Source organism: Tenrec ecaudatus, chromosome 1 (assembly GCF_050624435.1).
Source record: "Tenrec ecaudatus isolate mTenEca1 chromosome 1, mTenEca1.hap1, whole genome shotgun sequence".
Lineage (NCBI taxonomy): Eukaryota > Metazoa > Chordata > Mammalia > Afrosoricida > Tenrecidae > Tenrec > Tenrec ecaudatus.
The window spans coordinates 307066262-307138350 of record NC_134530.1 but is presented as its reverse complement, the minus strand read 5'-3'; the positions used below and the strand labels follow the sequence as shown (position 1 = coordinate 307138350).

Below are 72089 nucleotides of genomic sequence, written 5' to 3'. Positions count from 1 at the left end.
TCATTTTCTCAATTTAGAATCATGTTGACCATGGCTTTGTACATATACCCTTAATTATGCTGAAAAATTCCTTCCTATTCCTGTTTTGTTTTTATCAGGAATGGGTGTTGGACTTTGTTAAATACCCTTTCTGTGTAAATTAATCTAGTCATGTGATCACTTTCCTTTGTTTAATTTGAGGTTATTTTCCTGATGCTGAAGCACCTTTGTGTAGCTGGTCAAGATGTATTTTTTTTTAATATGGTGTTGGCGTCTATTGGTTGGAGTTTTATTGAGAATCTTAGCATCATTGTTCGTGAGGGTTACTGGTGTATAACTTTTCTTTGAAGAGGTGTCTTTGCCTTGCCTCACTTAAGGGACCCTGGTGGGTTACCTGTTGGGTGCTCACCACAAGGTCAGCAGTTCAAAACTGCCAGCTGCTCTAAGGGAGAAGATGAAGCTTTCTGTTCCTGTAAAGAGTCACAGCCATGGAAGCCCCGAGGGCAGTTCTACTGTGTCCTATCAAGTTGCTATGAGTCAGAATTAAATCATAGGTTTGGTTTTGCCTGGGTATGGTATCAGATTTACACGTACTTCATAAAATTGTTTCAGGAGTACTCTTTGCTTATATATTTTCTAGGATTCCAGCTAAGTCATGTAGCTCTTCTCTCAGTGTTTGGTAGAATTTATCAGTGAATGTCAGTGAAGCCACCTGGGAAGGAACTATTGTTTGTTCGTTATTGAGAGTTTTTAATCACCTGTTCCGTTTCATTTGTTGTTGTGGATATGCTCAAATTTTCTACCTCAACATTTGTTAATTGATGTAGGTAATATATTTCTAGAAATGTATTCATTTATTCTAGATTCTCAAATTGGTTGAAGTACAACTCTTCATAGTATTCTGACATTATCCTTTTTGTTTCAATTAGTTCTGTTGTGATGTGACTCATTTCATAACTTATTCATGTTATTTGCATCTTCTTTTCCTGTGCTAGTTTTGTCAATTTTATTAATCCTTTCAAAGAACCAACTTCTAGCTTTGTTGATTCTTTTTTTGTATATCTGTTTTTTTATTGTTGGTGATGTTGGGTTAATTGTTGAATTTTGTTCTCATTTATTTTTAATATGTGTATTTATTGCTTTACATTGCCCTACAGATTGGTTTTGCCTGAGTATGGTATCAGATTTATATTTACTTCATATAAACTTTTTTTTCTGTGTCCCAACGGTTTGGGCATGATGTATTTCATTCTAATTTGAGTTTAGGGATTTTTTGTTGCATTTTTTTATTTCTTCTACTACCCAATAGTTTTTGAGCAGGGTGTTATTCAGTTTTCGTGTAATTAATTTTTTACTTGTTTGTTCTCTACTGGATTTCTAACTTAATAGCATTCTGATCTGAGAAGAAGCTTTGTGGTAGTTTAGTGTTTGCTTTATGGCCTAATATATATATATATATATATTCATTCCAGTCTGAAGAATGTTTCATGTGTGCTGGAAAATAAGATATATTGTATTGTTGATAGGATGTTCTATATATGTCTATGAGGTCGAGTTTGTTGATTATGCTGTTTAGTTCTTCATATCTTTGTCAAGTTTCTTTATAGTTGTTATGTCTGTCATCAAAAATGCTGTATTAAGGTCTTCTACTCTTATTATCGACTTGTCTTTTCAATTCCTGTTAAAGTTTGATTTATGTATTTTGTAGCTATTTCTTTGGCTGCGTGGATATTTATTATGTCTATATCCTTTCGGTTGAGTTAGCCTTCAGTAAATGCAGACAGTGCTCTCTTATCTCTTGTGCTTGTTTTTGCCTACAGTCTATTTTAACAGAAATCAATATTGCTATTCCAGTTCTCTTTTTTATTGTCATTAGGTTGATATATTTTTATATGCCTTGCTTTTTAGTCTATTTTTGTCATTGTGTCCCTTGTAGACAGCATATAAATAGATCCCATTTTATTATCAATTTACTTCTCCCTGGCCCTTGAGTGGTGCATGTATTTCACTCTTTATTCATTGTAGTGAGCAACAGGTGTAAATGTATTGTTGTCATTTGCTTTGTGTTCCTTTGTGGTGCTACTTCTTTTTTCTGTGTATTTTTCTGCACCGAAGTCACGTTGTAAGTGGATTGTCTTATCATGTCCTTCATTGCTAATGTTTAGTGTTTACTAAATCTTTATGTTTCTGGTCCAAGGAGGTGGAGGATGCATACTTCGTATGGGGGTGGTGTTTACTCAAGGACTTTGACAACCACATGCCTCTGGCATCAGGGTGATGTAGGAGAGGGTGCGGGGATATCAGCAGCAACTGGGAAAGATGAGTGAGAGTGGGAGCTAATGATGCTTCTGGTCACCAGGAGGATGTGGGGAACAGGGCAAGAACAAAGTATTCTGGTTTCCAGCTGCTGATGTGGTCACTTGCGTGGCCCTGGACAAGTAGAGCCTGGACAAGTATCAGGCTGCTGTCCTGTTTGTCATCAGTTCCATTTATCACCCCATACATTGCTTTTATTCAGCTTCTCATAGTTGGTAATTAGTCCACTTTTCTATCCTCCTGTCCAAAACTCAGAGTTCCAGGATGATCATCCATAGCAATTTCCTATGGTCTCATGTCCTGGTTGGAGAAGACCTAACTAGTGTGTCTGCCTAATTCACCAACTTAGCATAAGCCCCTCCATAAGATTTCCAGGGCTATAAATCTTTACAGAAGCTGACTGATAGACTTCTGTCCCACAAAACGCTTGCAGTGTTCAAACTGCTGACCTGTCAATTGGCAGCCAACCACTTTAATCACTGCGCTGCAAGGGCTTAGCTAGGGAGAGAAAGATAGACGATCCTTGACTGATCAACAGATCCACTTGTTCCTGGACTCAAGCTTGGGAACTACCAGGGACTCTCCACTAAGCCTTGTTCTCTGCATCATACCTAAAGTGTTTGGAAATCTGATTCCAGCTTTTCTGAATTTCTTGCCTTCCATCCAAGTCAGAACTAGAACTCTCTGTTCTCCCCATCAGGCACCTGGATGTCTTGTTCTGACCTGACTAACCTTGATTCTAGAACTCTCTAAGGAAGAGGAGAGTGTCCCAGATCCACTGTCCAAGCATGCGCTTAAGTTTTACATTCCACCCTCAACTCCATTTGCCCTGTCCGTTCTCAGGATGATCATACAAAACTTGCTCCAGCTGTCCTTGTTTGGTAATGGAATGTTCTTGAATGTTCTGACTCATTCTTTCAGATGCCCCAAAGACACACGTGACTCGCCACCCCATCTCTGAAAAAGAGGCCACACTGAGGTGCTGGGCCCTGGGCTTCTACCCCTCAGAAATCACCCTTACCTGGCAGCGGGACCAGGAGGACCAAATCCAGGATGTGGAGCTTGTGGAGACCAGGCCTTCTGGGGATGGAACCTTCCAGAAGTGGGCAGCCATAGTGGTTCCCATTGGAGAAGAGCAGAGATACACATGCCGTGTGCAGCATGAGGGGCTGCCTGAGCGCTTCATTGTGGGATGGGGTAAGGAGGGGAGTGAAGATGAAGCCTCATCCCAGGGAAAACAGAATCCTTTCTAGAGACCTCTTTTCTCTTTACAGGACTGTCTACTGAGCCCGCTGTGCCCCTCCTGGGGGTTATTGGCCTGATTCTCCTTGGAGCGGTGGTCCTTACAGCAGTGGTGGTTGTGGTTGTGATCTGGAAGAGGAACAATTCAGGTATAGATGGGGTGGGATCTGAGATTCTTCCCACTGCAGGTGCCAGGGCGAGGAGGAATTCAAATCTCGCTAAGAGATTTACCATCTCATGCTGGTTGCATAGTGGTTACACATTGAGCTACGTCCTCCTCATGATCGTCAGTTCTAAACCATCAGCTACTCCAGGAGAGAGAGACAGGGCTTTCTACTTCCTTAAACAGTTACAATTTCAGAAACTCACAGGTGCAGTTCTGCCCTGTCCTGTAGGGTAGCAATGAGTCTGCATTGACTCGATGACAGTGGCTTGGATATGGAAGGGATATGGCACCCCGTGTGCTAACAATTGCTCTTTATAAAGGACATGTGAAAACAAAGGACAGGTCTTTCAAGATAGTGGTTCTGATGATGCATACCTGATTCCCAATGGCCAAAGATCACAGAAGGTTCCTGCTGCAGACAGCCTTCCAGCAGGGAGCCTGGTCGGTGGTCAGCACATATTTCCCTAAGTTTCCTTCTTCTGCCCTGATTTTGTAGTCATGGTCTGGAAACTTCCCTGGAGTCCTGGACTAGCCAGCTCTTTTAGGATTTGGTGGTCCTGTCTCCTCCCCAATCTCACACAGAATGCTTTCTTCCCTCAGGGGCAAAACAAGGGAGATATGCCCAAGCTGCAAGTAAGTGAGGAGGGAGGGAGGCTAACCTTTAGATCCTTGGGATAGCATAGATGGGACCACCCCTCACCTCATAATCCCCATTCTCCTGGTTTCATCTCCTGTGGGCTCTGACCGTTTCCTATCTGTGTTCCACTCCAGTCAGTGACAGTGCCAAGAGTTCTGAGGTGTCTCTCACAGCCCGTAAAGATGAGATCTGAGGAGGCCACGGGACACAAGACTGGGTGATGGGGATTTTCTTGGGATTTGGACATTTTAAGATCACAGTGGGCTGCTATTCAAAGTGTCAACAACTGTGGTTATGGACTTGAATTTGTTCATGGTTCTTTTCTTCTGTAGTGTAAGACAGCTGCCTTGCGAGACACTGTGTGATACACAATTTGTTTATCTGTCCTTGTGCCTTCCAGAACCTCTAAGTTTTCATAAAGAAGACGAGACAAGGAGTGGTATCCCCATGACTAAGGCTCTTAGTCACCCATCAGATCTAGAACTGACCCACCTCTGTCATTTTACATATATATATATACATATATGTACGCACACACACACATATATATGATATTAAAAGGGTATCATTTCTCAAGCCAAAGTCCAAAAGGTTAGGAAAGAAGGAAGAATGGACACAAGGAAGTAGAATGGGTAAGGATACATTGAGGAGGGAAGCGGAGTGGGTAAGGATACATTGAGGAAGGAAGTGGAGTGGGTAAGGATACATTGAGGAAGGAAGTAGAATGGGTAAGGATACATTGAGGAAGGAAGTGGAGTGGGTAAGGATACATTGAGGGAGTTGCAACAAAATGTGCATAAATTATTGAATGTAAAATAGATCATTTGTTCTATAAACCATCACCAACTCATAATAAAGTTTTAAAAAGAATTAAAGATCCTCTGAATTTTCTTTCGACAACTGGTGTCTTACTGTGTCTGTGTTCTATTAGCATAATGTGAAGATGTGGTGAGGCTAGCCCACACCTGCCAGCAGGGACACCCTCCCACACGGATCTATGTCCTTTCCCTGATCAGTGTTCCCCAATCCAGGAGAAATTCAGGTGGACTGTTTCTGTTATGGATTGAAATTTGTCCCCCAAAATATGTCTGCTGAATCTTAACCTCTGTGCCACTACTGAGCTGTCAGTTTGTTGTGTTGTACTGACCTGCAGGTTGTTGCGAAGCTGGAAGCTGTGCCACTGGTATTCGAAAGACCAGTAAGGTCGTGAGTGCTGACGAGGCTTCAGAAAGATTCCAGACCAAGAACAGTGTATGAAGAAGAAATAAGTTGACTGCTTCTGAGGGATTAGTCACTGAAACTTTATAAATAACAGTCAAGTATAGTACCCAAAATGAGCCACTTCGATTGGAAGGCAGTCAAGTACAACTGGAAAAGAGCTGCTTCCTTAGAGTGGACATCAATGACATGGGTTGGGTAAAGCAATGGGGAGCTCCATTTGCCGATGGGACGTGACTAACAAGAGAATGTAGCCTTGTAAATATCTGTTAATAATCACAATGTGGAATGTGCAAATATGAATTGAGGGTAATCAGAAGTTGTCGAAGATGAAATGGAATTCATAAAAATAGATACTCCAGAAATTACTGAGCTGAGGTCGATTACTGATATGGTCACTTCGAGTCACACAATCACACGGTTTACTATGCCAGTAATGACAAATTCAAGAGGAATTACCTCACATTCATCATCAAAAAGAACATTTCCCTCTATCTTGAAGTACAATGTTGATTGTAATAAGATACTATATTGTGTTAGTCCAGGTAGACTAGAGACAAATTGATAGAAACTCGTGTACAAGAAACAGTTTTTTATAAAAGGTAATGGTACATTAAGAAAGCATCACAAGCCTATAAGTCTGATATTAGCTTGTATGTCCAAAATCAGCCTATAAAGTCCTCTTCAGACTAATGAAACATGCAATGATGCCGAATGCAGCATGATCACAGGCCAGTGGGTCGAAAGTTTTTGGATCCAGTGACATTGTAAACATCTCAGCACCGCTTGGGGTCTCTATGTGGCTTCTCCAGGTCCATGGTTCTGGCTGCATCAGGGTAACCATGCATGTGGCTTCTTCTCAGGGATGTCTTGCAGGGAGTCAGTGTTGTGTCTTTTCAGTAGAGCATCTCCAGTAGAGCAGAGGAAAAGAGTCTCCTGCCTCCAAGGAGGAAATTTAGGAATTCTCAGGAGAAGGCCATGCCCACATAGAGACCTCATTGTTTATAACTTGATTGAAAGGCCAGACTCGACCCCTTCACTCCTAATCCTCTCAAATTGACACCAGGTTATGTAACTACCACATATATGTACATATAAAAGGACGATCAATACATACAACCACTATTCAAATCTATGCACCAACTACTAAAGATAATGAGGAAGAAATTAAAGAATGCTATCAACCTCTTTAGTCTGAAATTAGTCAAGCATCTAATCAAAACACATTGATAATTATTGGCGATTGAATGAGAAAGTTGGGAACAAAGGGAAAGGAATGGTGATTGGAAAGGTGGCCTTGGCACTAGAACCCAAACTGGAAACTGCATGATAGAATTCTGCAAGTCCAACCATTTGTGATTGCAAACACAGCTTTTCACCCACATAAGCACCAACTTTACTTACTGAATTCACCAGGTAAAGCACAGGAATCAAATTGATACTGTCTGAGGGAAGAGATGGTGAAGCTCAATAGCAGCAACCAAAACAAGGTCAGCAACAGACTATCAACAGCTCATAAGAAAGTTCAGGTTGATGCTGAAGAACATGATAACTCCGAGTCAAAGGACAGGCTTGAGTATATCCTACCTGAAATTAGAGAGTATTTCAAAAGCAGCTTTGTTGCACTGAACACTCATGACAGAAGACCCGATGAGCTCTGAGATGACATCAAGGACATCACGCATAAGTAAAAGATCAACAAAAAGGAAAAAGGAACCAAAGAGGATGTCAGAAGAGACTCTGAGACTTGCTCTTGAATGTGGTGTAGCTAACGCACATGGAAGAAATGATGAAAAGTGAAAATGGAAAATGCATAAAGATCTGGAGTTAGAAAGTCATAAAGGAAGAACGTGCTCAGTGTATCTCAAGCTAAAAGAATGGGGGGGAATTAAACCTCAAGTTGCAATATTGAATGATTTTAGGGGGAAAGTATTGAATGATACAGGAAGCATCAACAGATGATGGAAGGAATACACAGAGTGATTGCAACAGAAGCAATCAGTCACCGAAGAGATGAGAGAGTCAGGGTGCAGTGCAGCACTGAAGAAACACACAACTTTCCTCTAGTTCTTTGGTGCTTCCTTCACCCCACTATCATGACCTCAATTCTACCTACAAATTAGATTAGACCAGAACATGCACACTGCTACAGATAAGAGCTTGAAACACAGGGAATCCAGGATAGATAAACCCTTCATGGCCAACAAGGAGAGCAAACATACCAGGAGGATAGGTGAGGGTGGGAGGAGAAAGAGGGAACAGGTCAAAAGGATCAAACTAGAACCCCCTCCCAAGGGGACGAATAATAGAAAAGTGGGTGTGGGGCAATGGAGGACAATGTAAGCTATGGAGGAAATAATCTATAACTTATCAAGGGTTCTTGAGGGAGGGGAACAGGGAAGAAAAGGGGGGGCAGATGTCAGGGACTCAAGTGGGAAGAGAATGCTTTGAAAATGATGGCAGCATATGTGCAAATGTGCTTGACACCCTGGAGGAATGTATGGATTTCCATAAGAGATGTAAGTGCCCCTAATAAAAGTATTTTAAAAAATACAATGCTGACATTAAACCCTTTCAAGAGATTCAAAATGATCGATGGTACTGAAGAAGTCCAAGTTGCACTGGTGTTAGCTGGAAACACAATACTAGGAAAGTCAAGAACACCAATGGAAGTGTTCCAACAGACTGATGAAAAACTATAGCTCTAGAAATTTGGAAGTCGATGTTAAGAAATTTGGAAGAAAGCTACCTGGACAAGCAACTGGAAGTTATCCATATTTGTGCCCATTCCAAAGAAAGGTGACCCAACAAAATGTAGAAATCATTTCATAACATTATTAATATCACATGCAAGGACATTTTTCTGCAACAATGGTCGCAGTAGTCGATCAAAAGCTGCTGGAAATCTAAGCTGGATTCAGAAAAGGAATTAGCAGTATCATTGATGGCATCTTATGGATTTTGGCTGGAATCAGAAAATACCAAAAAGATGTTTACTTGTGTTTTATTGGCTATGCTAAGGCATTTGCATGTGTGGCTTATAACAAATTATGGATAGCAAGAAGAAGAACAGGGATTCCAAAACATTTCATTGTGCTCTTGTGGAGCCTTACATAGACCAAGAGGAAGTCGTTGGAACTCAGCAAGAGGACACTTCATGGTTTAAACTCAGGAAAGATGCTTATCTGGATTGTATTCTTTCACTGTACTCAATGTGCATGCTGGGGCTAGTGGTGAGGGGTGCTGGGGAATATGAAGGAGAATGGGGCATAGGGATTGGAAAAAATTATATTTTGTATATAAAAAAAATTTTATATACAACCCTGCTTGCTGAAAATGAGAACCACTTGTAGAATTTACTAATGAAAATCGAAGACTGAAGCCTTCAGTATAGATTGTAATTCAATATACAGAAAACCAAAATCCTCACAACTGAATCAACATCGTAATAAGCAGGAACAATTGAAATTGGCAAGGATTTCATTCTGCTTGGATCTGCAATCAATTCCCATGAAAGCAGCACTCAAGAATTCAAAAGACATTTTGCACTGGGCAAATCACCTGCAGAAGATCTCTTTAAAAGTGTTGAAGAGCAAGGATGCCTCCTTGAGAACTAAGGTGTCCTTTAACCAGGCGAGATATTTTCAAATGCCTCATATGCAAATGAAAGTAGAAGTGGGACATTTGGGTTATGCTGCTGGTAATGAATATTGAAAGTACTATGAACTGGCAGAAGAACAAACAAATTGGTCTTGGAAGTACAGCCAGAATGCCCCTTAAAATTGAGGATGGTGAGATTTCAGCTCAAGCACGTTGGACATGTTTTAAGGAAAACAATCCTGGGCATAGGGCATTATGTTAAGTAGAGGGTCAGAGAAAAAGAGAAGGCCCTCAATGGGGGTGGATTAGCATAGTAATTATCGGTGTATCTTGATTGTATATATTATCCACTTCAGACTGCAGTTATTGATTTAAAAAACCTTCAATTTCTTCATCATAAGCATTAGTGATTGGTGCTCAGATTTGATTAACAATCATATTAACCGTTCTTTCTTGTAGGTGTTTACACAACATTCTGTAATGGGTGGTGTTGTACCTCAGTATAGATATTGATTTGTTTAAGCAATGAGTATAACACAATTCCTCTTTGATTTGTCATTTTTTTGGTATAATAGGCCATATGAATCTCTAATTCAAAATGATCAAAAGCAGTCTTTTGAAGCTTAATAATGCTTAGGATACCTATCTTCAAATATTCCATTTTAATTTTGACAAGTTTCAATGTTCCCATATTCATACTTCACATATTTCATGTTCTTATTATCAATGGGTGTTTTCAACTGTGTCTTCTTATTTCAACTCATGGAACATCATCAAATGAAGGCCCCAAATGATTAGCCATTCATGGTGTCAACATTGACTCTATTTTGAGTGGCAGCCCTTAGTCTTATTTAAGTGCCTTTTGAGATCCTGGCACTATAGTAGACAATGTTTCACTACTATTCAAATAGTTTTCACTTGCCAATTTTTTGGTCAGATATCTGTCAGATTATCACACTGTGGTGGCTTTGGCATTGCTATGAAGCTGGAAACATGCTAAGAAGCAGACAGTAAGAAAGACCTGGTGATTCACTTGCTATGTAGACAATCTTAAATGGTGAATAATAACTTAATTTTGTCTTTGGTCATTTCTATAGCATCAACCTAATTTTCTTATTGTCCTTGCTCAAAAATCACACATATTGTTGAATAAAGCAGTCATATTAGATATCTGCTTCTAACATATTCCTATTTTAGGATATTGTTTTTAATAGATATGGTTTGCTAAGAATTTTTTTCCTTTTTAATCATTTTATTGGGAGCTCAACAACTCATCTCAATCCATACATCCATCCATTGTGTCAAGCACATTTGTACATTTGTTTCTCTCCTTATTCTCAAAACATTTGCTTTCTATTTGAGCCCTTGGTATCAGCTCCTCATTCCCCACCTCACTCTTCTCTTCTTCATAAACCCTTGATAATTTATAAATTACCATTATTTTGTCATATCTTACACTGTCTGACATCTCCCTTCATCTACTTCTCTGTTTCGCATCCCGCAGGGAGGAGGTTATATGTAGATCCTTGTAATCGGTTCCTCCTTTCTACCTCACCTTCCCTCCACCCTCTGATGCAGATTGGGGACCTAAAGCCCATCTGTAGGCAACTGGACATCCCCTTAAAGAAGGTTCGTGGGCAGGAGACGAGCCACTCAGGGTGCAGTGTAGCAAAGATGAAACATACAACTTCCCTCTAGTTATTTAATGCTTCCTCCCCACCCCAATATCATGATCCCAATTCTACCTTACAAATCCAGCTAGACCAAAAGATGTACACTGGTACAGATAGGAACCGGAAACATGGGGAATCCTGGACAGATGGTTCCTTCTGGACCAGTGGTGAGAGTAGCAATAATGGGAGAGTGGAAAGAAGGTGGGTAGAAAGGGTCACCTGATTATAAGGAACTACGTATAACCTCCTCCCTGGGGGATGGACAACAGAAATGAGGGTGAAGGGAGACATCCTCAGACAGTTTCAGATATGAATAAATAATAATTTTTAAATCATCAAGGGTTCATGGAGAGAACAGGAAAAGGGGAAGTGAAGAAGCCAAAAAAGGGAGAGAACATGCCACCTCAGGAAATGGCAGAGAGACAGGGATGATGGGGGCATGGAACCAGAGCGGAAGCCTGAAGCCATCCCTCACAATGCCCCACCTCCCTGACTGCTCTCCCCCCACACCCACTTGAAGGAAACCGCCTTACTATTTTCCTTCAATTTAAATTCATTTTTATGTGCTTCTACATGTCTTCAGGTTTCCCTTAATTTCTACTTTATGAAAGTTGTTGATCTGCACAGATATTAAAACCAGTTTGTTTGAATTATCGGTTTTAAAATTTAGAACTGTTCAATGTTCTTCATGTCTCTCCATTTTTGTTCTTAATCCTACTTTGTCGGATATTGAAATCATTAGCCCTTCTTTCTTTGTACTTTTCTTGCGTATTTTTGTTCATTTTTTAAATACTTAACTTTTCTGAAACTCTTAATTAGGTATATCTCATTGCATCAGACTTTACCGCATTAGGCAATATGAAACTATTTTTCTCTTAAAAGATGAGAAATAGCTGTTGACACGAACATTATGTTTATCCTTATTCTGTCATACTCTTTTATATAAAGACACATCTACAGTCCTTTACTATATAGCATTTAGTCATTCTTTGGGAGGTATATAATTCAGTATTTAGACAAGTCATTGTTTTAATATTTAGATATTTTATGTAATATATTGTCCTTAGGTTTTAATTTTTTTAGACAGTCTTCGCTGGTTTCCTATCATGAACAGTATTGAAATTTCTCTTCTCTATTGCCACTGACTCTTACATCTAACTTAAAATAATAGGCTTGGTCCTGCTAATTGACATCTATATGTAAATAATCAAGCTTATTTACTTTTTGTATATTGTCATTTATTCTTATAAATTTGATATATTTGTATTGAAGTTTCCGAGCATAAAACATTAGAGTTGATTTTTCCTCCTTTAACTCTGTCATGTGTTTGTAGCTCAACAAGTAAATAATTTCAACAAGGTTGTTTGGCACACTGCCTCCCACAGAGTAGATATCCCTTACTTAGTCATTTAAAGATCATCTAGTTTGTAGTTCTCAGTGCACTTTCATTTTCTGAGACAATTTACTCATACCCTTTACACTCTTACTTGTTTCTAACCTCTATACCAAAAAAACAAATATCTGCCATCAAGTCAGTGTTGATTCACAGCCACCAGCCCGTGGGTTTCTGAGACTAACTATTTACAGAGGTAGAAAGCCCAGTCTTCCTCCTGCGAAGCTGCTGATGGTTTTGAACTGGTGACCACGAAGTTTGCAGCCCAACACATAACTACTGCATCACCAGGGATCCTTCTCTAGCTATCCCATGTTCCTCCGTTTACCCGAATATTGTCTGCCAAGTTCAGACCTTAGGGAATCTTGAGTGTCTGACTCGGAGTCCATCTACTTTATGAATACATTCTTGTTTCTCCAAATCAAGTGCTCCCTCCCTTTCCTGAAGAGCCTTTGCACATATGCTCAGTGGCAAGAAAATCAGCACTTAACGTAATTGGTAATGCCTGCCATATGATGCAATTTTCAAACAAATGTATAAAAGCCCTGTGCCTTTGTTTTTATGCACAGTCTCCATTTTTAATGAAACCACTGGGAGCAGAAGCGTGATTTAATTTATCAGATTCATTATAAGCCAACCTCGGGACCTCCCTTGGGTTCAAGTATGAGCCAAGCACTCCTTTATTCATCTTGTAATGAGTTAGAACTCCTGTGATAAATTCTCATGAAGGCCAGTGTGAGACTTTGTTCAGAAAAGTAGCTTTTACTTTAAGAGGAAGACATACTTACTTTTCCTTATTTTCACTATATATTACTTCTCTTTTCAAGTTCTTATTTCATAAATATGAGTCAGGACAATCTTCTTGTTATTCCATAAGCAGTCAGGTTGGCCAGGCCAACCTTCTGATAACCTTCCTAGCACCCAATAAGACATATTAGTTCATCATACCAGATTGTACAAGTCCAATATTTTTAAATGATATGGTATCCTTTTGTGTAGTCTCATAGGTTTAAAAATTGTTTCACAGAAATGAGATTAAGTAATTGAAATAATAGCTTTGTCTGTAGTCCAAAGAAAGGACAGTAGGAATACAGCGGAAACAAATAACTATAGGTGTAAAATGGAAGACTCTCCAGGGGTCCATTACTACTATAATCTTTATGCGTACCATATGTATTATTGCAGTTAGTAAATGCCCTAATATATCTCCTAACATACTAACTACAAACTGTACTAAAGTAAGAACAAATGTCCAAATTCAGAATTAATGGGTGGAATGTGTATACTACACGAATCAGGAACATAAAGCTCACATTTCCTCTGTGAACGCTTTTTGGTGACATGGTGAACGGTTTGTGAAAACAACTCTAAAAGACTTATTATGTGGAAGATAAGGACATTGAAAATATTCTATATCATGCTAAATATATTTTATATGTATCATTACTGTGCTGTTTTGATTGGCACAGTAAGTAATTTTCCGATGAACTATTCAATGACTTCCATTTTATACATTTCAATAATTATGAAGTGATAAGGAAAATATTATTGCTTTTTAAATACAGCAATGTTTCATTTTAAATCTGTCTAGATTTATTACAGTGATCAAATATAGGATCGCTTAAAGAAAATCATCAAGTCATAGAAAAATCTAACTTTAATACTAAAGTGACACTGTCCTATAAAAAGTTAAATATTATATCATAATAACGAAAAATAAAATTAATTACCCAGTGCATGAAATGCTACTGCACACAAATATTACACCATTTCTCTGAAGTGCACATAAATGTCAGATTTCATAGATCACTTTAAGAAGCTCATTGATCTCAGCTAGTTTATGTTCTCTTTTCATTCAATTTCATACTGTCATAGAATAAGTGTTTGACAAAACAATAAGATTGTACTGTTCCATTAAATCGCTTTAATTTTGACCCCTCACTCACGTGTTATGTTATACGATCAACTCTTTTAAATATTAAAGATATCTAATCAGAATATTTAAATAAAATGTCACTGACCAAGCAGTAAACAGTTTCAGATGGATCTTTTGACAATCAATGCTATAAACTGTATTGTCCTGAACTAAAATCCAAACTCACTGTCACTGAGGCCATTCCAATTCACAGTGACCTTGGAGGACAGAGTAGAATTGCTCCTTAGGGGTTCTAAGATTGTCAACCTTTAACAAAGCAGACTGCCTCATCTTTCCACAAGGTACCTGGTAGGTATGAAACACTCTCCTTTTGGTTAGTAACCCAACACCTAAGCCACTGTGCCCCAGAGCATGAGCACTTAATACACGTAGACATTTGGATGGCCTCCTAATTAATTCTACATACAAAATTGGCATTTGTATACTATAAAATGAAGAAATCATACCATGTAGAAAATGATTTGTTAGGATCTTTATTGCAGATCCAAGCATTAGGAGTGAACACACACACTTGATGATCAAAACAATTTCCATAGAGATTAGGAATAAACTCGTGCATTTAAATTCACTTTTACCTCCCCTTTATGTTATATTACAAGGAAAAAATAAAATTCCTGTGACTCGCTTACCTGAAGACGTTATGGTAATAGGGTAATCAGAGCTAAGAAGAATAATTATAATACTGTTTGCAGCCTCAAAATATGTACCTGAGAGAATTTTTATATTAACTCATTTCTATAATCTAGGGATTACTAATCTAGGTCGAAATTTAAATCAATGAGAAAATTAATGTTTACTTTTTACAAAATAATGTTTTCCTATGATTTGCAGTTCCTCTTCACTTTGGTAGATACATAGTCAACTCTCATGAGCTTCCTCAGTGCGCTCTTCATGTCCTTGTTTCTCAAGGTGTAGATGAGCGGGTTGAGGCTGGGAGTGATGATGGTGTAAAACAGGGTGAGGAATTTTCCCTGATCTTGGGAGGCACTGTTACCTGGCCTCAGGTACATGTAGATAATAGTTCCATAGAAGATGGACACCACAGTGAGATGAGACCCACAGGTATTCATGGCTTTTCGTTGGCCGGCTTTGGACTTCATTCTCAGCACAGCTCGAGCAATATAACCATAAGATATAACTATAAGGAAGAGGGGTGTAAGGACAAACACAATGCCTAAAGCAAACACCAATATTTCAACTGCTGTGGTATCTACACAAGCTATATGGACCATAGCTGGCAACTCACACAAGAAATGATTCAAAACATTGTTTCCACATCTAGGCAAATTCAGGGTAAGTGTACATAATACAAGACAACAAGTCAAACTGATACCCCAGACCATGATAATCATCCTGAGACATAGGCTTGGGCTCATGATTACCAAGTAATGCAAGGGTTTACAAATAGCTGTAAAGCGATCATAGGACATAACCGCCAGCAGAAGGCACTCAATGGAGCCCAACCACATGTAAACATAGAGTTGAATGACACACCCCACGTAGCTGATGGTTTTATCCGGTCCCCACAAGTTAACCAGCATCTGAGGCACGATGCTGGTGGTGAAACAGAGATCGAGGAATGATAAATTCCTGAGGAAAAAATACATCGGTGTGTGCAGATGGGCATCCAGGAGACATGCGAGAATGATGGCTGTGTTACCAGCCAGAGTAATTAAGTAGAAGACGGTGACAACTCCCGACAGGACTGTCTCCAAACTGGGATGATCAGAGAAGCCAAGCAGAATAAATCCCGGTAGTGAACTATAATTGTTTTGGGCCATAATCTTTTATTGCCTAAATTTTAAATAGAGGTGGGGAGGGGAGGGAAAGGGAAGAGGAGGTAAGAGGGGGAAGAGGAGAAGGAGAAGATGGTGTGTTAACATGGAGCATAGATGCAATCTAGTGAAACACAGCATGAAACAAAAGGCCAGAATTGATGTTAGTAGTTGAAAAATAAAACGTATTCCAGTCACATATAATCTAGTATTCGTTGCAGGTTCTCCTATGGTGGTTAACTCATAATTACATTTTCTATCTTGGTGAACTTGGGGAGTTTACTTACAAGGAAATTTCCAAGTTTGGAATAGATGTTCTAAAATGATGCGACCCTATGATTCTCTAACAAGCTAGTTATTTTAACATATTCTTTTATTTGGTCACAGAAGTCACTTAAAATTTTCTTGTAAAAATGAAGTAAGAGTGTCCCCTTTTACCAAATATTAGTTAATAGTGCCTTGATCCCCAGCATGTTATAAGAGATCTGGCATTTCTTCTTGAACCTTCATCCTCAGCATATATATTAACACCAAACAGTTCCATTTAAATATAGAAATATGTTAACTATATTATCACTTAAAAATTATATCCAGCTAATGAAAATCACCGCCATCTCTCTTCTTGGTCCAGATAATAACTTTGATTCCTTTTCATTGTTCTAAGATTTAATAAAGCCATGTAATCCATGTGCTTAAAAATTGTGAATAGTTTAACTGTACATTACATTTTAAAATATTCAAATTCTCTAAGATGGTTGAGATAGACCGGCATGATTTGTTCCCTGCCTGGACTCATTCTTGTCTCGCAAATCGCTTCGCCCTCATTCACGACGAGTCTTCTTTCAGGTTTTCCCACAGGCCAAGCTCATTTTTATCTAAAGCACCTAGCACCCTTCTCCTTCTTTGAGCAACTCACAATGATTCTTTAGTTTGTATCGTAAACGTTTCCTCATTAAAGAAGAATCCCTTGAACTTACTATATTTTTAACGTTGTATATTATATCGTGTATAAAGATCTCCTACAGAGATCCAGTAGAGCATGGAGCTTAAAAGCAGAATCAGAGAGTTTATGTGTCCGTCTCATCCCTATCAGTTACTTACTTGTGTGATTCTGGACAAGTTACTTAACATTTCTGGGGACAGTATTCTCATTGCTAAAAACAAGACAATAAAAATGCATTAGGTTGGGATAAATATTAATACAAGATTAAATGCACGATGCTTAGAATACTGCTAGTAACAATGTATGTTAACACTCATTAGTTACTACAATCATTAGAAGAATTATAATCATGCATCACTTAGATAAATGTTTAACTAACCTTTCCAATATATTACTCTAAGAGCTTTAAGAACCAGACAGGATAACTAGTTATCTTCACTGTATTTCTAATTCCTAAACCCCAAAACAAAAGCCAAATTGACTGCCCATCAAGTTAATTCTGACTCATAGTGAACCTCTATGATATGGTAGATTTTCTGAATCTGAAAATCTTTAGGAGAGTAAAAAGCCTCTTTTTTATCCCATTCCTAAAGCAGCAGCACTCAAATATATATATAATGTAAATATTTATAATTATAATATAATTTGACTAAACGAAAAGTTGATCCACACTAAGAATAACAATGAAAAATCATTTGATGCTGCTAGTTAGCATTTGTCATTACATTAAAAATTCAGGCTGGTTTCTTGTGGAGTTGTCTGTATAACAGGATAAAAAGTAATGGATTAATGAAGACTTGTTATATCTAAGTAATAACAAATTATTAATGTATTCAATTTTATAAAACATAATTTAAAAGATATATGTTTTGCTGTTTGAAGGACTAATAAGCCCAGCATTCCTTGCTAGTGACATAGATACAGCTTTTAAAGACACACATGAGCATATCAAAACTGCCAAACTTTCAGCGACTGAACAGATTAATGGTTCCCCTGATTTTGTTATTATTGTGTCTAAAATACTAACCTCTTGGTAACTGAATCAAAACTAACTTCCAGGTATTGCCCATTAGTAAATAATTGCAAGCAAACATTTTATTGAAAAAATAATAGTTAGTAACAGGCAAGTGTATGTAGCAGGTGTATATAAAAATGCAAAAATGACTTGTTTTTTGTTCTGTCATTTCAAGTGTATTTCTTATAGATCAAGAAAAATTCACTTCAGATTGTGGCCATAATTCAATAGCATACATGTCCACCAAATTAATGGACTAGAGTTATTTCAAGATAGACATTGGGTGATTTCCTCACAGTGTGTCTTCCAAAAACAGTGATTTGAGACTGGTTTCTGCCATTGACCAAGATATACAGTAAATAAAAATATCACCCTTTATATTGTATCAAAAGCTGTCATACATCATTGGATCTCTATAAAATTTAACTGGAGGATGAATATATAGTTTCTATTTTGATACACATGTTGGTGTGTGCATTGTACCAAACTTCTGACTAAAGCATGAAAAGTACATTACATTTTATTAAACGTTTATATTTAAATAGAAACTTTTAATCAAATCTAAGTTACTTAAAGTACACTAAAATAACATAAATGCAAAAATCACAATTCTTTAAAATTTTGTCCACTCCATGCTGTCAACTATTTTTATAGCTGAGTGTTTTCATTATATACATGTATTCTATATCTAAATCTGCATAGATCCCCCAAATTAAATATACATGTATTATATCTCTAAATCTGCATAGCTCCCCCAAATTAAAAGACCAGCTACTGACTCTGATAGCTTGCAAATAGTTTCCCATGCACATGAAATTTAGACATGAATCACAAATAGTGGATCTCTTCTACCTCACAGTCTTCATAACTAAAGTATGATACTGCAATTCTTTTGCAATTCACTCTACAATTTTCTTCCTTTATGTTCACTAAATCCAAATGCCTAAAATCATGAGTAAAGAAGCAGGTTCATGTCATTCTTTTATAATAAAGAACTGATTTCCTCCTTCCTGTTTGTTTATAATAGACATTTTTTTTCTGCAGAAATGCATTTAATGTGAGAGTTGGCAGAAGACAAGAAGAATCAGTCAGTATAGGATTAAGTTGTCTTCCCTCTCCCTCTGACAAGTTATGTTACCAATTCAGGCACAATATTTTGTTAGAGATATTAAAGATGTACATTACTGTGTTCCACAAAGGTGCTCTATTTCTCATTCTGTGTTGAGCCCTCTCTGGAGAAGAGAGATGCTGGCCCAGCATTTGCTCTCCAAGCTTCTTCCCTCCTGTGTTCTCCAAGCACCGCTGTGAATTCTGCTGTTTCCCAGGTGTCTGTTTAAGGTAGAGATTCCTAAAAGGACTCCACCTTCTTGAACACATGGATTCAAATGTGGAATGAGACCTATCCCAAAGCGTCAATTATTTCAACAAGCTTGCAAATAGGTCCTTATCCTAGAGAAACATTACACAAAGTAATCAACTAAGTCTCAGGCCCTTGTGAATGGACCATAGCTTCCAGCCTTTCTGTTTCCCAACTTGTTAACTATTTGCACTACTTAAGGACTTCCATTTAGAATAAGAATTGATTACAAATTTTCAACATTTCCTGAGAATTAAAAAAAGATAGGGATAAAAAGGAGGAATGGAACCAGGAAATAAAGGAAAGTTGTAGGATAAGTGATGTTCCATTGTGGGGAGTGAAATCAATAAAATGAAGCAAAATCTATATGAATTTTGGAGTAGAAAACTGACCTACTTTGTAAACCTTCAATCAATTCACAATAAAAAGTTCTTCTTTTTAGACTTGCCAGTATTCTAAATAGTGAATACTTTGAATTCGATATGTCTACAAAAAGTTTTTCAATTGTAATATTTTGTATGCATGAAACATTCACATGGGAAAATCTCACTTTCATTCATGTGTTTTTCTCTCTCCCCACTTTACACAAGCCTTATCTATATCCCCTTTTATTTGAAAGAACTCCTTCAGCATAGTCGTGTATTTCCTATTACAACTGAATTTCAGAATTTAGTACTACCATGAGCAAATTTTCTATTTTATTCAATGTTTTATTAGGGGCTCATACAAATCTTGTCACAATTCACACATACATCGATTGTGTTAAGCACATCTGTACATTAATTGCCCTCATCATTCTCAAAACATTTGCTCTCCACTTAAGCCCTTTGCATCAGGTCCTCTTTCTCCCCCCCCCTCCCAACTCCCCCCTCCCTCATGAGCCCTGGATAATTTTTAAATTATTATTTTGTTATATCTTGCCCTGTCCAATGTCTCCCTTCACCTCCTTTTCTGTTGTCCATCCCGCAGGGAGGAGGTCACATGTAGATCCTTGTAATCGGTTCCCTCTTTCCACCCGACTCTCCCTCTATCCTCCCAGTACCGCCACTCACACCCCTGGCCCTGAAGGTATCATCTGCCCTGGATTCCCTGTGCCTCCCGTACCTATCTGCACCAATGTACTGCCCCTGGTCTAGCCAGACTTGCAAGGGAGAATTCTGATCATGATAGTTGGGGGGAAGGGGAAGGAAGCATTTAGGAACTAGAGGAAAGCTGTATTCTTCATTAGTGCTACATAGCAACCTGACTGATTCATCTCCTTACATAGACCGCTCTGCACAGGGATCTCCAGTGGCCGACAAATGAGCTTTGGGCCTCCACTCTGCACTTGCCCCTTCATTCACTGTGGAAAGATTTTTTTTGTTCTGATGATGCCTTATACCTGATCCCGACACCTCATGACCGCACAGACTGGCGTGCTTCTTCCATGTGGGCCCCATTGCTTCTGAGCTAGATGGCCGCTTGTTTACCTTCAATCCTTTATACCCCAGCTGTTATCTCTTTTGATAGTCGGGCACCATCAGCTGTCTTCACCACATTTGCTTATGCACCCGTTTGTCCTCAGCGATTGTATCATGGAGGTGTTCACCCAATGATATGATTTTTTGTTCTTTGATGCCTGATAACTGATCTCTTCTGCACCTTATGATCACACAGGCTGGTGTGTTCTTGAATGTGGGCTTTGTTGCTTCTGAGCTAGATGGCTGCTTGTTTATCTTCATGCCTTTAAGACCAGAGATGCTACATCTTTTTTTAGCCGGGTACCATCAGCATTCTTCACCACATTTGCTTATTCATCTGCTTTGTCTTCAGTGGTTGTGTCAGAAGGGTGAGCATCATAGAATGCCAATTTAATAGAAGAAAGTATTCTTGCATTGAGGGAGTACTTGAGTAGAGGCCCAATGTCCTTCCCCCACCTTAATACTAAACCTATATAGGCACATTGATCTGTTTCCCCATCCTCATATATATATTTGCATATGCACATGTCTTTGTCTAGACCTCTATAAATGTCCTTTGCCTCCTAGCTCTTTCCTCTATTTCCTTTGACTTTCCTCCTGTCCCACTATCATGCTCAGTCCCAACCTGGGTTTCAACAATACCTTTTCTTTACATTACCGTACCTGACCCTGCCATACCCACCTCACCACCAATTTGGATCACTTGTTGTTCCTTTGTCCCTTGGCTTGTTAACACGCTCCCCTCCTCCCCCAGTTCTCACTACACTACCCACCCCCCACCAACTGTCGGTCCAGGTGTTTTCTTCTCCAGATTGTTCATCCAGCCTATCTTATTGGGACAGAGCTGCGGAGATAATAACATGCCCCAAAACAAGACAGAACAAAACCAAGCAACAATATACAACAAAACAACAACAAACCACTGACAAAGAACAAAACAAAACACAACAAGAAAGAAAAGCTTGTAGTTAGTTCAAGGATCGTTTATTGGCCTTTATGATTGTTTTCCAGTCCAGTCTGTTGGGGCACCACACGGTCCCAAATCCCACCTTCAGCATTCCCTGGCAACCTTGCCACTCCATTCCCTTGTTGTTCAGCTGCAATCACCCAGTGCTCTGCGTAGGTATGGTGGGATCAGGTCAGGCACAATTCCCACACTGTGTCTCAGGTGCTTTCCCCGGCAGGGCCATGGGTCAGTGAGGGATGTCATATCTCATAGTGGGGCTGGCCATGTGGTCCTCTCTGTGGACTGGCTGCTCTAATTGGGGTCATCGCCCTCAGGGCCTGGTGGGCCAGGATGTGCTCCACCCTCTCCTCCTCCCCCTTCATCTGCTCCCATGTGGTCTGATCAGATATGTAACCTCTCCTGGAGTTGCAGATTCAATGCCATCCTTTGAAATAAATTCTTTTGGGGGGAGGAGCAGGCATCCACTTAGCAGGCATCCACTAACTACAATACTCAGTGCTTGGGCCAGCCCCCAAGACCTCTCCACTGGTTCCTTAATCCATGTTGCCATGTTGCATTAACACATTGGGGCAATGGGTTGAAGTGTGGTCCCTCCCCAAATTTTCTATTTTCATTTGAAGAACTGAAATGTATACATTTCATATTCACATCCACTTAAATTACTTTCTCTTTTAAAAATAAACATTTCATTAGGGGCTCGTACAACTCTTATCACTATCCATACATATACATACATCAATTGTATAAAGCACATCTGTACATTCTTTGCCCTCATCATTTTCAAAGCATTTGCTCTCCACTTAAGCCCTTTGCATCGGGTCCTCTTTTTTTCCCCCTTCCTCCCCACTCCCCCTCCCTCATGAGCCCTTGATAATTTATAGATTATTACCACTTTAATTATTTCCATATAATAAATTTCCTAGTTTCTTACTCCTTAACGCATGACTATATCCAAGAGATTTTCTACTTTGGTGATATTAGCTAGATTTCTTTTAAGTTTGGAAAACCGTATTTGAGAGCCTCATATTTTTTATTCATTTCACTAAATATTGCTTATTCGTGCAGCAGAAATGCATTTTACTTTTACTTCTGGCTTGAATATGAAATTTCTTTCCTTATATTTTTTAAACTTACCTGGTTACAGTTTCCCAGATTTAATAATGAACACCTTACTGGTATAGTTTTATAAAAGTAACTTCTTTTATTTTTGAGATTGATAAAAGGAAAGACATTATAAAGTTTCCAATACACTATTTATGAGAATAGATAGCAATACTGTTTTTAAAAGTACACAGAAGAAATTTGTGAGAAATATAAAATATGAAATCGGTAGAATATTCCATTTTCAGATGAAAATAATCTACTTTGAATGTGAAATGAGTTATATAGTTTAAATATAAATAAGGAAATATTTTTAAATCTAATTATTTTGCAAGAAAAATAAAATTTTACAGAAAAATCGTGCGTGTTATTTTTTTTCATAGTTTATACTTTGAATAATATTAACCTTATAGACACTTTAAAAACAATGAAAACTTTTAAACTATAATTAACTGCATAGTCTTGCTTTTTTTCCAGTTCATCTCAATATGTCTGCTCTTTTTGAGCAAATATAGGATCTGAACATACAAATCCATTTCAAAATACACAGTGGTAAATCTAGAAGTCTTCTCATTACAATTACCAGTTGCCATTGATACAAAGCTGATTTAATGTAACCGTGACTCCATGTCAGATAGAACTGCTTCATGGGGATTTCAATGGCTGATTTTTCACAAGTAGCTCTCCAAGTTTTTCTTAGGAGGTACCTCTGGGTAGACTTGAATCTCTAATCTTCTGGTCAATAGCCAACCACCCACAAATTCCTAAAATATCCCATTATTGTTGTTGTTGTTGTTAGCTGTCTTCCAGTAGATCGCAACTCACAAGGAGGGCCCATGCGTAGAACTATCCCAGCATTTTCAAGGAAAGCACATCATCAGACTTTTCCTCCAAGGAAAGTGCATTCAAACTGCCAACTTCGGGGGGAAAAATAGTACGGGTGGGGGAAGGGGGGAAGCTGTTAAATAAAATTCATTTATATCCCATGGCTTTTAGTGCCATTAATTGGGTTTTGATTCATAGTAACCCTGTAGCACAGGATAAAGCTGTCCGTGAGGTTCCAAGGCTGTAACACTTTAGAGGAGTCAGCTTTCCTATTGGAAGAATAGAAAGCTTCCCTATTAATAACTGACTTGATTTCTACCTACTGAAAAAACAATGTTTGCACCATTATGTTAGAAACCAAGAAAAACTGAGGTAAGCAGTAAGCATTGCATACTTTACTCTCCAGGAGTTATATCTGTGTCCACTAATAATGTATTGGTTGTATGTTTTCCTAGATCATGCCAAACTGAGACAATAATATGCAATCACAATTAATGATAACTTTGTAAGGAAAAAAGGACAACGGGACTAATAAACAATAATAATGATAAAAGAAAAAAGATTGAAGTTGTCAAATATTTCATCTTAATGGGATCCACAATGAATGCTCAGGGGAGGAGCAGTGAAGAAATCCATTAACGTCGTGATGATAGCCGTATCAGCCTCCAATAAAATGTTTTTTTTAATAAAATACAGATGATGTGAAAAATAACAAACCCATTAACATAGTGCAATGGGAAAATCTGCACAAGACCTCTTTAAAGTATTGAGCATAAGATGTCACCCTGAAACTTAAGTGCACCCGAGTCAGGCTATGGTATTTTCAATACCTCATATGCATGCAAAAGCTGGACAATGAATAAAGAAGACTGGAGAATTGAAGCATTTGCTTTATTGTATTGGCAACAACTGTTAAAATCCTCATGGACTGCTAGAAGTATAAACATATCCATCTTGGAACATTCCTTAGAAGGGAGGATGGTAAGACTTCAGCTCATGCATTATCTTATGGTCTTTGGACATGTCATCAGGAAGGACCAAGCCCTGGGAAAGGACATTATGCTAAGTCAAGTAGTGGGTCTGGGAAAGAGATGGAGACCTTTGATGACATAGATTGACACAGTGACTGCAACAATGGACTCTACATAGGACCAGGCAGTATCTTCTTGTGGGTAAGGTAGCTCTGAGTGGAAACCAACTCAGTGAACTTCACAAGAATAAAAATTATGTAGTAGAGTGATGTGAGCGCTACACACACACACACACACACAGATATTAATGGATTATTATATTGCTACTCAAAAATGTCCACTAACACAAAATAAATTCTCCTTTTCATCTGAACCTCATTCTGGAGTCACTTTATTTCTCTTAACCTAAATACTTCTTTGTTATTAACAGTTGATTTGTATTAACTTTGACACTCAGTATGTATCAAAATGAATATGATCATTTTTTATTTCTATTTTACCATTAGGACTGGTTCATTCAATTGATGGCATATCTTTGATAAAGTGGCAATATAAATAGATGAATTTGGAGATATATTCAATATTGTTCTTATGTGCTATTTGAAACTACCTGGTAGCTTTGAATGATATTTATGATTTAGAGAATTACATCTTCTTTGAAGTTTTCAGTAGCAGAGTATTTCAAGTGTTTGAATTTGCCTCATCAGAATTTTCTACAATGATAAAACTATTTAGAATAAAACCTGAACCAGGTTAAAATATTTATTTTCTTAAAGTACGTGAGAGCTTCACACAGTGGGAAGAAGGCGGAAACAACCTAAGTGCCCATCAGCAGATGCATGGATAGGAAAATGTAGTGCAGAATTGAAGGAAGGTAAGAAAGTGATCACTAAGCAAAGTGCGTGGGAGATAAATGCACGGAAGATCAAAGGCATAAATCGGACCTGAACTGTTAAAACTCTAGGCTGGATCTGATCTGGTTTCCTGATCTGATTTTTGGTTTATATTCTTTTCTTCGGGTTGGTTTGTTTAGAGTGTATCTCCGAGGTGTATGTCAATGGAGGTCATCATCTTGAAGCTGTTATTTGTTTGTCCGTTTTTCAGTATATGAAACCTAGAGTTGATGAACCTAGAGGAACAGCAAGTAGTTTAAGGGGCTTGGAGTTTGGGGGTCCAGGATTGGAGGTGGGGTAAAAGGGAGGCGATGTCAAGTTGTCCATATGGAGAAAGTTGGAAACTGATTGTGGTAGGAATATTATATTCTAATTGACATGATTGAACTTTATAACTATATGTGTATTAAATACAAACTAATAATCAAAAGAATTCAACCCTAAATTTAAAAAAAAGGAAAATTTAGTGCATATATATAATAGAAGACAGTATGAAAAAAAATCTTGATTCATACCACCAAATAAAGGGAGCTTAAAAGCATTCTTCTTAGATAAAAAGGTCATAAATGAATACTCAAAGTACTAATACTATATGACATCACATACATAACAAACAAATGCAAACATTTGGAGACTGAAGTTTATTAGTGATTACCAGGGGCAAGAGTAATTGGAAACTGGCTAATAGTCATGAAAAATCAAGCAGCCGATGAAGTGTAGGATTGCAAGATCAATTTATTGCAATTCCTGTCAATAAGTTGTTGCTATGTTTGAGCCCATAGTCACTGTGGGTCAACCCGGTCCTTCAGAGACTTCCTTTTTGGTCACTGGCCCCCTCCTTTCTAAGTATAATGTCCTCCAGGAATTGGTCCCTGCTGATAGCATGTCCAAAGCATGTGAGCCAAAGTCTTGTCAGGCTGACTTCTTGCCATGCTCACAGCATTTTAGCTATATTTTGAAGAACAAAAGCCAGATAAACCAAGCATACGCCCATTAAGTCGATGCCAACTCATAGCTGACCTATAGGACAGGGTAGAACTGCCCCTGTGAGTTTCTGAGACTGTAAATCTTAACAAGAGTAGAAAGCTCAGTCTTTCAGTTACTTTTCCTTGTCATGAGCATAAATATGGAGTTCTTCCAGGGGGTTTACCAGGTAGTTGTCTTCCAAATCTCATGACACAGATGAGTGAGTGTTCCCATTGCGGCATCACTTTGTTGAAACATTTCTATCGATTCTAAGAGCCCGTTTTTCATCAATATCTTCAGTGCAGCATTGACTTCACACCATCAGTTCTTGCTACAGTATCACTTGAAATAGCTGAAAAATGTATCCGGTTTTTGTTGTGTGTTTTTTTTTCATGTCCACGGATAGTGTATTCCTTCTATCTTCTTTGGATGCTTCCGGTGTCGTTCAATATTTTACCCATATAATGCTTCGTTTTTGAAAAATGGAGAATTGAATGCTTTTCTCATAGTTCTTTCGGCTGGAGAAATGCGGCGATATCTTCCTCCCAGTTTGGTTTCCTAACAAGTCTGCTCGCATTTCATTATAAAGCTTTTCTTAAGCCGCTCCGGCTCCCTTTGAAATAGAGGATCTACGGAGCCTGGTGACTTAACGTTTAAGCTCCGGACTGCTGACACCAAGTTCTGAAACGGAAAGCACCCTTCTGACATCCAAGATGGGTCAGGGCTTGGAAATTCCACAGAATTTCACTTCCTCCTTGCACAAACTGCGTTCAACCCCTTCTGCTAGGAAACTCATGACGTCAGTCCACTCGGCGTTCTTATTGGGTCTAGGGTTCCTGAAGAAGCCAATCGGCTTCCAGCGGCTCCAAATTAGAAAGTCCCCTCTGACCAGCGGAACCCAGATTCTTCCAGGAGCCTGGTGAGGATGCTGCAGACCCTCCTCCTGCTGCTGCTCTGCGGGGCAGTGGTCCTGAGCCACACCCAGGCAGGTGAGTGCAGGATAAGGAAGTAAAGGGTCTGTGCTCAGGGAGGGGGCAGGGCACCGCCGGGCGGAGGCACAAGACACTGGGAATCTGGGTACCCAACCCCCCGCCCCCACCCCAATCCCCAGCGCTGCCTGGGATCGAGCCCTCCCCCTTCTCCCCCTTCCCGATTTCGTGCCAAACCCCACATATGCATCCTCTTCCCCACCTTGACCCTTTGATACTGACTTGGGATTCACGCGGATCGCGATCTGTGGTCTCAGCCGCCACCCCTCCCTCGACCCAGGTTCCCACTCGCTGAGGTATTTCCTCACGGCCATATCGCGACCCGGCCGCCAGGAGCCCCGCCTCATCGCCGTTGGTTATGTGGACAGCTTGCAAGTCGCGCGGTTCGACAGTGAGGCTCCGAATCCGAGGGCAGAGCCGCAGGCTCCCTGGATGAACCTCCAGGAGCCCGAATTTTGGGAAGGGCAGACCCGGATCGCCAGGGTTCGCGAACAAACTTACCGGGAGTACCTGCAGGATTTGCGCGACTATTACAACCAGAGCAGCTCAGGTGAGAGAATTGGCCCCCAGGTTTCAGTTGCAGATCAGAACCAAATGGGCCAGGCCCCGGATGCGGGGTTGGAGGCAGGGTGTGTCTATCCGCTGGGCGGAGCTACAAATGGGGAAGGGCAAATCCTTGGGATGCTAGGTGAACCCTGTGGCCGACCTGTCTATTCCTGGGGAGGGTCTAGCTGGAGAGGCGGGCAGGGCTGATCCTTGGGGAGAGGCTGGAAGCATGGGAGTGACTGACCACGGAAACTTGGCTAGGGTCTCACACCTACCAGGGTATGTATGGCTGTGATGTGGGGCCTGATGGGCGCCTCCTCCGTGGGTACAATCAGCGAGCCTATGATGGTGACGATTACATCGCCCTGAATGAGGACCTACGCTCCTGGACAGCTGCAACCACAGCTGCTCAGATCACTAAGAGAAAGTGGGAAGAGACTGGTTTGGCTGAGCGCTACAAGGCCTATTACTTGAAGGGCCGGTTCCTAGAGTGGCTGCGTCGATTCCTGGAGAGTGGGAAGGAGATGCTGCAGCGCACGGGTAAGAAGGGCCGCTGGGCGCCCACCGAATTCCCTTTCAGTGGGATTGTGTCTTCCCTGATGCCCTATTCAAAAGCAAAACACCAAGCCCACTGCCAGGAACTCCTTTCTGATTCATAGGGAACCTTCTTTACAGGGCAGGGTAGAATTGCTCCTTATGATGTCCAGAACACAGATCTTTATAGGAGCTGACAGTCTTTAAGAAAAAACTAGATCCTTACTTGACTCACCCTGCCACAAGAATACCCCCGTCCCACCTACAACATTTTTGTGAAATTGTAGGCAGCCCAGAATTCCATATCATCTTGGAGACGGTAAAGGGTGTTCTCTCTCAGAACGCCAAACCCACTGCCTTTGATTTAATTCCAACATATACTGACTCAATTGGACAGTATAGCACTGCTGTCTAAGCTTTCTGTTCTTTCAAACTTGTGAATTGGGTAATTAATTAAAGAGCAAATTACTTTTCTATTCAACATTCCATACACATTCTGTGTCATGGATTGCAAATCCCATCGTGTCACTTATCCCATTCTCTCTGGGTTTCCTATTTCCATTCCTTGTCCTTTTAAATGTTTTGAATTTTGTCTTTGGTAAGTACTGCTCTTTTGATCTTCAATGATTGTGATTGTAAGGGAAAGCAATCTCCTGAGTGACGTGGTATCTTCTATAGACCTGTCCAATGTTTTCTTGAATATTGAGGCACAGGGTGAGTTCAATTCCAGACCTCCAGACATGAAAAGTTCCTTCCGTTTCCATCGGTCTCTATCTGAAAAGTAAGCATAGTCTTTTTTTTCCCAAGTCATTTTTTTGGGGGGCTCATACAACACTTATCACAATCCATACATACATCCATTGTGTCCAGCACATTTGTTCATTTGTTGCCATCATCATTCTCAAAACATTTGCTCTCCACTTAAGCCCTTGGTATCAGCTCCTTATTTATTCCTTCACTCCCAGCTCCCCCTCCCTCATGGACTCTTGATAACTTATAAACTATTATTATTTTGTCATACCTTACACTGTCCCACATTTCCCTCCCTTCACCCACTTTTCTGTTGTTCTGTTGTCTGTCCCCAAAGGAGGAGGTTATATGTAGATCTTTACAATTCCTTCCCCCTTTCTACCCCACCTTCTCTCCACCCTCCAGTATTCCCACTCTCACCACTGATACTGAAGGGATCATCTGTCCTGGATTCCCTGTGTTTCCAGTTCCTATCTGTACCAGTGTACATCCTCTGATCTGGCTGGATTTTTAAGGTAGATGTGGGATAATGATAGTGTGTGAGGGGGATAAGCATTTAAGAACTAGATGAAAGTTTTATGTTTCATTATTGCTACACTGACCCTGACGGGCTCATCTCCTCCCCGAGACCCTTCTGTGAGGGGATGTCCCATTACCTACAGCTGGGCATTGGGTCCCCAATCTGCACTTCCTCTCATTCACATTGAAATGATATATTTGTTCTCTTATACCTGGTCCCTTCTATACCTCAGGGTCACACATGCTGGTGTGCTTAATCCATGTGGGCTTTGTTGCTTCTGAGCTATATGGCCGCTTGTTTACCTTCAAGCCTTTAAGACCCCAGAGGCTATATCTTTCAATAGCCAGGCACCATCAGCTTTCTTCATCACATTTGCTTGTGCACACGTCTGTCCTCCTCGATCAGGTCGAGAAGGTGAGTATCATGGAATGCCAGTTTAATAGAACAAAGTGTTCTTGAATTGAGGAAGTACTTGAGTGGAGGCCCAATGTCCATCTGCTGCTTTAATACTAAACCTATAAATATATGCACATAGATTTACTTCCCCATCATCATATACAAATATATTTACATATATACATGCCTGTATTTATACCTTTATAAATGCTGTTTGTCTCCTAGTTCTTTCCTCTATTTCCTTTTACTTTCCTCTTGTCCAACTATCATACTCAGCCTTCATTTGGGTTTCAGTAATTTCTCTCAGTTATATTGCCCTTTATCAATCCGTCCCAGGCCTCTCACACCCTCCTTGCCACTAATTTTGGATCACTTGTTTCCTTGTCCCTTGGTTGGTCAACACCACCTTCTTTCCATGGTTATTTTCTCCTCCAGACTGTTCATCCAGCCTATCTTATTTAGATAGATCTGCAGAGATAATAACATGCTAAAAAAATGTCATAGCAACAAAAGAAAGCACAATGACAACAACAAAAAGTGACCAATAAATAAATAAAATGTTGTAAAGGTAAAAACCGGAAGGTAGTTCAAGGTCTGTTTGTTGACCTCTAGGAGTGTCCGCCAGTTGAGTCTGATGGGGTGCCAACGTTTGGCCCCAAAGTCTATCCTTGGCACCCCCTAGGGACCTGCCTGCTGTCCTGCACCACTACCACCACCACCACATCACCCCACCCCAGTTGCTCTGACGCATGCCCTTAGTGTTTTGCCTCGGTGTGGTGGGGTCAGGCCAGGCAAATCCCGACACTGAATCTCCAGTGTTGCAGTGTTGTCCCCTGGTGAGCCATGGGTCAGCAAGGGACGTTGTGTCTAATAGTGGGACCAGCCATATGGTCCACTCTGGCATTGGCTGTTCAGATAGGGGATATAGTCCTGCAGGCTTCGTGGGCCAGGAGCGCTCCACTCTCCCTTACTCCCCCTTCATTTGCTCCCATGTGCTCTGATTAGACATGTCCCTCTCCCAGAACTGTAGCTTCAGTGCTGTCCTCTGAACTAAATTCTTCTGGGGGGAGGGGCGATTGTCCACGTAGTGGGATTGGGGTCAGTCCCTCAAACACCTCCACTGGCTCCCTGTTCCATGCCGGCATGCTGCATTCACATCCCGGAACACCTCATTTAAGAATGGTGCTTCGTTCTTCCCTGTGGCGATATAAACAATATCCTCCCTTGATGGGTTAGTGCTCTCTTCCTTTGCTACACATTTCTATCCCTTTGTCTGCTGTGTCATTGCTAAAGATGTTTTCCCAGTCGGTGGACTCTCTTATTACTCTCTTGGTGAATTCTTTCGATGTATACAGCTGTCTTATCTTCAGAATATCCCACTTGTATATTTGTGACTCCTGTGTTTGTATCCTTCCCTATTTCTGATAGCCTATGTATTCCCTGTGCCAGGGCTTTCAGGTTTGTCCCAACTCCCTCCTTAATGACCCTAATTGTTTGGGGTTTTACCTCAAGGTGTGTGTAATCCACTTTGAGTTTATTCTTGTGCATGGAGTGAGGAAAGAGTCTTGCTTCATTTTTCTGCAGCTATGTATCCATTTTTTCCAGCATAAGTTATTGAAGAGGGCATGCGCTTCCCACTTGATATTTTGGGGGGGGCCTTATAAAAATTCAGTTGCCTGTATCCTGATATTTTTATTTCTGGGTCTTCAGCTCTTTTCCATTGGTCTGAATATCTGTCAGGACACCAGTGCCACACTGTTTTGACTACTGTGGCATATCATATGTGCTAGTCATGTAGAGCAAGCCCTCCCACTTTGTCCTTCTTGAGGCATTCTCTACTCATTCTGGTCTTCTTTCCTCTCCATATGAAGTTAGTAATCCATGTTTCCAATTCTTTGAAGAAGGATGGTGGTATTCATATCAGGATAGCATTGAACTTTTATAGTACCATGGGCAGAATTGACATCTTTACTATATTGAGCCTGTTCTTCCATTTGTTGAGGTCACTCTTGCTTTCTTGTAGTAGTGTTTTATACTTTTCCTTATACAAATCTTTGTTTTTGTTAGGTATATCCCTACATATTTCAATTTGTGCTTGACTATTGTAAAGGATACTACCTCTGAAATTGTCTCTTCTGTAACCTTGTCTGATGTGTATAGCAGACGAATAGACTTCTGTTTGTTGATCTTGTATCCTGCCATTTTGTCATATTCCTCTTTTGCTTCCAATACTCCAGTCTTGGAGTTTAAGGGATTTGCGATGTATTCAATCATATCATCTGTGAATAATGATAACTTCGCGTCCTCCTTACCCAGATGAATGCCTTTTATGTCTTTTCTTTGTCTTATGTTGTTAGCTAGGACTTCCAGTCCAATGGTAAATAAGAGTAGGGACGAGGGGCATCCTTGCCTGGTCCCCTTCATCAGTGAAATTGTTTTCATCTTTTCTCCATTGACTACCACATTGGCTGTTGGTTTTTTTATATATAGCTTGTATAATATTGAGGAATTTTCCTTGTATTTCCTATCTTCTTGAGTGTTTTAAACAGGAATGGGTGTTGGATGTTGTCGAATTAATTTTCCTTATCTATCAATATTATCATGTGGTTCTTCTCATTTTTCCTGCCAGTGTGGTGAATAATACTACTGGTCTTTTGTATGTTGAACCATCTTTGCATCCATGGTATGAAGACCACTTGGTCACGGTGAATTATATTTTTATATGCTTTTGTATTTTATTGACCAGTGTTTTGTTAAGGATTTTTGTACCAAGGTTCATTAGGGATATTGTTCTGTAGTTCTCAATTATTGTGGGATCCTTGCCTGCTTTAGGTATCAGAGTTATATTAGCTTCATAAAAATAGTTTGTGAGTTTTCCTCTTTTTCTATGCTCTGGAAGAGTTTGTGTAGGATAGGTATCATTTCTTCTCTGAATGCTTGGTAGAATTCTCCTTTGAAGCCATCTGGCCTGGGGGATTTTTTATGGTAATCCCTTAATAACCTTGTTTATTTCTTCCATTGCTATGGGTCTGTGGAGGTGCTCGGCATCCATTTGGGATAATCTAGGGAGGTATTTTGTTTCCAAGTATTTGTCCATGTCTTCCAAGGTGTTGAATTCTTTAGAGTATAAGCCTTCATAGTACTGTGTAATTATCCTTTTGATTTCATTAGAGACTCTTGTAATGTCCCCTGCTTCATCCCTCATCCTTGCAATTGATGTTTGTTCTTTCCTTTCTTTTGTTACATTTGCCTGTGGTCTATCAATTCTGTCGATCCTGTCAAAGAACCAACGTTTAGTGGCATTAATTTTTCCGTAGGTTTCTTGATTCCCTCTCCTGTATCTCAGCTGATTTTTTATTAATTCTATCCTCTTGTTATTAGGATTGTTCTATTGACTCCGTTCTAGTGGGTGTAAGTTTTGTGCCAGCATATCAACCACGAGTCTCTCTTTTTTACATGTGTGCACTTACTGCTATCAGCCTTCCTCTGGTAAATGCCTTTGTTCTAACCTGAAGGTTTTGGTACATAGTATTTTCATTCTCATTGGTTTCTAGAAACTTCCCAATTTCATCTCTGACCTGGGTCATTATCCACTCCTTTTGCAATAGATAATTATTCATCCTCCAATTGTTTGCCCTTGTTTTCTTCACTGTTCTGCTGGTGATTTCCAGCCTTATGGCACAGTGACTGGACAGACATCTGTATAATCTCTATGTGCTTGAATTTACTCAAGTTCAATTTGTGTTTCAGAATGCAGTCTATCTTTGGATACGTGCCATGTGGGCTCAAAAACAATGTGATTTATTTGCATTTGGGTGGAAAGCTCTGAAAATATCAAATTGTCCAATTGTGTTGTGTAGATCTTTGGCCTTGTTGACTTTCTTTCCCAGTGAGTGGTGTATTAAAGTCATCAATTATAATTGTTGAGCCCGTGGTTTCTTTTTTACATCTTTTGGAGTGTTTAATTTACAAATTTCATGGGTTTCTCATTGGGCCCGTATATATTTATTAGGCTCACTAGTTCCATGTCTACTGTTCCCTTGAGTATTATATAGTATCCCCCCTTGTCTCTTGTTATGGCTTGTACCTTGAGATTAATTTTGTCAGATATTAAGCTTGCTACCCCCACATTTTTTAGATTGCCATTTGCTTGGTATATTTTTCTCCAGCCTTTAATTCTCAACCTGTTTTTGTCTGCAAGCTTGAGATGTGTCTCCTGTAGGCAGCAAATTGATGCGTTCTGTTTCCCAAGCCAGTCTGTTAGCCTTTGCCTTTTAACCTCCCTGGTGGTAAACCTGAGTGGGGCTTGGGGTAAATGTTAAGTGTCAGAAGAAGTTTATCATACCTGGAATATCTACTAGAGAGATTAAAATGAGTAATTTCTTAAGAAAGCAGGCCTACAATTTAAAACAACAAATTTTATGCAAAACAATTTCTCACTTTGTGTACAAAATTACTGACATAATTAGACTGCCTGGGAGGTTAATGCCTTTATCTAGGCCATTGATATTCAGTGTGATTGCATCCATCTGTGGACTGTGTTGTCATATTGTACCTTTTTTGTCAGGTATTTTCCTACCTATCTTATCCGCTTGTGTTGAGTGTGTGTGGTTCATTTTTGCCCTCTTTCCATTTTTGAGCCAATGCTATCTTGGTTCTATTTTCTCTTTGTCACCCTATGGGTGGAGTTGTTCTATGTAATGGTCTCTTATTTGCACTTGTGAGAGTTGATATTCCGTCCACACTAGATCAACAAGAATGTTTTGTAGGGTTGGGTCTCTTTTTATGTATTCTTGAGTTTGTCCTTGTCTGGGAAGACTCTTATTTCTCCATCCAACTTAATATATAGTTTGACTGGGTTAAGTATTCTTGGTTTGCATTGTTTTCCTTCAATTTTTGGAATATGTACTCTGTTCCATCCTCTTCTTCATCGTTTCCATTGATAGTTTTGAACATACACTTATTGGGGGACCTTTGAACGTGACTATTCGCTTTTCTTTAAGTGCTTTTATGATCTTCTCTTTTTCCTCATAGTTGGACTATTTAACTATTATGTGTCTTGGGTACGTCTTGGTATTCAGTCTGGCTGGTAGTCTTTAAGCCTCCTGAAAAATTGCCTGGTTTTCATTTTTTAAGCTGGGGAAGTTTTTCTCAAAGAATTCCCTTGCTACTTTCGCTGTTGAGTTCTTTGCTGTGTCATGTTCCGGTAGTCCAATTATACTAATATTGTTTCTCTTCATAGCACCATACATGGCTCTCAGGTTTGATTCAGCTTTTCTGATAGTTTATTTGACTGCTTTTCCAGTTTGTTGCGGTCTGTTTGCTTATCCTCTAAGTCACTGATGTGATTCTCTGCCATCTCACATCTGTTGGCAAAGTCTGTTTATTTGCCACTGGATTTTGTTATTTTATCCCTTAAATCTTGTATTTCCCTTTGGTGCGTTGCCTTATCTCCTCTATTTATTTCATCCTTTTTCACTATTTCTTCCCTCATATCCTGTAAGACTCCAAGCAGGATTCATAAAATTTCTTTTTTTTTTAAATTTTAACAATTTATTAGGGGCTCATACAATTCTTATCACAGTTCATACATATACATACATCAATTGTATACAGCACATCTGTACAGTCTTTGCCCTAATCATTTTTTTCTCCTCTTTTCTTTTTTTACATTTTATTAGGGACTCATACAACTCTTATCACCATCCATACATATACATACATCAATTGTATAAAGCACATTCATACATTTCCTGCCCCAATCATTCTCAAGGCATTTGCTCTCCACTTAAGCCCCTTGCATCTGGTCCTCTTTTTTTCCCCCCTCCCTCCCCTTCCCCCCCTCCCTCATGTGCCCTTGGTAATTTATACCTTGTTATTTTGTCATATCTTGCCCTATCCGGAGTCTCCCTTCCCCCATACTCTGCTGTCCCTCTCCCAGGGAAGAGGTCACATGTGGATCCTTGTAATCAGTTGCCCCTTTCCAACCCACTCACCCTCCACTCTCCCAGCATCGTCCCTCACACCCTTGGTCCTGAAGGTATCATCCACCCTGGATTCCCTGTACCTCCAGCCCTCATATGTACCAGTGTACAGCCTCTGTTCTATCCAGGCCTGCAAGGTAGAATTCGGATCATGGTAGTTGCGGGGAGGAAGCATCCAGGATCTGGGGGAAAGCTGTGTTCTTCATCGGTACTACCTCGCACCCTAATTAACCCATCTCCTCTCCTAAACGCCTCTATGAGGGGACCTCCATTGGCCGACACTTGGGCCTTGGGTCTCCACTCTGCACTTCCCCCTTCATTTAATATGGTATATATATATACATATACATATACACATATATACACATACATACACACACTTATATCGTTGTTGTTGTTGTTGTTGTTTTGCTTGATGCCTTATACCTGGTCCCTTGGCACCTCGTGATCGCACTGGCCGGTGTCCTTCTTCCATGTGAGCTTTTTTGCTTCTGAGCTAGATGGCCGCTTGTTCACCTTCAAGCCTTTAAGACCCCAGACACTATCTCTGTTGATAGCCGGGCACCATCAGCTTTCTTCACCACATTTGCTTATGCACCCATTTGTCTTCAGCGATCCTATCATGGAGGTGTGCAGTCAATGATATGATTTTTTGTTCTTTGATGCCGGTAACTGATCCCTTTGGGACCACTCGATCACACAGGCTGGTGTGTTCTTCCATGTGGACTTTGTTGCTTCTGAGCTAGATAGCCGCTTGTTTATCTTCAAGCCTTTAAGACCCGTCACTATCTCTTTTGATAGCCGGTCACCATCAGCTTTCTTCACCACATTTACTTGTTCACCCACTTTGGCTCCAGCCGTTGTGTCGGGAGAGTGAGCATCAGAGAGTTCCAATTTAATAAAAGAAGGTATTCATGCATTGAGGGAGTGTTTGAGTAGAGGCCCAAGGTCCTTCCGCCACTTTAATACTTGACCTATAAATATAGACACATAGATCTATTTCCCCATCCGCCTATATATATTTGCATGTACATGTCTTTGTCTAGACCTCCATGAATGCCCTTTGACTCCTAGCTCTTTCCTCCATCTCCCTTGACTTTCCTCCTGCCCTACTACCATGCTTCATCGCCACCTGGGCTAGAGTATACCTCTTCTCTAAGCAACCTTACCCTTGATCATTTCCCACCAGGCCTGCCACTCCCCCTTCTCTACCATTTGGGGTCCCATGTTTTTCCCTTGTCCCTGGGTTTGTTAACACCACTTCCTTACCCCCCTACCCCCCCACCCCAAGTCCCCATGGAACTGTCGGTCCCGTTGTTTTTCCTCCAGATAGTTCATCCAGCCTGTCTTATTCAGACAGACCTGTGGAGTCAGTAACATGCACGAAAACAAGACAGAGGAAAACAAAGCAACAGTATACAACCAGACAACAAAACAACAAAAACAAACCACTGACAAAGAACAGAACAAAACAGTTCACAAGAGAAAAGCTTGTAGTTAGTTCAGGGATCGTTTGCTGGCCCTTAGGAGCGTTTTCCAGTCCAGTCTGTTGGGGCACCACGCCCTGGCCCCAAAGTCCACTTTCAGCATTCCCTGGGGACCTTGCCACTCCATTCCCTTGCTGTTCCGCTGCACTCCCCCAGTGATTTGCCTCGGTGTGGTGGGATCAGGTCAGGTGCAATTCCCACACTGTGTCTCCAGTGCAGTCCCCCCTGTATCCCCCTTAGTCACTGAGGGGCATCATGTCTCATAGTAGGGCCAGCCATGTTGTTCTCTCTGTGGACTGGCTGCTCTACTCAGGAACATCATCATCACGGCCTGGTGGGCCAGGCTGTGCTCCACTCTCCTCCTGCCCCTTCATCTTCTCCCGTGTGCTCTGATCAGATATGTTCATCTCCCGGAGCTGCAGAGTCAATGTCGTCCTTTGGAACAAATTCTTTTCGGGGGAGGGGCAGGAATCCACTTAATTTATGGTGCTGGGGCCAGCCTCCCCGACCTCTCCACTGGTTCCCTCCTCCACGCCGGGATATTGCATTCACACCTTGGGACACTGGGTTGAGCATTCATAAAATTTCTTTATGTGGCAGGTCAATATCTGCTTTTTCTACGCACATCTGTAGCTTCATGACTTCTTCCAGTATTGTCTTATATTTCTCATGCTTTTTCATTGAGGCTCTGTTGAGGCTGGTTGTTGTTTACATATTGTTTTAGAAAAGCCTGTAGCCATCTTCCAGAGTCAGAGGGCACTGGACTCTCTCTTCGGGCACTTCTATGAGTGCTTCTATGAGCTACCTGCTGGTAGCTGTACCATAGGGTCGTGCTGCCACTGTATCGTCCTGTGATTTCATTCTCATCCTAACCAACCAGTATTCTGTTATTTGGAATGTGAGTTGGACAGTCCTCTTGTGGGATGCTGGTCGGGCTTTTGTGGGCTCACGAGGGTGTCGTTTCACTGGATGATCTCTAAGTAAACCACAGTGGTTTGTCTTGTGGTGCTTGGAGCACTTAGGGTGGCGTGTGGTGTTTCCCTCTGCTACTGGAGTGCCAAGAGGGCTTGTGGGTGTACCCTCCTTGGTGTAGAGCACCATAGCTGGCAGGTGGACTTACCCTAGACAGAGATATCGCCATGGAGGTTGGGTGGATGTTCCCGCAGCACCGTGGAGCCCCACTGGTGGTGGGGGGAGCAGGAATTCCCTTAGTCACTTGTAGGTCCTCGGTTTTGGCTGGAGTTTCCCCAGCTGTGTGAATGGGAGAACCCCCAGCCACATGGTGTCTGGAGGAGGACTGTCATCATTTCCCCAGTTGCATATAAAGCCACCAAATGCGGGTGGGAGCTCCCCCAAAAGGGCCTTCAGAGTTGCCCTGGTGGAGGGGAGTAGTCTGGGTGCCAATAGTGGCTTGTGAATGGAATGAGAGGTAGAGGAGAAGAGAAAGACAACTAGAAAAAAACACAGACGGGAGCAAAAATGCCCAGCAAACTAACAAGCACTCACACAAAAATTCAAAGTTTAAAGAAAACTAAAAACCCATGAAAATAAGGAAACAACAAAAAAGGAAAACTGAAACTGCTGAGACTGGCAGGAAAGACAGAAGCGAAAGAAGAAGCGGGGTAAAGAAGAAAAAGTGAAAGAACAATAATTGGGGAAAAGTGAAGGAGAGGGAAGAAAAAAGATAGATAAAGATATAGCTGAGCCCCTGCCATCTTGTGTTTGACACTGCGTCATGGCATGTGAGCACTGTCACAGGGAGCAGGCTGTAGCTCTCCCCACTGGATAGGCGGAATTGCCCTAGGCAGAGGATAGGTGTCTGGAAACCCGCAGTGCCATGTGGAAGTAAAGAATGGGAGAGGAGGGAAACAGGAAAGCAGAAAGATAGAAGAGAACAAAGTGCGAGAAGAAAGAAAGAGAATGCTGTGGGAAAATACAACTGTGCTCACTGAGATTGGCTGTGATGATAGAGAAGAAAGAGAGGTGGAAAAAATAAGGAATACAGCGATAGCTGATCCATGATTACCTGAATGTGGGGCCAGATGGGGTTGAACCCTGCCCCAAGATGGCAGGTTGGTATGTCCTTTTAATGCAGGGACCCAGTGGTGTTGGATGGAGTTTCCCTAATTGGCAAGATCACCTTAGAAGTCCAACAGAGGATTCCTCAGCATCGCAGAGTGCTGTAGATGACTGTGACAACTGCCTCATATGGTGTGCAGCACTCCCACAGAGGGAAGACTGGAGTTCCCCTTGCTATTTGGGGTGAATTGCCCTTGGTTGAGGTTAGTGGCCTGGAACTCACTGCAAGGGAAAGAGAGAGAGAGAAGAGGAAAAAGCGAAAAAGAAGAAATAAAGAAAGAGAGAAAACCAAACAAAACAGCCAGTTGAGATCGACTGCGGTGGGAAAGATAGAAGGGTGAGAGAGTAAAGAACGAAGAAATAGAGTGGTACGTGATGAAATAACAGGTTGATCACCCTGACCGCGGGGCTGGAAGAGTCCTAAATCTGCCTCAAGGTAGCCAGGTGGTGTGCCTGCTTGATATAGACACACACAGTTGCTGGGTGGGATTACCCTCGAAGGCAAGATCACAACAGCACCCAGGTATCAGTTAGCACCATGGTATTGACCACTGGTATACCTGGTATACCTGCCTTGTGCTGTATGTAGCCCTATGGGGCGGTGGGAATGTTTCCTCAGCCCTGTAGAGTTCTAGGACAGGCAGGATATCCCCAGCTGTGTGTAGAATCACTGAGAGGGAAGCTGGGCTTATTGTCCCATCTAGACTGCTGGTGCCCTACTAGACCAGAGGATTTATATATTTTTTAATTTTCCCCTTTACAGCTAGAATAGAATGAAATGAAATTGTCTCCCTGAATTTGGACTGTGGGTCTGTGTTCAGTTAGGAATTTAGACTTGCTCCAGAGGTTCTTTGTATGTTGAAAGCCTCCGGGCTCTGTAGCTAAATTCTGGCATTCCTTACCTTGGGCCCCCTTCTTATGCTGATGTATGTTAACGTACTCCTTCTATGTGCTTCCTGAGAATTGAGCAATGAGACAGATTTGCAGGTTTTACCAAGAAAATATATTCTCTCTTTTTTACATTGGGCTTATGAGGTGTCCTGATTTGGGGGCTGTCACACTGACCCCTAGAAGGGGAGATCCAGCTTATCAGAGAGGTTTTCTTCTTGGCCAACTGGAGCTGAATTCACCCCCTCTGGACTATGGCTATCTGCTTATTTTCTCCCACACCAAGACCTACCTCAGGGAAATTCCTGTTTTTTCTTCTACTCCAAATTATGGCTACCTGCCACTCTCAATCCCCTAAAGGAAGCTTCCAGCATGGAGAACTCTCGTGTGGGTTGCTCCCCTTGTCTGGAATTATGTCCCCTTTAGGGCGTCAGTTTGGGAAATCACTACTCGTTGTTAAAGGGCAGAGGTAGCGCTTCAAACCCAGCAGACCCAACCTTGAGCGAGTTAGTGCATCCTTGGTTCGCTTTGTGAGTAGAAATCACAAAAGACAAAAACGGGGTCAGGACAGATTCTAGTACCCTAGTTCTAATTTGAGGGCTCCGCCTCCCAGTCTCTTTCACCTTACCTCCCAATTTTCTGGTCTGGCAAAAGGAGCTCCAGGCAGGTGAGTCTTAACAAGATTCCATCTTCTCACGGTCCTCCATATGAAGCATAGTCTTTTTTATGATTCTGAATTTTGCTCCACATTTTCTTTCCACTCTATCCAGAACCTTCTAATGTGATCCTTTTCAGCAGTTGGTAGTGGTAGTCTGTACCATCTACCTCTTGTGGTCTCAGAGTCATGGAGGCTGATGTTCACTTGATTGGACTCATTGTCTTTCCACTCCTAAAGAGTTACAGTCTGTGTCATGTATATAGTTGGTTTACCCATTCTTCATTGTTGAATATTTAGAGTTTGTATGATTTTTTTTTGGTCTTTTTGTTCTTGTGAATAGTGGGGAGATGAACATGGATATGCATTCATCTCTTTGTTTCCAGCTCCGATTTCTCTAGGATTTATGGCATAAAATGGGATTTCTGGATCTTATGGCATTACCCCTTTTTAAAAGAAATGCTACACTGTTTTCCACACTGATTGCACCATATTAGAGAACCACCAGTGCTGTATGAGGGATACAGTCTCTCCAGCATTTGTTATTTGCTACTGATGCTTAGGTTATATGGTGCCTCCTTGCTGTGTTGAGTTGCATCTGAAAAGATTAATGATTACAAAATTTTTCCATATTGGCTTGGTAGCCTTAATATCTTCTTTGGTGAATGTTTTCTTCTGTCCATGTGCTCTGCTTCTTTTAAAATTAGAGTATTTGCCTTTTCCTTATCAACGTCCTGAAAATTACAATAAATTTTAGAGAGTAATCTTTTGCCCAATAAGTCATTACCAAAATGTATTCCTTTTCTGTGAGTTCACTTTTGGTGAAAATTTTTGATGCATGTTTGCTTATGTTATTTAAAAGATCCCAAACATCTCGTTTATCTTCTACCATTCACGTGTTTTCAGTTATGTATACTGTTACACTTTACTCCTATGTCTATGATCTAGCTAGGGTTTTATGAGTGTGGTGCTGTGAACATCCTGTGAAATATGATCGATCCTCTTTAATTTTTCTGAAGATGTATGCCCACATTTTCCAGCACCATTTGTTAAAGACACATTTCATCTCTCTTGAATATCTGTTGGCCATTGTCAAAAATGAGCTGGTGTGGGGGTTCTAACTGCTGACCTTTCAGTTAGCAGTCACGTACTAAAACTGCTGCACCACCACCAGGGCTTTGTTGTGGATTGTAAAGGTCATGACCTCACTTACCAGCAGCTTTCTTTGATGCCACAATTCACAAGGGTCTTTCTTTCCTAAACCATGTTTTCTGTCCCATGTTCAATGTATTTGCAGGTCTGAGTCCAGCTTTTCTGAGTTTCTCCCATCCAAGTAGGAACTAAATATCCCGGTTCTCCCCATTAGACCCCTAGAGCCTCCTATTCCAAGGTATCCCATCCTGATTCTAGAACTTTTCAAAGACTACAAATGATCCAAAATCCATTAGCTTAACCTGTCCATTTTAGGTTGATCACACAAAATTTGCTCAATGACCCAGATGAGGTAACGGAAAGTTCTTGAATGTTCTGATTCATTCTTTCAGAAGCACCAAAGACACATGTGACTCACCACCCCATCTCTGAAGACGAGGCCACCCTGAGGTGCTGGGCCCTGGGCTTCTACCCCTCAGAAATAACTCTTACCTGGCAGCGGGACCAGGAGGACCAGCTCCAGGACACGGAGCTTGTGGAGACCAGGCCTTCCGGGGATGGAACCTTCCAGAAGTGGGCAGCCATAGTGGTTCCCATCGGAGAAGAGCAGAGATATACATGCCGTGTGCAGCATGAGGGGTTGCCTGAGCCCCTCACCCTGAGATGGAGTAAGGAGAGGGACAAGAGTGAAGCCTCATTTCCCGAAAAGCAGGAGCCTTTCTGGAGGCTTCCCAGACACCAGAGCTAACTCACCTCCCTTCTCTTTTCAGAACTGTCTTCTGAGCCCACCACCTACATCATAGGAATCATTGTTGGCCTGATTCTCCTAGGAACTGCCATCCTGGGAGCTGCAGTGGCTGCTGCTGTGATCTGGAGGAAGAAATCAGGTAGACAGGGAGTGCAATTGGAATTGTTTTGTCCCACTGGAAAGTCTCAAATTATAGATAGTAGAATTCCAAGGCCACCTCCTGTCTTGTTGTGGAAAGTACCATCCTCACATGTGTTGTCCTTGCCGGGCCCTTTAGCGAACACTTCCACTTCCATAAAGCACTTGTGAAAATGAAGGACAAGCTTTCATCTTGGTTGTTCTGGGGATGGACACCTCATTCTTAGTAGTCACAGGCCACAGGCCAAGATTCCAGCTAAGGACACACTTCTAGCAGAGAGGTTGGTCGAAATCTGCACATATTAGCCTGTGTTTTCTTTTCCTGCCCTGGTTCTTCAGTCAGAGTTTTGGAAATTTCTCTGGTATCCAAGAAAAACCAGTTCTTCTAGGACTTTTTGGTCTCATATCCTCCCTAATCGTACACATCATGCTTTGTTCTCACAGGTGGAAAAGGAGGGAGCTATGCTCAAGCTGCATGTAAGTATGGGGGCGGGGGGGAGGCTAACACAGAGATCCTTGGGATAGTAGAGATGGAAACCCATGAAGAAACCCCTTACCTCATCATTCTTGTTCTCTTGATGTCATTTTCTGGGGTACGTCATGACAAGATCCTGTTTTTGTCCTTCTCCAGGCTATGACAATGCACAGGGTTCTGATGGGTCCCTCCAATCTCCTAAAGGTGAGACCATGGGGGAGCACAGGAGAACCAAGTGGCTTATAGGGAATTTTTGGTTTTGTATTTTCCAGATTGCCATGGGCTTCTATTGATAATGTAAACACCCAAAATGACCTGATTCTTTCATTGTTCTTTTCTTCTATAGTGTGACGCTGCTGCCTTACATGGGACTGAGTAACACCTGATTTGTTTACCAGCCCCCTCTGTGACTTCAAGAGCCCTTGACTTCTCATAAAGAGGACTAGACAAGTGGTAACCTGAAGACAATGGCCCCTAGTCATCCTTAAGGTGCCAACCAAAGTAGATCAAAAAGGAAGCATTTACCCAAGGTCAAGCTTTAGAGTGTTAAGGCAGCAAAGGCATGTAGACCAATCTACATGCCTCCAGCTCCCGAGGTCACTTGCCACAAAGAAGAAATCAAACCTGCATCTACCCTCCATCCCTTTTGACCCTATTCTGACACCATTGTCCCCTCCCGTAGCAAGCGAAATCTATAGCTGGATTCAATAATTCATTGCAATGGCCACACAGAACTCACAGATGAGGTTCACTATTATGGACTTAACTGGTTACATTTTACATGAAAATATCCAGGGTAAAGTTCGGCTATTAGGTCAGTATCTAGTCTGCTGTGCCTACAACCAGGTATTTCTCTGGCCTTCAGCCACTTAGCCTAGCATCTGTCCTGCTTGGACAATATCACAACGTTTTTAATGGCTCATCATCAGTGCCCAATGGGCTATTCTACTGTAAGCCTCAGCCTGGTGGAACTCAGCTCCAGTCCTATGAGTCAGCATACCCAGCTCCTTTCGTTAAGTACTTGGAGGTACCCAAGTCTACACACCAGCCTCCCACCCAAAAGCACTCATGTTCATTTGCACCTAGGACTTCAAGTCCTCTTCTTTGTGTTATGACTCCGGGTTCTGCTGTTGCTGCTATTCCTCTGCCACTCCTGTGGTGTCACAGCTATGTCCTGAATGAAGGAGGTTTGATGCGAAGGGACTCAGGGCTCAGGTGATACACTCCACACCTGGATCTTCTCTCTCTGGTAGTGTAATCCCCTTCCTGCTTCTGAGATGATGGATTTTATACTCAGCAGAATGGCAATTACAATTCACCTCATTAACAGATGGTCATAGCTGAATCATATAATTCAATCAGGATCTTCCCTCATCCTCTTACTCAGACTCATCAGGACAACAGAGGTCATTTTGGTGAGAGTACCAATGGCTATCAGGAGTGTGGGTGGTATCGTGGGTTATGCATGCGGCTGGTTACTGCAAGGTCAACAGTTTGAAACCTCCAGCCACTCTGCAAGAGAAAGATTAGACTTTCTACTGCCATAAAAAGTTATAGCCTCAGAAACCTACCAGGACAATTCTACTCTTTCCTATGGGGTCACTGTCAGTTGAAATCTACTTAGTTGAAGCAAAGTGCTTCATTTTAGTTTGGGTTGTTTGTTTTGTCTTTGCTGGGAATGAAAGCTATATTAAATCACTCAATGCACTGTAGTTAAGGAAAAAAGGAGTAATTGAAACAGGGAGAAAGTAGATTGGGAGAATCACATTGAGAGAATCATAATGGATGATTTGAAACAAAATGTGTATGGACTGTTGAATGTACCCTACATGGTCTGCTCTGTGAGCCATCATCTAATCCACAATTAAATGTGAAAAAAGACTCTGACTTCTCTTTCTGTGAATGGTGTCTGAATGTTTCTGTGTTCCTATGAGTGGGGTGTGAGGATGTGATGGGATTAACATACTCCTGGCAGCAAGGACATTGTGCCACACTGAACCCTGTCCTTTCCATGCTCAAGTTCTCCCATTCCAATAAAGATGGGTGTATAGAATTTGTATTGTAAATCTTAATCCCTGCTGCCGCTCACCTGTCCATTTGTCATACTGTAGGGATATGATAGATTTATTGTGCCAACCTGGTCAATTGGAACATGTAGGATTAATAAGGTCGCAGTTTGATTGGAGGGCAAAGAGATAAATGTCTCAGCAAGCCTTGCCTCTCTCTCTCTCTCTCTCTCTTGTTCTCTGGTGATCAGACCATCTTGCACCTGCCTTAGCTAGTTTTCTGCCTCAACTCGTGTGCTACCCAACCTGTGGCACAGCCAACCCATGAATCCTGTTGCTAGAGCTTGAGGTTCCTTTGAGACTTGCTTCGCCATGCTGGTGGACATTACTTGAGCTTGAAGCTGGCGGTTCCTGTCATCTTGCATTGTTTAAGCTCAATTTCCCATCCGGGCCTGCTCTGCTAAGCATCTGAGCTGTGGACTGTTGGTGACCCACCCTGCTGGTTACTGCCTGTTGGTGGACTCTGCCTGCATTGCCTGAGGGAAGACTCAGCTGTCTTCTTTCTGGATCTTGAACCCAGCAGCTCTAATGAGTTGAAGGACTTCAAGTATACTAACTGTTCCACTGACCAGAGTCAAACTGAGCCCTCTGTACTGCTGTGTGGACTTATATTCCTTCATGCTGTGTATATATATTTGCAAGTGTCCTGTTTTTTTTTCTCTAGAGAACCCTGTCTGACACAAGGGGCTTGCTTGTTGCTCTTAGGCTGGAAGCTATTTTGTCGGTATTTGAAATACCAATACAGTCACTGAAGGTGAACAGATCTCTGTAGAGCTTCTATACTAAGAAAAAATTACAAAGAAAGATTATGTTGTCTACTTCTGAGTTCTTAGAATCTGAAAACCTGATGGATAGCAACATGATCAGGTAATAGTGTCAGAAGATGAAGCAACAACATTATCAGGTAATAATGACAGAAAATGAAGCCCTCAATAGAAATGGGAAAGTGCAGCATCTTCTAAGTTAGGTCACCCTTAAGGACATGGATGAAGCAAACCGTTCAAGACCTTTATTTGCTGGTGAAGGATGACTCAAAAGAGATCATAAAACTGCACACATCCATTAAAAAGCATATGATAGAATATTCAAATGATGAACCTAGGGAAATTAGAAGCCATCAAAATCAAATAGAATGCATAAAGATCAATAACATGAGTGAGCTGAGATGGACTGGTATTGGCCATTTTGAGTCACATAGTCATGGTTTACTTCACCCAAAACTAACAGCCATCAAGTGGATTCTGAGTCATACTGACCTGACAAAGAGGGTAGAATTGCCCTCCTTGAGTTTCTGAGAATATACCTCTTGGAGTTGAATTGCCCCCCCCCCCTGAGTTTCTGAGAATATACCTCTTGGAGTTGAATTGCCCCCCCCCCCCTTGAGTTTCTGAGAATAAACCTCTTAGAGTTAAATTGCCTCCTTCAGTTTCTGAGAATATACGTCTTGGAGTTGGAAGCCTTATCTTTCTCCCAGTGAACAGCTGATGATTTGAAACTGCTGAGCTTGCCAATTCTCATGTAATCTGCTTTGCCACAAGGGTTCCTAGGTGAACTCAAGGCCATTAAAAAAAATTGGTTTTGATGACATAAAATTCACACATTATACAATGCAATAGTTCAATCTTATTAAAAAGAGTTGGTCGACCATCTTCCCAATCAATTTGTGAACGATTAATTATTTCTTGTATTCATTACTCCCCATTTCCCTCCTACCTCCAGTTACTGTTTCCATAGATTTACCTATCCTGGATTTCATGAATAGAAAACATACAAAACAACAGTGACAAAATTAAACAGGAAAACCTCAATTTTAAAAAGCAGAAAACAACTAAAAATAGGAACGGATTTGAAATGGGTCAAAAGGGAAATCCCATAGAAGTTGCTGTAACTACATCTTCAATAAACCCCTTCACAATGCACTCTGTAACCAGGCTAGTCACCTCCCTGGTCTACGATCAGAGTGGTTTCACCAGAGGTTTCACCAGAGGCTTCACCTATGTGAGGATGATGCAAATGCATTTTGGGCCTCTCTGTCATCCATATCCCTCTGCAAACCAGGTGTTACGAATTTAAGCTCTGATACTATTCCCTCCTTCCGACTTGGATTTTATTGTTTGCAATCATTGGATCACACAGGTACATTACTACTCTGTCTTATAAGGTACCATTTCACACTACCAATGCTCACCTCAGCCCCGCTTGGTGGTCCAAGTGGACATGGGAGACATGTGGGCAGGAGAAGGAGGGGAAGGAGGACAAGGGGAGAAGAGACAGGGGTTGAGGGGCAGGGGAGAGGGGACAGGGGAATGAAGATGGGGGAGACAGGACCAGGGGAAAGAGAGCTCTTTATTATTAACCAAGGCTTGTGTATATCTTTGGGGGGCATGCAAGCCCACTAATTACAGATAAACATATAGAAGGGGTTGTGCTATAGGTAATACAGTAATGAGAGGGGGATGATCTAGAGGTGTACAGGTAATAGGAAAGGGTAGGGATTGGGGGTATACATGTGACAAGATGGGTGGATCCTAGATTCAGGATGTCAGCTAACTTTGGATGTCACTGAGCAGGTTTGAGCTGTTCTCTGGCTCTCCATAGAAACCATTATCAGTAGGGTGTAAACCCCACCTACAGTGGACCAGACTGATGTCTGGATGCCTTAAGGGAGAAGTAATCCATTGTCCTTAACAGCAGGGAATGGTCCCCACCTGTGGTGGGACCAGACAGTAGTCTGAGTGCATCTGGCCTCCCACTATGTGCTAGCAAGTAGCCTCTAATGTTTGACATATCTTTGGGGGAGACAAAGCTGGGAAAAAGTCTTTTTATATCCCACATGACAAGACTTCCTCCAGGACAGATTTTTCTATTCTTTTGGGAGTCCATGGAACTTAGAATATTCTTAATCAGCACCTCAATTCAAATGCATCAATTTTTTTCGGTATTTCTTCCACGTTCATGTGCATATGAGGAAATTCAAAATACCATAGGTTGAGTCAGGTTTACCCTGGATTTCCAAGACTTGCAAGAAGTCTTGTCCAACAGATTTACCTAATGCAATGTGTACTTTTATTTATGGGCTGCTGCTTCCAAGAGCATTGATTGTGGAGAAAAGATAAAATCCCTGATAATTTCAACCCTTCTCTCTATTAATCATGTTGTGCACTGTTGGTCCAGTTGAAGTCCTCCTCTCTTTCAGCAAGCAAAGATGTATCATCTGCATATCACGGTTGTTAATATGCCTTTCTCCAATCCTGATACTTCATTCTCCTTCATACAGTCCAGCTTCTCTGCTTATGCGCTCGGCATACAGATTGACTAACTATGGTAAGAGGACACAACCCTGACGTACACCTTTATAATATCATACACTATTCCCTTATTCTCTTTACACAACCACTTTTTAATCCATGTACAGGTTCTGCATGAGCACAGCGAAGTATTCTGAAATTCCATTACTCTCAAGTCTATCCATACTTTTTTATGATCTCTACATCTGAACGTCTTTGAATACTCACTATTCTTCTCCCCTTGCAGGCAAGATTTTATAGTGCCAACCAGTGGATGACATCCTCTCATTTGTTCAACTTTGTGTTACTCCTCAAATTCCCACAAGAAAGTAGGAGTTAAATATGCAATTCCCCAAAGTACTCAAAGTGCTGAAAGTATTGTCAGAAGCTGAGGGCTTTTTCAAAGGGGTTCATCTTTTGACACTATATCTGATAATAATCTGTTGCTATTCATAGGTTTCAGTATCTGACAATATTTGCCTGCTATACCTAAGTTTTCCGGTAGTTAATTCCACAAAAGTGGATAGCCAATTCCTTTTCCATAGTTGGTTGTCTGTCTGGGAGCTCTCCTGATATCTGTTCCTTTTGAGTGATCCTGTTGGTATTTGAAATACCAGTGACATATTCACATTTATGGACCAACCACTAAAACTATTGATTAAACAAATTGAAGACTTTTACCAATGTCTTCAGTCTTAAATTTAGCAAACATGTAACCAAGATGCATTGATAATTTTTGGCGACTGGAAGGCAAAAGTTGGAAACAAAGAAGGAAGAGTCGTTGGAAAATATAGTCTTGGTGATAGAAACTAGGCTGAACATCACATGATTGAATTTTGTAAGAACAATGACTTCCATCCCCAATACCTTTTTTTCCCAACAACACAAAGGATTTCTCCAGATGGAACGTACAGAAATCAAATTGAAATCCATGGGCAATGGAGAAGCTCAAGATCAGCTAAAATGAGGTCTGTGGCTGACTGAGGAATAGATCATCAATTGTTCCTATGCAAGTTCAGGTTGAAGCTGAAGAACATTTTAAAATATGCACTAGAACCAAATACATCTTTGAATATATACCATTTGAATTTCAAGAACGTTTTTGTAATGCCGGATCAATACCAGGCTGGCTTCTAGCAGCAAATGACCTTGAATCTGTCCCATCCATGCAGAGCTGACCAAAGCTAGCTGAAACAACTAGCAACAAGTGACCTTGAATCTCCCACACACACCTGCGGAGCTGACCAGAGCTGGCTAATGGCCCGCTTTATTTTCTGCCTGCTGGTCTGCACCCAACATGAATACACCCGGAACCAGGAAGACACCTTATATTCCAGAAACCCGCTCATACCTGTATCTCCCAATCCCTGGCTACTTTACCTTCTATGGACCCAAGACAGCCCAGTCACATGTTCCCTGGCCATATAAGCACCACCACTGTAGCCTGGGGCGTGACTTCCTTGGCCCAGACACTGTGAACCGTGAGACTTCGCCCAGGCTGGGTTTTTCTCCCCGCAAAAGCCTGTTTTCTCTAATTTGACTAATTTGTTCTCTGGCGCCTCTTGACTACCTTACAATTTTAAGAAGAGATTGGCTATACTGAAAACTAATGAGGGAAGACTTAATGAGCTGCGGGAGGTCATTAAAATCATTATACATAATTAAAGCAAAATTTCATTAAAAACAGGAAAGAAAGAAAAAAATCAAAGTGGATGTGAGAAGATACTCTGAAATTTCTCTTAATAATATAGTAGCTAAGGTAAATGGAAGAAATGATGAAATCAAATAGCTGAAGAGATCATTTCTAATGGCAACACAAGAAGACAAAGTAAAGTATTATAATAAAATGACTAAAGATCCAGCGTTAGAAAACCAAAAAGAAACAACCCGTTCAGGATATCTTAAACTGAAAGAATTCAAGAAAGAAAAAAAAAATCAAGCCTCAAGTTACAACACTGAAAGATTCCAGTTGCAAAATACTGAATGATGCTGGAATCATCAAAAGAAGATGGAAAGAATGAAGTTCCTGTACCCAAAAGAACTAGTTGAGATTCAACCATTTCAAGAGGTAACTTATGATCAAGAACTAATGGTACTAAAGGAGGAAATCCAAGGCATTAGCAGAAAAACAAGTCACGATGAACTGATAGGATACCAATTGAAATGCTTCAACAAGCTGGCTCAGCACTGGAAGCATGCATTCATCAGTGGGTAGAAATTTAGATGGCAGCCCTCAGGCCTACTGACTGGAAGAGGTCCTATTTACCAGTGAACTTTTGCTGAAAATGATGTAACAAGAGTTGCAGCAGTACACTGAGAGGAAGCTGCTAGAAATCCAGATTCAATTCAAAAGATGATGTGGAACCAGGGATCTTATTGCTGAGGTCAGATTATGAGTGCCATTTTAACAACCAGTTGGCCAAACTCAACAAAAAATTAGATCATCTGTTCTGCTGAACTAGAGTATCTCATTACTGTCTGTGAGTAAAGTCTTTAAATTCTATGTGGACAATTCACGAGATTATTGAACCCTTCATAAAAGTAGAAAGTGCTGTGGGAGAATTGCTGGTGTCATACATGGTAAAGGTCTAGCTGATCTCTATCTCAGAGGAAACAACTGTGCACGGCCCTTGTTCCTATCCTGCATGAACTCAAGCAGCTCATTCCACTCTATTACAAGAACCTGCCCTATAAAGAGACATATAATTAACATAACAAAGAACACTATTTAAAACAGAGTTACATTCACAAGTATTAGGATTCCAACATACCTTTTCTGAGGGACCCAGTTTAATCTACAGTGTGTCATGACCACTTTCACAGTGTCTCTCTAATGTGAAGTTACAACTTTTCCCTGAGAAATATATATATATATATATATATATGCAGAAGCACTGAGGCTATGGAAACATTTTTATTCTCATCAAACATTTATCCACTAATTTCAGCATCTATTAATTATTCTCTTGCTCCAATGTTTTTCCCCCCATTCTCAACTTTGACTCTTTTATAGTTTTTTGCTTTTATTTTTTTTGAGAGTTAATACATCTATAACTCCATAGATTAACCGATTTCAGTGTGGTACAATTGCTACCACAATCATTTCCAAAACATTATTTTCCTTCCTGGACTCCTTGACATCAGCTCCCTTTAATTTACATCCCCACACCACCACTGTATCCCCCTCCCCAGCAACTTTTATCCTACTTGCTGTCCCTATACGTTCATCAATCCTGGATTTCATATATTGAAAAGCAGAAATACATATAACACAAGTTTAAGAGGATCAGCCCAATGACTTACATTTGAGGTAAACCCTAATATAAACAAACAAAAAATACAGAAAATGTTGAAAACCAGATCAGGTTTAAGGGGCATCAGAGGGGTGGGGGTGGGGGCTTGTCAAATGACAATGTTTTAGCCATTCAAGTCAGGCCTATCTTCTTGATCTTCTATGGTCATCTCTCCAGCACACTCTGCTTGGTAACCACTTTCCTCCAACCATCTATTATGAATTAATTAGCTGACATTTTATGGTAATAGCTTTCCCTTTTTCCTTATGAGTGCTGGTGGGATCGTGAGTTGTGCATTGATCTGCTAACCAAAAGGTCAACAGTTTGAAACCATCTGTCACTCTATAAGAGAAAGCTGAGGTTTTCTACTCCTATAAAGATTTACAGTCTTGGAAACCCACTGGTGAAGTTCTACTCTGTCCTAGAGGGCTGCTATGAGTTGGAATCAACTCGATTGTGGGGAGTTTGGCATTTTTTGTGTGTTTCATGTGTGGTTATTCAGTTATTTATTTATATGGAGTTGTTCTAAAAAAATCCAAATTTTATTCATTAATTTGTTGTTTTGATATCAAAATGGCCCGGATTTGATCACTGGGTGTTTTTCAAGCTCTATCAATGTATATTTGTATAGTTAATAGTCATATTTTAAACTCACAAAAACACCTGTGCATATCTGTTGTAGATAGGATGTTTATGTGTTGCAGAGTCGCTGACTGTCCAGGAATTAGTCATTTCCACTTTCCTGACCTGCTGAAATTCCTTTGACTCTTTATCATAGTTTTTTTTTTCAACTTTGTTTCATCTGTCATTATTCTTACTCAAGACAACCTCTTTGTACAAAGCAGTTGAGCATTAATTAAAATTGGGTCTAGCCACAACTGCTAGAAAGTACAGTGTTTCTAGTAAGGTAGACACTTTTACTAATATCTTCCTTAAAATCAAAGCAGGGAAAAGTAGTGCAAGGAGTCTGGGTTGACCCTCTTATGGGCCTATTGAATCCAGGGGTTCGACAGCTTACAATGCAATACCTCTCATCCTTAAGGTCCAAATCATTTGTCATGTTTTATGTAACTGAACATAGGAAAAGCCCCAAACAGAAATCCAAATATTACAGGACAACAATTGCTAAATGAAGGTTCCAGGATTCTGGCACATTATATTTACACATGCATTCCACCAGCCAATAATTCTGCTCAGGAACAGACCTGGCTTCAAGAAAGGCTACGACATGCCATCCTTTTTTTCCAGCCAGCCATCCACCTAGTTGAAAACTATATAAGTTTATGAAGGACTATTGTGACATCTAATAGTTTTCTTCATAATCTACACCTTTAATTTCATAAATAGTATATTTGGACCCTTCTTCACATGTATACCAATACAATCAAAGGGATAATTCTTAGAATGTAAACAGACAAGAGGAAAGATATGTCTAAAATGTTGTCAGATAAGGCTGAAGAGTACAACAGAGCCAAATTTAGTAATACTTTCAATGATTAAAAGGGCAGGGCCTTTTCTAAATGCAAGTTTGTTTGTTTTGTTTGGCGGGAGGGGGGAGTGGGGCACAGAAGGCAGTGGTCCAAACGGAAGTAGAAACTGAGAGAACCAATTTAAGTTTAGTCATGTGAACATGACTGAACAGTCCCCAAATTGTTTTATCTGTGGCCAGTTGTGAGGCATGAGTGAACAAATCAATTAACTGAGCAAAAATGGTAAGGTGGGGAGTGGGGAGGGAGGGGGAAAAATGAGGAGCTGATACCAAGCGTTCAAGTAGAAAGAAAATGTTTTGAGTATGATGATGGCAACAAATGTACAAATGTGCCTGACACGATGGATGGATGGATAGATTGTGATAAGAGTTGTTTGAGCCCTGAATAAAATGAATTTTAATGGTAAGGTTTAAAGCCCTTTGTACCTATATTTTCATACATACAGGCTACATTTTAAAATAAATCTATAAAGAGTTGTATTTTTTTAACCATGTGGCAGTTTGAACTATTGTGATTTTTTTTTCACTAGTAGCTAGGTCATTCTGTGGCCAGATTTATCAGGACAATAAAAATAAGTACCTATTGTAGTTGAGTTGATTCAGAGTCATACAGATTATATCAGATGAAGTTAAAAGCCCTATAAATTTTCTAAGTCCACTATAAGAACGAAGTTGTAATTGTGCTGTGTGATAAGCATTGTGTTGCTAAGCTCAAGGTCATGGTTTAAACCCACAGCCACTCCTATGGAGAAACATGAGACTCTGCTCCCTATTTAGGATTGTTAAGAATCAACCTTTTGGATCGTGGCATAGCACTTAACCTCTGCGCCACTAGGACACTTTGAGAATAAGCAGACATCTATTATTTCTCAAAGCTGAATTAGGGCAAATTGTGTCTACCACTTCCCACTCTTTCATCTTTTATCTACAGCTTCTAGAAGAATAACACATAATAGACACTTAATAACAATTGATCGGTCAATTAATTAAATAGATATATACCTTCTACAAATTTCTTTTTAACATACTCCTTTCATTGTTAAGACTAAGTGAAGAATTTTAATATAGTTAATATTAGACCAGATAAAGGTCTATACTATGGTGCTATGGCACAAATATTAAAAGAAAAGAAATGTTTGCTTACTTAAATATCATTTGAAGATAATTTTTCTACTATCTCTCCATAGGTAGAACTGGGTTTCTCTGAAGAATTTGGATTTCTCTGCCTTTAATTTACAAGGAATCTTAAAAAAAATATTACCCTAAGAAAAATATAAATGAATGAAAATTGAACTTTAAAACCAAACCTAATTTTCTTACATTTCCCTCCAAATAAAATGAAATTTCTATTAAATTGTTAAAATAACTGTTCCAGAATTCTTTTCACCTGAGTTCAGAATTCAACCAGGTGTAGAAAATACCAGCACTTACAGTTCTATTTTACTAAGGCAAAGAAAAGTTAGAAGGTAGTAAACACTCTAGGGAATTTCTAAATTGTCTCTTGCCAAGAAATTTCCACTGAGGTTAATCATCTTTATGGAGAACAAAGTCCCATGACTGTATATAAAGAGTCACAACCTTTTCTTTATGTCATTTTAGATGGAAGAGGGTTTCTTTTAAATCATGTAAGTGAATATTAAACAATTCTATGTTATGAAGTAAAGCCACTGAACACTGAGAATCTTTCGTCTTTCTCAACAATTAATATTGATTTCCTGATTGAACAAAAGATATGAATTGTTTTTGCATTAAAATGGGGTTTGGTGGTATTTCTAAGTGACATCAAGTCTGTTTCACCTCATGTGACCCGATATAGCAAAGGATGACTGCTAGCTGTCAACCTTGATTTAAGGTAGGTGTTGGGACTGTGAAGGACTTGACCTATGTGGTTGGGTGTGTTCTTGTGCTGGACCAATTTAGTTTGCTTTAATCTTCTTGAACAACCTTGTTGTATGTTATGATCATTATGAAAGTTGCCTCCTAAATAATGTATGGATAAATAAAAGTCTTTCAAGATGAATACAATATCATTATAATTTAAAACAATGAAATGTGTCTTTAAAATTGATCTAGGGGTACTACTATTTGCATTAGGGAGTGATCACATTAATTGGAGTCTATGTAAGCACACAAACATATCTTGACATCATTAACATCATATGTAAGCCTAGTCATCTCAGTAATATGGTTAAATTAAAGGGAATAAAATCCAATCCCTATGAGACTTCTTGTGAAAATGTAAGGACATTGTTAAAATTTGTAAACAACCTGGAGAAAAATAAAGCTTATCTGTTTTATTTGTGGAGTTCTGAAGGACTCAACATCAAAGATGGTACTGTGTTTCATGAATATAACCAATATTAAGTATTCCACTTAAGAACATGTGATCATCTTTTTTTTTAAACAATTATTAGGGGCTCATACAACTCTTATCACAGTCCATACATATACATACATCAATTGTATAAAGCACATCTATACATTCTTTGCCCTAATCATTTTCTTTTTTTTCCTCCTCTTTTCTTTTTTTACATTTTATTAGGGACTCATACAACTCTTATCACAATCCATAATATACATACATCAATGAACTAATTACTCCCCATGACCCAGCAAGGGAAGTGCCAACTATTTAAGCAGAGCATAAAAGTAATATGTATCAACTGTTGGCAATGACTGAATCCAGGTTTTCTGATCCTATAGTCTGTCTACTTTTCTACTACATGGGTGGTTTTCAAACTCTCTCATTACTAGTAAGAAATATAGTTTTACTCCATTATCCAGATCACACAAGCTCACACATGCCCACAGCTGGAGAAAAACAGACCTAACAAACCATTAACATATAAATTAGACAAAAGAGTGGCTAGGGCCAACAGACCACACATGAAACGAATGGACACTTGTGGTGAGTGAGTATGGATGCTTCTGGTCCCTCTCTCGGTTCATTAGGTCCTCTGCTTTATTTTATTCCATTCTTCCTTTTAACATGAAAACTAGTGTGGATGTCCTTTACCTAATCATTACTTCATTCAAATGTGCCACATTGCATTTTTAGGTAAAATAACAGCTTTACTAGTGTATCCTTTAGAGGTACTACAAAATGATTATGCATGGTATGTAGAATTATATTTTTTTCTTACTTTTAGAAAAATAGTTTATCATATGTCTTATACTGACAAGTATCAAATCATGGAGTTCCAAGACACAGACAGTATCTCCAAAATTCATTTTGTTTTATTTAACAGAATTGTCCAACAATTAAAGCACTCCAACTCGACTCCGTGCATATGAGCAATGGCGGTGATGAATCCGAACAATGCGACCCTTCCAAAGGTCTTCATCCTCTTGGGTTTCTCAGACCATCCCTGGCTGGAAACGCCTCTCTTTGTGATGGTGCTCTTTGCTTACATCTTCACGCTGGTGGGCAACATCTCCATTATTGTGGTATCCAGGGTCGACCCTCGCCTGAACAGCCCTATGTACTTCTTCCTTTCCAACCTCTCCTTCCTGGACCTGTGTTTCACCACAACCACCATCCCCCAGCTGCTGCTCAACCTCTGGGGACCGGATAAGTCTATCAGCTATGGGGGCTGTGTGACCCAATTTTATATGTTTCACTTCCTGGGGGCCACTGAGTGCATTCTCTTAGCTGTGATGTCCTTGGACCGTTACATCGCCATCTGCAAACCTTTGAGGTACCCCGCTATCATGCATCAGAGACTGTGTGTCCTCTTGGTAGTCACTGCTTGGCTAAGTGGTTTGGGTAACTCCTTGCTTCAGTCATCCTTCACTGTGCTTCTGCCACTTTGTGGAAACAACCAAGTAGAAAGCTTCCTGTGTGAGGTCCCAGTGATGATTGAGATGTCATGTGTTGATACCACATTCAATGTAGCGATGCTCTCCATTGTGGGGACCTTCTACTCCCTGGTGCCCTTGTCACTGATTCTTGTCTCTTATGGGTTCATTGTCACTACTATCTTGAGGATTCGTTCCTCAGAGGGAAAGAAGAAGGCCTTCAACACTTGTGGTTCTCATGTGATCGTTGTCTCTCTCTTCTTTGGACCGGCCATCATTATGTATGTCCAACCCTCTGATACTAACTCCCATGACAAGAACAAAATCATGTCCCTGTTCTATAGTTTGGTGACTCCCATGCTTAACCCCTTTATCTACACCTTGAGAAACAAGGACATGAAAGGGGCAATAAAGAGACTTCTTGTCTCAGTGTGCTACTGGGGAAGAGAGCAAGCCTAAACCCTCCACACACAGCTCCGAGGATCTCCTGCTCTCCAATTACCCCTTGATTTACCTCCTCTGAAATGGTAGCTTCTTTAATATTGGTCCTATTAATATATATGGTTCATTCTACATTGGTATGATTTTGATTGTGTATCCTTTCAAGTGTGAATTCTAATCTTGTTTGTCTAAAATTTGCACAACAGTGGTGATCCTGTCATGAAATCCTTCTATATTTACTGACTCTGGAAATCCAAATCATGGGCAATATATAAATGATTATTAGATGAATACAATAATTTGCTGTCAGACAACAAAAGGTAACCCTATGATTTTAGGGGGTTTTGGAACAAATATACAAATCACACAGACTATACCTTCTTGCTATTTTGGCTATGATTTAAGGGCTCCTTTTTCATTCTCTAATAAACTCTTTTTATTAATTACTAGCAAGATCATATGGGTTCGTACCTTACATTCGATAAAGGATCCTCTCAACCACACAGCCATCAAAATGATTCTGACTCGTACCAACCCTACAAAACAGTCATCCCACCCCATAGAGTTTCCAAGGTTTTAAATCTTTATGGAAGCTGACCACCACATCTTTATCCTGCCGACATGCTGATGAATTTGTGCAGAACTTTCACTTGGCAGTAACTGAGGCTCCTCTGATTCTCTATCAAAAGGATCCTTAAAATGTCATACTTCATTCGTCCTTTCCTTTAAGTCTTAAAGGGACTCCTTCTTTTTAAGATATTTTACTAAAGCACATATTTCAAAAATTTTTCTTTTTCCCTAAAGGGAAAACTGAAAATTAAAATTATGAGAAACCTTGACATGGACTCCACTTGTGGAGAGCCATTCAGCCTTCATTGGGAAAATGATCCATATAAAATGGGAATCAGGTGTATCAGGCCACAAAGATGACACGCAAAGTTATATTTTTAAATATATTAAATCATTTAAAAATATTTATTGAAACTGAGCAGTAAGTGTTAACTAAAATTATAACAGAGGAAAAAGAGTAGTGGGTAAAATGAAAGAGAATGTAGAATAGATTGACTATCAGATCATTGTCTTTGTGATAGAGGTGGTGAAGTAATACGTTTGATGTGTCACAAATTTTATTTTGGTAATGACTTCAACACTCGATATAAACTGTCGTTTCTCATACTTATTTGATCCCTACCCTTAATAAACCTCCCATTTTGATGTGTATTTAAGATAACCATTCCACTGTATTCCTAAATACTATGTGCATTCATGTAAGGTCTGTAAGCAATGGCTCCTCCTTGGTGCCCTGAAGCATTAGCACTGCCTATTGACAAATGGACAGAGTGAGATCTGCTCTTCCCTACAATCAATAGCTAATGAAATATAATAAATGAATTTACTCTTCAATTTCAGCTCTATGCATTGCCATAAAATTTCCTTTGCAGATGTGAGGAAAACAATACTACAGTTTTGCTCTTGAAGAAGAGGCAACACCAGTGTTTGGGGAAAGCTTATTGGTTAGCACAGAGCTGCTGTTCATGAAAGATCAGCCTTGTACTTCACTATGTTCCCTTCCCGGGTGGGGCTGACCCCACATGGAGCTTTCATTCCCTGGTCTGACTTCTCCCAATAGACCAGTAGTTCTTTTCTTTGGGATTCAGTAATCTGGGCACTTAACAAGGTGAGTAAACCAGCATAAGCCTCAAATATCATTTAATAGCTAGTGTACAAAAATGTATTAATATATGTACTCATTTTCTACTGATGTTATCGTTAGATTCCCTTAAGTCTATTGTCAACTCTTATAGACCCTATATGACCAAGTAGAACCACGGCATAGGCTTTTCTGGGGTATGCTTATTTTAAGAGAATTCTGCGACATTGTGGGTTATGCTAAGGGATGTTAAGAGCAAGGTCAGCTGTTCGAGCCTCACAGCTGCTCTGTGGGAGAAAGGTGAGAGTTTCTGCACCAGTCAATACTCACAGCTGGTATTGAGTCAGAATGCACTCTGTGGCCTGGCTTTGGGGTTTGGGTTTCTTTGGGCATCTTTTGACATGTTCTCTCGTGGAGCCACTGGATGGATTTGAACTGCTACACTTTCAGTAACATCTGAGCACTTAAGCAGTTGTACTCTCTACCCACTGTTAATGCATTAAACAGTAAAGCAGGAGTATTTAACAGCTGAATTTAAGTCAATGTTCCCTACTCTATCTTCTGAATCTACTCCAAGAGAACAACTTTCATTAAAAATAAATCACATTATAAAAATAGCTTTGGGAAATCTCTGTTTATTCCTTGCATTTTGGAAGATAAAGTAATATATTGTCTGATAATTCCAAATTAGGCTCTCATATCATGTTTAATACAGTTCCCATCACTTTTGTGTCATATTATTTGTTATGTAGAGCAGGTGATAACAGCCGTTTAGGAAATGGCTCATTAGGAAACAATAAATTCCAGAATTGCAACAAGAAAAGAGATAAACTACAGAAAGCACAAAATTTCACTTTGATTAAGAGTGAATAAATGGTTTCTTATTAAGGCAATTTGTGGAATGTTGATTGTTACACCTAACAATCTTATTATAGCTCCCCAAATATATAAAAAATGATATTATTTATTCCATTAGGCTATAGATTTTGTGGTCCAATGTTATGTTAACAGTTTTGTAGCCAATATTCATTAGGAAAAGTATTTCCTTTCCCACACCAGATGATCTATTTTCATTTTCTATGGTACTCCCTTCAATGGAGGGGGTCAGGCTAATACTGGTTGGGGCCGGCGTATGATCCAGTCTCTTTGTGTATTGCTCTGCACTTTACGTTGCCCCCCTGGTTTGGCGTGTCATGGTGGGGTCCGTATGCATGTTCCAGTTCTGTGGGGACACAACCAATACTCTCCCCCAGGTGTGTTAGGGCCCTGTTACCCCCATGCCATCCACTCAGTTTCTCCCCATCCCGCTTCTCTCCGCACCTGTCCAACTTCCTCTTCTTTATGTTGACCTCTCATGTACCTCCCTAGGTGTGGCCTGTCATCCCTCCAACTATCTATGCTTCCACCCATTTATTGCGAGACAGATGTTTATTCTTCTATTCCTGGCATGCTGAATGTACTTACCTCAGGGACTCATATTATACCTATCTTTTTGAGTTTAGCTTACCTTGCTTAATATTATTCCTTCCATTTCTTCCCAAGAAACATATTTCATGTCATCGTCCATGCTTTTCAGTGCTGCATAGTACTCCACTGTGTATATGTGCCAAAGTTTACTAATCCACTCATCTATTGATGGGAATTTAGGCTGTTTCCAAGTCTTTGTGATTGTGAATTGTACCACAATAAACATTGGAGCACATATTACTGGCCGTGTTTTATTTGCTGCTTCCACTGAGTATGTACCCGGTAGTGGGATGGCTGTGTCATAAGGTAGATCAGTTTCCATTTTCTTTGAGAATTGTCAGATTGCTTTCCACAGTGGCTGTACAAATCTACACGACCACCAGAAGTGGAGGAGCGTCCCTTCTTAACCACACCCCCTCCAACATTTGTTGCTCTCTGATGTGCTGATTTGGACTAGCCTAAGGGGTGTTAGGTAGTAGTATCTCATGGTTGTTTTGATTTGCATTTCTCTTATGGCTAATGACCTGGAACACTTTCTCATAGGCTTATTGGCCATATGGGTCTCCTCCCTAGTGAAAGTTCTTTTCAGTTCTTTTGCCCACTTGCTTAGGGGGTTAACTGTTTTCCTCTTTTTTCAGGTCATGATGGTATTGTAGATTTTAGTAATGAGCCCTTTGTCCAATGTGTCATTACTAAAAATCCTTCCCAGTATATGGGTTGGTTTGTCACCCTCTTGGTGAAGTCTTTTGAGGTGCACAGGTGTTTAGTTCTTATTAAATCCCATTTGTTGGCTTCCAGTTCACCTGTGTGTGTACCCTTCCCTATTGCAGTGAGCCTATGAGTTCCCTAGGCCAGTGCTCTGAGGTTAGTCCCAATTCCCTCCTTGATGGTGCTGATGGTTTGGGGTTTAACTTCTAGGTCTGTGATCCACCTTGATTTTATTCTTGTGCATGGCGTGAGGTAAACGTCTAGTTTCATCTTTCTACATTTGGATACTCATTGTTTCCACCACAACTTGTTTAAAAAGGGCATCTGCTTCCCACTTGATGTTTTTGGGACCCTTGTCAAAGATCAGTTGTCTATATGCTGATGATTTTACTCCTGGGCTTTCTATTCTTTTCCACTGGTCTGAGTATCTATCGTCGTGCCAGTACCATAGACCACTGTAGCTGTGTAATAGGCATTAAAATCGGGTAAGGTGAGTCCTCCAACTGTGTCCTTCTTTTTGAGGAGTTCTCTGCTAATTCTGGGTTTCTTCCCTGTCCATATGAAATTGGTGGTCAGTTTTTCTTTGAAGAAGGTTGATGGTATTTGAATTGGAATCACAATGAACTTGTAAATTGCTTTAGATAGGACTGTCATCTTCACTATGTTGAGCCTTCCAATCCATGAGCATGGGATGTTCTTTCATTTGTGGAGGTCACTTTTGGTTTCCTGTAGTAGGGTCTTAAAGTTTTCCTTATATAAGTCTTTAGTATTTTTTGTTAAATATTTTCCTAGGTATTTCTGTTTGCTCTTAGCTACTGTGAAGGGTACTTCCTTCTTCTTTTTTTTTTTTTACCTGAACACTGTCGCAGAGTATCTTCCAATCACCAGCTGCTGAGCAAACTGGGAATGGAATGGGTCTCTGACAGGCTTGTTTTCCCTCCCGTCTCCGAAGCTGGCAGAATACTAGCTATTCTCCAGATGCGATCCTGGGAGGTCGAAGGGTACTTCCTTCTTAATCCCCTCTTCTAGGACCCTATCCGATGGGTATAGAAAACCTACCGACTTCTGTTTATTGATCTTGTATCCTGCTACTCTTCCGTATTCCTCTATTGCTGTAAGTAATCCAGCTGTGGAGCTTTTGGGGTTTTCAATGTACAGGATCATGTCATCTGCAAATAGCTATAGTTTCACCTGCTCCTCTCCCGTTTGGATCCCTTTGATGTCCTTCAGTTGTTTTATGTTGTGAGCCAGAACCTCCAAAACAATATTGAAAAGAAGTGGGGACAGAGGGCCTCCTTGTCTTGTACCCTTTATCAGTGGGATTGTACTTAACTTTTATCTATTGACTATGATATTGGCCCTTGGTTTTTCATATATAGCTTGTATAATCTTAAGGAACTTACCTTCCAATCCTATCTTCATGAGCGTCTTGATTAGGAATGGGTGCTGGGTGTTGTCAAATGCTTTTTCTGCATCTATGGATATTATCATATGTTTTTTATCCTTTTTCTTCTCAACGTGATGTATAATATTGATGGATTGTTGGATGTTAACCCGTCCCTGAGATGCATCTTAGGCCTGGTCGTGGTGGATATGTTTTATACATGTTTGTGTTCTATTGGTCAATATTTTGTTAAGGATTTTTGCATCTATGTTCATTAGAGATGTTGGTCTGTAATTCTCTATATCTGTGGGGTCTTTGCCATGTTTGAGTATCAAAGGAATGCTGGCTTCGTAAAATGAGTTTGGGAGTTTGCAATCATCTTCTAAGTTATGGAATACTTTGTGGAGGATTGGTGTCAACTCTTCCCTGAATGCTTGGTAGAATTCTGCTGTGAAACCATCTGGCCCTGGGCCTTTTTTGGGGTAGGTTTTGGATGACCTTCTCTATTTCTTCTTTCACTTTGGGTTTGTTGAGGTTCTTGAACTCTGTCTGAGATAATCTAGGGAGGGACTGTTTTCCAAATATTTACCCAAGTCTTCCATGTTTCTGAATTCATTGGAATACAGAACTTCATAGTACTTTGTGATTATCTTTTTAATCTCATTGGGGTCTGTTGTTATTTCCCCTGATTCATCCCTCATCCTGGCCATTGATGGTTGTTCCTTTCTATCTTTGGTAAGCTTTGCCAGAGGACTGTCAACTTTGTTAATTCTTTCGGAAAACCAGCTTGTAGCTGCACTTACCTTCTGCATTGTTCTCTCATCTTCCCACTGGTTTAACTCTGCCCTGATTATTATTATTTCTTTTATCTTACTATTGGAGTGGTTGTTCTGCTGAATCTGTTCTAGTCATTTGGAGGTTTTGTGTTAACATATCTGTCATACGCCTTTTTCTTTTTTTATATATGCATTTAATGATATCAAGCTACCTCTGATAACTGCCTTTGCAGTGTCTCCTAAGTTTTGATACGTTGTATTCTCATTCTCGTTAGTTTCTAGAAACTTCCTAATATCCTCTCTGATCTGGGCCTGTACCCATTCATGTCGTAGGAGATCGTTGTTCATTCTCCAATTGGTTGACCTTGCTTTTCTGGACATCCTCTTATTAATCTCCAGCTTTATGGCATGGTGATCTGAGAAAGACGTCTGGATAATATCAATGTCTTTGAATTTACTCAGGCTGGTCTTGTGTCACAGCATATGGTCTATTCTAGAAAAAGATCCATGTGGAATTGAAAAGATTGTGAAACCCTTTGCTTTTGGATGGAAAGCTCTATAGATGTCTATTAGGTCCTGTTGCCTAAATACATTGTTTAGCCTTCTGGCCTCTTTGCTGAGCTTCTTTCCCTGTGATCTGTCTTTCTGTGTTAGTGGAGTGTTAAAGTAACCCACTATGATTGTTGAGTCGTGATTTCTTTTTCCATCATTTTAATAGTCTGTTTGACGAAATTCTCCGCACAATTATTAGGAGTGTAAATATCCAATATGAGAAGTACGCTCTGGTTTACTGAACCTTTGAGCATTATATAGTGTCCCTCTTTGTCTCTTTTCATGGTTTCGATCTTGAGGTCCATTTTGTCAGAGATTAAGATAGCCACCCCTGCCTTTTTGGAGTTACCATTCAACTGGTAAACTTTCTGCCAACCCTTTATTCTTAGCATATTCTTGTCTGTGCGCTTAAGGTGTGTCTCTTGCAGGCCACATATTTATGGATTATGTTTTCTGAGCCATTCCTCAAGCCCTTTTCTTTTAATTCACGGATTAAGTTCATTGGAATTCAGAGTTCTTATCACTATCTGTGGATTCATAGTTGCCATACCCTGTTTAGTGTTTTGGGTCTTTACCTGTCTCACTTCATATCAGTGTGCTGTGTTTGAGTGGAGAGTTTCTATCCTGTCCTCTTTCCCATCTGAGACCCTGTTGTCCTGGTAATTGTTGCTGGCATATTGGCTTCTAGATGGAGATGGGATATATGGTGGTCTCCTGTTTTTTTCTTGCTGGAGGTTGAACCTCTGGCCATAGTGAGTCAGGCAGCATCTTCTGCAGGGTCAGATGTTTTGCAGCAATTCTTTGAGTCTTTCCTTGGCCTGGAAGACCCTTATTTCACCATATATCTTAATGGATAACTTGGCAGGGTACACGATTCTAGGGGAGGCATTATTTTCTTAGAGTTTTTGGAAGATGTTGCTCCATTCTGTCTTCCTCTTCATGGTATCTGCTGATAGGTCTGAACATATTCTTACCTGCACTCCTTTGTATATGACTGTCTTCCTTTCTCCTGCTACTCGTAAAATTTTCTTTTTCCTCTAAGTTGGATATTTTTACTATTATATGACAGTTTATTGCTTAATCTGCCGGCCCTGTGAGCAGCGCAGGCTCCACAGCAAGTTGGTCTGAGCTGCTTTGGACAGGGGTGGCTCTGGCAGGAAACTGCAGACAATGCCACTTGTCCTCTGCCCAGGCTCAGAGCTCGGGGCAGGGGGCCGCTGGAATCCCCGCAGCGCACCAGGGAGGGTAATGCTACTCTCGCAAGAGTGCAGAACCCTGTTGCTCATGCTCCCAGTGGGCAGGGGCACCCACTGTTGCGCCTGGCGCTTTCTACACTGAAAGGGGCCACCGTCAGCAGGCAGAGTTAGCGCCCCGGGCTGCAGCTACAGGTCTTGCAGGCCAGCCTGAAGTGACTCCAACTACAGGTCTTACAGGCCAGCCTGAAGTGGCTCCAGCAGAAACGCAGTGTCAGGGTTAGAAGTGGGAAGGGCTCTGGTGTGGCTTGCGCACACAGGAAGTGCTCAGCGCAGGTTCCAGGGCTGGGAGTTGAGCTGGCAGTAAGCTGAAGGAATGGGTGGCGGGGCAAATGGAGTGCCAGTGGAGAGGTCCCAGGCAGCAGTAGGGGTGGATGGTCCCCCAGGGGGTGGCCAGGCAGCACCCGATGGGCTGCAGATCAGTTACCCGGGCCTTGGATGAAAGGAGGGAGGGACGTGGTCCCAAGGGCAGATGCTGCCACAAGGAAGAGGAGAACCATGGGAAAGGGAAGCTGCTGTCCTATTGGGGTCCTGTGAGTGGGCAGCTGCTGTAGGGGGTCCCGCAACTGCTATGCATCTCAGCAGGGCAGGCAAAGACTCTGGGATCAGGGCCCAGTCTATATATAGTTAGTCACTTCCGCGATGGTGGCAGCCTAATGACTGGAGATGTCCCAGGAATCTGGTCCTGTATCGCCAAGGCCACTGCTCAGGATAAATGCGTGGGGTGAGGGTGAGGTGCTGTCCCAGGGAGATATTTCACTCACCAGACTCCTACCACTCGGCTACCTGGACACCAAACCCGCTTTGTTACAAAGAACTCTCAGCGTATGCAGGTCCCCTGGTCCGGCATCTTCCCAGAATCTAAAATGATTTTTTTTAATGGTAAGGTTTAAAGTTCTGTGTGTGTGTGTGTGTGTGTGTGTGTGTGCATACAGGTCCCATTTAAAAATAAATCTATAAAGACTTGCTTTTTTTTAAAAACCATGTGGCAGTTTGAACTATTGTGAATTTTTTCTCAATCTCAGTCATTCTGCAGCCAGATTTCTCAGAAAAATAAAAATAAGTACCTATTGTAATCAAGTTGATTCAGATTCATACAGATTACATCTGAAGAAATAGAAACCCCTATAAATATTCTAAGTCCACAATAAAAAGGAAATTGTAATTGTGCTGTGTGATAAGCATTGTGTTGCTAAATTCACTGTCATGGTTTAAACCCACAGCAACGCCTATGGAGAAACATGAGACTCTGCTCCCTATTTAGGATTGTTAAGAATCAACCTTTTGGATCGTGGCATAGCACTTAACCTCTGCGCCACTAGGACCCTTTGAGAATAAGCAGACATCTATTATTTCTCAAAGCTGAATTAGGGCAAATTGCGTCTACCACTTCCCACTCTTTCATCTTTTATCTACAGCTTCTAGAAGAATAACACATAATAGACACTTAATAACAATTGATCGGTCAATTGATTAAATAGATATATACCTTCTACAAATTTCTTTTTAACATACTCCTTTCATTGTTAAGACCAAGTGAAGAATTTTAATATAGTTAATGTTAGAACAGATAAAAGTCTATACTATGGTGCTATAGCACAAATATTAAAAGAAAAGAAATGTTTGCTTACTTAAATATCATTTGAAGATAATTTTCCCACTATCTCTCTATAGGTAAAACTGGGTTTCTCTGAAGAATTTGGATTTCTCTGCCTTTAATTTACAAGGAATGTTAAAAAAATATTACCCTAAGAAAAATATAAATGAATAAAAATTGGACTTTAAAACCTAACCCAATTTTCTTGCATTTTCCCCCAAATACAATGAAATTTCTATTAAATTGTAAAAATAAATGAACTGTTCCAGAATTTTTTTGACCTAGAGTCCAGAATTCAACCAGGTGTAGAAAATACCAGCACTTACAGTTCTATTTCACTAAGGCAAGGAAAAGTTAGAAGGTAGTTAACACTCTAGGGAATTTCTAAATTGTATCTTGCCAAGAAATTTCCACTGAGGTTAATCATCTATATGGAGAACAAAGTCCCATGACTGTATATAAAGAGTCACAACCTTTTCTTTATGTCATTTTAGATGGAAGAGGGTTTCTATTAAATCATGTAAGTGAATATTAAACAACTCTATGTTATGAAGTAAAGCCACTGAACACTGAGAATCTTTCATCTTTCTCTACATTTATTATTGATTTTTCCAATTGAACAAAAGATAAGAATTTCTAAATGACATCAAATCTGTTTCACCTCATGTGACCCAATGTAACAAAGGTTGACTGCTAGCTCTCAACCTTGATTTAAGGTAGGTGTTTGGGCTGTGAGGAACTTGACCTATGTATTAGGATGTGTTCTTGTGCTAGACAAATGTAGTTTGCTTTAATCTTCTTGAACAACCTTGCTGTATGTTATAATCTTTATACAAAGATGCCTCCTAAATAATGCATGGATAAATAAAAGTCTTTCAAGATGAATACAATATCATTATAATTTAAAACATTGAAATGTGTCTTTAAAATTTGTTGTAGGGGTACTACTATTTGCATTAGGGAGTGATCACATTAATTGGTTTCTATGTAAGCACACAAACATATTTTGAAATCATTAACATATGTAAGCCTAGTCATCTCAGTAATATGGGTAAATTAAAGGGAATAAAATACAATCCCTATGAGACTTCTTGTGAAAGTGTAAGGACATTGTTAAAATTTGGAAACAACCTGGAGAAAAATAAAAATTATCTGTTTTATTTTTGTAGTTCTGAAGGACTCACCATCAAAGAGGGTACTGTATTTCATTAACTATTCCACTTAATAACATGTGATCATCTTATTGAGCTAATTACTCACCATAACACAGCGAGGGAAGTGCCAAGTATTTAAGCAGAGCATAAATGTTATATGTATTAAATGATGGCGGGACTGGATCCAGGTTTTCTGAACCTATATTCTGTTTACTTTTCTACTATGTGAGTGGTTTTCAAACTCTCTCATTACTAGTAAGAAATATAGTTTTACCCTGTTATCCAGATCACACATGCTCACACATACCCACAGCTGGGAATATTAAACCTAACAAACCATTAAGATAGCATACAACTGTTAAGATGAATATGAATAAAGATATGCCATCCTGTGATTTTAAACACTGATTCCTGGTATCAATGGGCTCTATGGACAATAATCATTGGGGTTGTGTTTTTTTTGCAGATACTGAATGTTGCTATGTTTCTTTTTATAATAAAATTTCTACATTGCTAGAAATTTGTTTTAGAGTTGGAAGCACAAGTAAGGAAGCACACACACTCTCTGCTGGCTGTTTCTGTGTAAATCAGACTGATCCAAGTGGAGCTTAATCAGTTTTAGACATACCTGAAGACAGCACATGAAATAGACAAAAGAGTGGCTAGGGGCAACAGACCACTCATGAAAGAAATGGACCCTTGTGGTGAGTGAGTATGGATGGTTCTGGGCGCTCTCTCGATTCATTCAGTCCTCTGCTTTTTTTATTCCAATCTTCTTTTTAACATGAAAACAAGTGTGGATGACCTTTACCCAATCATTATTTCATTAAAAAGTGCCACATTGCATTTTTTAAGTAAAACAACAGCTTTACTAGTGTATCCTTTAGAGGTACTACAAAATGATTATGCATGGTATGAAGAATTATATTTTTTCTTTTAGAATAATATTTTAACATATGTTTGATACTGACAAGTATCAAATCATGGATTTCCAACACACAGACAGTATCTCCGTAATTAATTTTGTTTTATTTAATAGAATTCACCAACAATTAAAGCACTCCAACTCGACTCCATCCATGTGAGCAATGGCAGCGATGAATCCCAACAATGCGACCCTTCCAAAGGTCTTCATCCTCTTGGGTTTCTCAGACCATCCCTGGCTGGAAACACCTCTCTTTGTGATGGTGCTCTTTGCTTACATCTTCACGCTGGTGGGCAACATCTCCATTATTGTGGTATCCAGGGTCGACCCTCGCCTGAACAGCCCTATGTACTTCTTCCTTTCCAACCTCTCCTTCCTGGACCTGTGTTTCACCACAACCACCATCCCCCAGCTGCTGCTCAACCTCTGGGGACCGGATAAGTCTATCAGCTATGGGGGCTGTGTGACCCAATTTTATATGTTTCACTTCCTGGGGGCCACTGAGTGCATTCTCTTAGCTGTGATGTCCTTGGACCGTTACATCGCCATCTGCAAACCTTTGAGGTACCCCGCTATCATGCATCAGAGACTGTGTGTCCTCTTGGTAGTCACTGCTTGGCTAAGTGGTTTGGCTAACTCCTTACTTCAGTCATCCCTCACTGTGCTTCTGCCACTTTGTGGAAACAACCAAGTAGAAAGCTTCCTGTGTGAGGTCCCAGTGATGATTGAGATGTCATGTGTTGATACCACATTCAATGTAGCGATGCTCTCCATTGTGGGGACCTTCTACTCCCTGGTGCCCTTGTCACTGATTCTTGTCTCTTATGGGTTCATTGTCACTACCATCCTGAGGATTCGGTCCTCAGAGGGAAAGAAGAAGGCCTTCAACACTTGTGGTTCTCATGTGATCGTTGTCTCTCTGTTCTATGGACCGGTCATCATTATGTATGTCCAACCCTCTGATACTAACTCCCAGGACAAGAACAAAATCATGTCCCTGTTCTATAGTTTGGTGACTCCCATGCTTAACCCCTTTATCTACACCTTGAGAAACAAGGACATGAAAGGGGCAATGAAGAGACTTCTTGTCTCAGTGTGCCACCGGGAAAGAGAGCAAGCCTAAACCCTCCACACACAGCTCCGAGGATCTCCTGCTCTCCAATTACCCCTTGATTTACCTCCTCTGAAATGGTAGCTTCTTTAGTATTGGTCCTAAAAATATATATGGTTCATTCTACATTGGTATGATTTTGATTGGGTATCCTTTCAAGCGTGAATTCTAATCCTGTTTGTCTAAAATTTGCACAACAGTGGTGACCCTGTTGAAATCCTTCTATTTTTACCGACTCCAGAAATCCAAATCATGGACATTAAATAATTGATTATTAGATGAATACAATAATTTTCTGTCAGACAAAAGAAGAAACCCTATGATTTTAGGGGGTTTGGGAACAAATATACAAATCACACAGACTATACCATCTTGCTATTATGGCTATGATTCAAGGGCTCCTCTTTCATTCTCTAATGGACTCTCTTTAATATTTACTCACAAGATCATATGGGTTAATATCTTACATTTGATAAAGGATCCTCTCAACCACAGAGCCTTCAAATTGATTGTGACTCATAGCAACCCTACAAAACAGTCATCTTACCCCATAGAGTTTCCAACGTTTTAAATCTTTATGGAAGCAACCACCACGTCTTTTTCCTGCCCACATGCTGATGAATTTGTGCAGAACTTTCACTTAGCAGCAACTGAGGCTCCTCTGATTCTTTATTATTAGGATCCTTATAATGTAGTACTTAATTTGTCCTCTCCTTTAAGTCAGAAAGGGACCCCTTCTTTTTAAGATATTTTACTAAAGCACATATTTCAAGTAATTCTCTTTTTCCCTAAAGGGAAAACTGAAAATTAAAATTCTGAGAAACCTGGACATAGACTCCTCTTGTGGAGAGCCATTCAGCCTTCATTGGGAAGATGACCCATATAAAATGGGAATGGAGTGTATCGGGTGACAAAGAATGACACTGAAAGTTATATTTTAAATATTTTAAATCATTTAAAAATATTTATTGAAACTGAGCATTAAGTGTTAACTAAAATTATAACAGAGGAAAAAGTGCAGTGTGTAAAATGAAAGAGAATGTAGAATAGATTGACTATCAGATCATTGTCTTTTTTATAGAGGTGGTGAAGTAATACGTTTGATGTGTCACAAATTTTATTTTGGCAATGACTTCAACACTCGATATAAACTGTCGTTTCTCATACTTATTTGATCCCTACCCTTAATAAACCTCCCATTTTTGATGTGTATTTAAGATAACCATTCCACTGTATTCCTAAATATTATGCGCATTCATGTAACGTCTGTAAGCAATGGCTCCTCCTTGGTGCTCTGAAGCATTAGCACTGCATATTGATAAGTGGACAGAGTGAGATCTGCTCTTCCCTACAATCAATAGCT

The 72089-nt window shown here is 40.4% G+C and overlaps 5 protein-coding genes and 1 non-coding gene across 6 annotated transcripts in view; 4 read left to right on the top strand and 2 right to left on the bottom strand.

Moving 5' to 3' along the window:
- LOC142427466 (patr class I histocompatibility antigen, A-2 alpha chain-like) overlaps positions 1-5215 on the top strand; it is an 11171-nt gene extending 5956 nt beyond the window's left edge. Inside the window, exons 4-7 of the mRNA XM_075532731.1 lie at positions 3217-3492; positions 3570-3686; positions 4304-4336; positions 4475-5215. Of these exons, the coding sequence (XP_075388846.1) occupies positions 3217-3492; positions 3570-3686; positions 4304-4336; positions 4475-4533 (485 nt within the window). The 3' untranslated portion in view covers positions 4534-5215. The remainder of the gene's footprint in view (positions 1-3216; positions 3493-3569; positions 3687-4303; positions 4337-4474) is intronic.
- A 9763-nt stretch (positions 5216-14978) lies between these two features.
- On the bottom strand, positions 14979-15941 carry LOC142437535 (olfactory receptor 2W1-like). Its single transcript, XM_075540652.1, has one exon. The coding sequence runs from the start codon at positions 15939-15941 to the stop codon at positions 14979-14981; it is 963 nt and encodes a 320-aa protein (XP_075396767.1).
- Positions 15942-27291: 11350 nt separating this feature from the next.
- LOC142427455 (HLA class I histocompatibility antigen, B alpha chain-like) lies at positions 27292-45656 on the top strand. The gene is made up of 8 exons (XM_075532726.1): positions 27292-27422; positions 27703-27972; positions 28230-28508; positions 42806-43081; positions 43184-43300; positions 43744-43776; positions 43931-43978; positions 44121-45656. Exons 1-8 carry the CDS (start codon positions 27359-27361, stop codon positions 44123-44125), a joined length of 1092 nt encoding a protein of 363 aa, XP_075388841.1. The 5' UTR covers positions 27292-27358; the 3' UTR covers positions 44126-45656.
- An 11550-nt stretch (positions 45657-57206) lies between these two features.
- On the top strand, positions 57207-58166 carry LOC142441217 (olfactory receptor 2B11-like). Its single transcript, XM_075543273.1, has one exon. It carries the CDS (start codon positions 57207-57209, stop codon positions 58164-58166), a length of 960 nt encoding a protein of 319 aa, XP_075399388.1.
- A 4666-nt stretch (positions 58167-62832) lies between these two features.
- On the bottom strand, positions 62833-62970 carry LOC142437760 (small nucleolar RNA SNORA7). Its single transcript, XR_012782282.1, has one exon. It is a non-coding gene; the product is annotated as a small nucleolar RNA SNORA7 (small nucleolar RNA).
- A 6817-nt stretch (positions 62971-69787) lies between these two features.
- On the top strand, positions 69788-70738 carry LOC142441206 (olfactory receptor 2B11-like). Its single transcript, XM_075543262.1, has one exon. The coding sequence runs from the start codon at positions 69788-69790 to the stop codon at positions 70736-70738; it is 951 nt and encodes a 316-aa protein (XP_075399377.1).
- The last annotated feature ends 1351 nt before the right edge of the window (positions 70739-72089 follow it).

Excerpts from the sequence above, each read along its gene's own strand:
- LOC142437535 (XM_075540652.1), bottom strand. The coding sequence starts at position 15,941 with ATGGCCCAAAACAATTATAGTTCACTACCGGGATTTATTCTGCTTGGC.
- LOC142427455 (XM_075532726.1), top strand. The coding sequence starts at position 27,359 with ATGCTGCAGACCCTCCTCCTGCTGCTGCTCTGCGGGGCAGTGGTCCTG. Across the intron at positions 27,973-28,229 it reads TTACAACCAGAGCAGCTCAG|GGTCTCACACCTACCAGGGT; the intron begins GTGAGAGAATTG and ends AAACTTGGCTAG. Across the intron at positions 43,301-43,743 it reads GATCTGGAGGAAGAAATCAG|GTGGAAAAGGAGGGAGCTAT; the intron begins GTAGACAGGGAG and ends TTGTTCTCACAG.
- LOC142441217 (XM_075543273.1), top strand. The coding sequence starts at position 57,207 with ATGGCGGTGATGAATCCGAACAATGCGACCCTTCCAAAGGTCTTCATC.
- LOC142441206 (XM_075543262.1), top strand. The coding sequence starts at position 69,788 with ATGAATCCCAACAATGCGACCCTTCCAAAGGTCTTCATCCTCTTGGGT.